Raw genomic sequence first — 62,002 nt, 5'->3', positions numbered from 1 at the left:
TTTATTCTATCTATTAGTAATAGCATTTTGTTTCACCACTTACTATATATACCAGAGTCTGTGGTAAGTGTTTTAACACTCATTTTTTCATTTGATCCACATTACAGCTTGTAGGTACAATTATAATCCCTGTTACACATGAAAGAAATCAAGACTCAAATAGGTTAAATGAATTGCCTGAGATCACAAAGCCGGCAAGTGTCAGAACCAGATCAGATCTAGAACACAGATCTGGGTTTACAGATTAACCAGAAAAATAAATGAGAGTAAAAATGTTTAAGTGATTTTTCTTGATGAAACTTTAACATTATTAAATATAATATTTTATCTGTGAGAATCAGAAATGTAAAATAAAAAGTTCCATGGACGAAGTTGACTTTCTCCATATTTCAGTGAAAACTAACGAAAATTTAAAAAAAAATCTTCTCAGCTCTTCTTTAAGAGCCGGTGCGGGGCGGGTAGGGAGGGGGAGATTTTCCTGTGCCCCTAACCACTTTCACTCTGCCCAATGACACACCATTGTCCATTACTCAACCTACCATTGCAGGTCCTTCTTGAACTGAGTCCAAACCTAGCTCTTTAGAATTGTTTTCCACTGTTCCCTTTTATATGAACTTCATTCAAGCCAAACTGAATCATGTCTTCTTCTCATCTTTGTGCCTTTGCCTAAGCCGTTTGTTCCTAGACCTTTATTCCCAGTCCCTAAACATGTCTCAAATTATGTTCATTAAACCAGCTTGTCCTATATGAAAGCCATGATCCTCTCCTCAATTCTCATATCACTTCTCTTGTATGGCATTTATCACCTCATTATTGGCTATTATAGTTCATGTGTCTTGATTTATTACCTCTGCTAAAGTCCTTGTATACAGAATCAATGAAGAGTTCATTTGTGTATCATCAAGGAATTTAGCACAAGAGGGAATGTGTTTGGTTTAGAATACAACTATTTGTTCTCAGACAATCAGAAAGTTTACAAATGGTTGTTTTGTTTTAAGGTCCAGTAACACGTAATGGAAACTGGAACTCCTCTCATCAAGGAATCATTGAAGAGGGAAAGACATACTCTCTCTCTCTCTCTCTCTCTCTCTCTCTCTCTCTCTCTCTCTCTCTCTCTCTTTCTCTCTCTCTCCTTTCCCTTCCTCTCTCTCTTCCTTCCCTCTCTCTCCCTCCCCTCCTCTCCCCCATGCCCCCCCCACCCCACCACTTCTCTCTCTTCGCAACTTCTCTCTCCCTTAAAGAAAAGCTGAGAAGACTATTTTTAAATTTTTGGTTAATTTTCACTGAAATATGGAGAAAGTCGACTTGGGCCATGAAACTTTTCATTTTATATTTCTGATTCTCACAACAATTATTAAGACCTTGGATAAAATATTATATTTAATATGTTAAAGTTTCATCAAAGAAAAATCACTTTAACATTTTTACTCTCATTTCTTTTTCTGGTTAATCTGTAAAACTCAAGGTAAAACTGTGGTAGTGCCTGCACAGTAAAAATATCTATACATAAATTATTTTGAAAATTAAAACTTTGTTTCTTACCATAAGATTTTAATTACAAGCAGAAAACATTGATCAAACAAACTTTCAATGTATTCACCAAATTTTTCTGTCCTCACAGCCATGAAGTTCTATTGTGGGGAGTCCATAGCCCGTAGTTAGGGCTCACAAAAAAAAATAAAAATAAAAATAACAGTATGTTTTCAAACAGTGCCTTGGCTCTTTCTGCTTATAATATGTTCATTTTTACCTGCCTGCCTGCTTCACTTCCCTAGAAGCCTCTTCAACAGCTGAATCCATCAGACTTTTACTCTCCAAATAGCAATGCTGTCATCATTTAAAAAAAACGATCTTATCCAAATGTCTTGGTTTTCACACTTTTCACCACACTATATCTGATACTCATTTCTCTTTTAATATATGTAGTCAATCATCGTCGTCAATTCTCCCTCCCAAAGTTTTCTGACATTTACACTTTCTCTTTCTTACTACACTACCTTCAGCCTAATTCAAGCTTCAACTTCATAGGCCATTCATTCTGCAAAGACTTCTGTGAGCTACAACATGAAAACTGCCACTTCAAAGAACGTGATGGTTAAATACAAAAGAGATGCAAATATATCACAAGAAAGTTAAAAGATCTCAGGTGCCTCCACATTGTTGGATGTAGAGATATATAATCTATTCATTAATATTTTAATGAAATGGAGAATTAAAACATGAATATGGTATATATTTACAATTTTATCCTAAGTTAGTGTACCTGATATACTTCATAATATGTTTCTTGTCCCTAACTTATTCCACATTTTTACTGTTCATAGTATATCTAACATCTGTGGCCACAGAGGGTAAAGGCTTATCAGTTGAAAATCCCAGATTCTGATGATTACACACATATTCTTCTAGTAGTTGTTTTTGGAATTGTTACCAACTTATTGGTTTTCATTTTTTTCCTTCCCAGATCATTGTTCCTAAATTAGAGTTTGGCAGATGGTACAGATTACTTGTTTTTCCAGATGTTCTAAATTTTCTTAATGTGAAAGCTGGTTTACAATTGAGAAAGTAATAAACATTCTTAACTAGCTTCAAAAACTAGTGTTCGATTTTGATGAGATTAAGCAGCAACTGGAGATTATGCTCCAAGACTCAAAACTACTTTGCTGTGCTTAAACTTTTTAAATGCTTCGTTTTCTCTGACATTCCAGTACCACAACCATATCACAACCATTACCCGATAAATATGTTGTATAGATGTACAGACCAGCTACACTATAAAATGGTTCATTTTTTGCCTTTCTTAGCAACAGAATAGATACTATATAATAACGAATGAACAGCTTTAGAGGAAATCATGTATTTGGTCTAAAATAGCATTTTCCAGAAAGCTGTTCAGAGCCATGCATCTTAGTTCCTGTGCTTTTCAGCACTTTCTTAGTGAAATATTCAGAAGATTCTACCCTCTATTCTGAGGAAAGACAACCTAGACTCCATTTTATTAAGTTAACTATGTAAATAAGAAACAACTTTCAATGAAATTACTCACTCTGCAATAAAAATAAAGGCCTGGTGTCAAGTCATTTTATTTTATTAAATATGACAAAATTGATAGGAGGACAATAGTACCTATTACAGAATCTACACATGTGCAGGTTGGTGTTTACTGTGTTTATCATGTACTAGATATTTGGCATTAATACATTTGGTTTATCTTCACTAAAACCCAGGAATCAAATATTATATTTTCTACATTTTTTAGATGTTAAAGAATGCACAAGTATGTAAGTGGTCCAAGGTCACACGGCTTGTCAATGGTGGAGCCAGGATTCAAACCCAGGTAGTCTGATTCCAGAAGCCATGTTCTTTACAATCTAGATGATAACAGCAGCCAGTAAAGGGTAATCACTAATGCTAGTACACTTCGTAATTCATAAATAAAAGAATATGGTAAGTTAAATTCTGGAAATGTGAAAGGAAAGAACCAGAAATGGAAGTCAAGCATAGGATAAATTGTATGATATGTCTAAAATATTAAGATAAAAATGGCTCTACAGAGATCTAAGAATTCTTTAGTAATGCAAAGCTCTTGAAAAGCTAATACTGCAATACTAATATGCTGCTAGCTAAGCCACATGTTTCATTCCTATGTCATCAAAATTGTGAAGCAAGCCTTCTGGATGATTTTTTATGGGAAAAGAACTTCAAGTTTAGAACCAAAATTGGTGCAAAAAGAGTTTCTTTACAGAATTTCACTTATAAAAATTACTCTCCATCAAATATTAATAGGATCCATCTAATGTGAATAGAAGGGTTGCCACTTGCTACTTTAGATCTGAGCTCGCCAGTATTGTAGCCACTAGCTGCAGCAGCTATTGAGCACTTCTAGTCCAATGGACACATGCTATAAGTATTAAATTCACATTGGGTGTTGAAGACTTAAGACCAACAAAAGAAAAGCATATAAAACATCTCATCAGTAATTTTTATATTATGTCATTGAAATAATATTTGAGGCATATCGTATTAAATAAATTATTAATATTAATCACCCATTCCTGTTTATTTTTTACTGTGGCTACTAGAAAATTTAAAATTATGTATGTGGCTTACATTATATTTCTATTGGAACGCTTTAGATCTTTTAAGCGCACACAGTGAGGGTTGTAATATGTATTCATATTACCTAGTCTGAAGCATACATTAGTATTAAAACTTTCCTTCTCAATTTATATCTGATAAAACTTTTAATTTCTGATAAAATACACTATATTTACTCAAATGTATTTTGTCATTATCAACTTCTGCAATGAAGAGTTAGAAGAGAGCTACTTATTTTTGGTATCACACTTGCAAGACAGTTGCAAAGCATTGGAGCCACCAACTGTTCAAAAGTGGCAATACCCAGCTAATTGACTCACAGAACAAGAAATAAATATCTGTAAGAAACACAATTCTGTGAAGGAAAAAATGTTGAATAACATGTAGACAATATGTATTATTTATATTTTAAAGCAATGTGATTTATCCATTGAGGAAAAAATATATTGGCTTGCATTTCAGTAAGTTCTGTTTGGAAAATAGATGGAAATATTTCATGATAAAAGAATACTGATAAGTACATTAAAAACCATATAAAAATCAAAAAATTTCTAGCAAATATTGAGTAACATATAGTTATGCTATTTGAAAATTTTAATTAGCAGAAATCAGAAAATAACATTTGATATTTTACATAACAGGAAATAAAGCAGATTATGCATATTTTTAAATAAATACTTATAAGTTTGAGAACTTTTTTATGATTTAAAAAAATGGATCCATGTCTATGAGATATGGCTCTCCAAGGCCCTTTCTAATACAGTAGCGTTGCTAATGACAATTATGACTGTTATCAGTTCCCCCAAATTCTAGCTGGTGCTTCATTTAGGACTCATAGCCAATCCATGTGACACCTGAGGCCTAATGGGCCCTCTTGGCTCCCATGAGAGATGCAGAATCCCTTGACTGTCTTGGTGGAAAATTTTTTAGGTAGCTTTGTCTGAAGAATAAGGAGATACATGCTTTCTACCAGGGGCTGAAAGATAGAGGGAAAACAACAAACTTAGCAAACCTAAACCTTCAAATGTTAAACCTTAGGGCAGAGTCCCTGCAATAGATTTCACCTCATCCAGTTTGTCTTTCATGGTATTTGACAAGTGTAACAAGAATGTCACCATACTTCTGGGAAATTTCCTACAAAGAAGGGCAGGCCATTATTCTTATCTGTGGTAGCTATGGCCAAAGAGAAACCTGAAATTCTCCAAGAGTGTCCAGATATGAACTACTGCCAAACACTACTCTTATTTTTTGCTAAGAAAATGAACTTTATAGATGTGGTGACATCTGAAAGAAATGTCCCAGTTGCTGTGCTTAGAGAACATCAAAATGAAACATGATGGCATTAGACAAGGTTTGCAAGAAGAGGTAGCCTGGGTTCACAAGCCTGTCCAGGAGAAAGGCATGAAAACGTATGCAATCTTTATTTTGAAATTTACATACCTGTAGGCAAACCAAATAATTTTAACATTTAAAGAGATTTTTGCAGTTTTAATAATACTGTACGAACTTATGTTTTCCTTTGTGGACTCAAATCAAGTTTCTGGGAAATTTAACATTTTAGGTTTTCTAAATTCTGGCTTGAATTATATGAAAAATAAATCTTCCTTCAGAAACTTTCTTAGAACTATCAGTTTGTTGCTAACAGTCTATATTCAAAAGTACTTAGTATGTTTAAAACTGGATGCCATCTCAAAGATGGTCTTCTGATTTAATATATTTTAAATGTGTCATTTGAAACATCTTGTTTTAAAATTTTTAACTTACGGTGTCATTTTGCAGTAACAACTATTCTTATAAAAAAATTAGCTTATAGGTAACCAATACTTGTGAAAGTTTTGCAATGTATAACAAGTTACCCATCAATACAATTTCAAATGGAAAAACAATAAAGTATTGAAGTAGACTTTACAGGTGGAATAGAGAGCCCAGGCTTCTTGTGTCATACAGAGGAGTAGAGATTTGATTTCTACCCTAATGAAAATTAGACTAGTTGTAGAGACAACACTGACACCTATAGCACCCAAATGAAAATTACAGAAAAAGTGCAGGTGTTAAACTTTGTAATTAGTGCCAACCAGTTCGAAGAACCCTTGATGTAGCAATGTAGCAGGGAAGTTTTGTACTAGAGGGGATAGGCCTGTGAGGGCTCTGAAGTATGTATATATATATATATATATATATATATATATATATATATATATATATACATACACACACACACACATATATATATACACACACATATATATATACATATATATACACACACATATATACACACATATATATATATACACACACACACATACATATAATATGAATATATATAATATATAACTTGGATAAATACAAGAGAAACAGAAAGACATTCCAAGAAATGGGAACAAAATGAGAGTAGAAAAACAGAAATTTGATTTGCCTGTTGGATAACGAGTACAAGAGTTTGACTATCTAGAAGGAATGTTGAGCAATGGTAAAATGACAAAAATAATACTGAATGATTATCCTTAAATGGAGTCAGGATCTCAACACAGGCAATCTGGCTTCAGTGCCTGTGTAATTTCCACCATATTAAACATAACCAATAGGTTGAAAAAGTCCAAATGGAAAATCAGTGTCCCAGAAGGAAGAGGAAGGCAAAGTGTCCACCTTTTTGCCAGGGCAAAAAAAGAAACATGACTTGTTCATTCATTTATTTACCAAATGTTCTTGAACGTCTACCATGGAAAGCTTCTACGCTCCACATCAGAAAAATGCAAGTGAAAAAGATACACTCTCTGCCGTCAAAGAATTCCTAGACCCACTGAGGAGACAGGCAAGTAAATAGGCATTGGTTCATTTTCAGAAAGGAGGAAGGCTACTACTTCCTCAAATACAATGTTCTCTCTTTTCTTTCTTTCTCCTTCTTTCACTTCTTTACCTCTCTCCCTTTCTTCCTCCATCCCTCTCTCTTATCTTTCCCCCTTCTCTTCCTTCCTTCCTCTCTTTCCTTTTCTTTTCTCAGTACTTGCCTCAAGTAGTATATTAAGTTGCAGGAAAGACAACGTATTACAAAATTCTTAAGACAACTGCAAAAGCAAGTTTTCAAGCAGCGATTTCTTGTAGTGGCATGATGTAAATTTGAAAACATAATATTTAAACCAAAATTCAAGAAGGTGATTCTCAAGAGATACTATTATTGATATTAGAAGAATAAATGTGGCCCTCAGAAGTTTGCTATTTGTCACTACTTCTTTATTGCAAAGTCTGTATAGTAAAAATTGATAGTAGTATACCAATTTTCTAAAATATTATGCTTTAGTACATAAGTAACATGAATCATACTAATTTAATCACTAAGAAGGAATTTAAGATATTTCTTATGGAGGAATCAATATTCTAGAGACAATAGTAAAAGCATTTACTATAGGGAGTATAATTATTCATTGAACACTACTATTCACAAACCAGAAGCATAGATCGTATTCAAAAATAATATTTGTTCTGAAAGTTGACAATTTTATATTTAGCTAAGTAAAATTATCAACCATTCCAAAATGATTGAGTACCTGTTTACCATTTTGGTATCTCAAGGAGATTTGCCATATATCTCAAACAAATTGAACATCCTTTTATATTTATATAAATATCAAAACTTTCTGCTAATAGTCTCACCCTTTGCCTTCCACTGTGATGTAAGCTTCCTGAGGCCTCCCCAGAAGTGGAGCAGATGTTGGTGCCATGATTTCTGTAAAGCCTGCAAAACCGTGAGCCAATTTAACCCCTTTTCTTAAAAAAAAAAACTAATAGGAACGATAACAAAAAAAGTATTATATTGTCTTTCCAAGTACCTTATTTGAAATTGTCATTCTACAAACAGTCATTAAATTTTATTAAAATAGTTTAGTTGAATTCAGTCATGTGTATGTACTTAAGCATAATCAAATTATAATATTTGCATATTTTAAATTTAAATTAATTTTAGTTATTGTTATTTTTCCAACTTACAACAGGATGAAAACATATTAATAGTGCAGTCTGCTCCTGGTTTTGTCCATGTTGAGGCTCACTATTGGTCTGCTTGACTCTGGTTTTTTCTACATGTAAACTCCTCTGCCATCTCCACATTGTGGAAAACATGACCACTCACAGCTCAGGAACCTCAACTGAAAGACCTAACACTTCCCCAACAGTTGTGGAAGCAGAGTCTCATGAATTCTTGTGTCAAATGCTTATGCCACTACCCATCATTCTCACTCAGACTGGTCAGATATCCACTGTCATGACCAGAGATGATTGGGATGATCTCTGTCTGTCTCACTCATTCCCCACATTTAAATGGAGTTCTCTTACCAGAAATCAAGTAGGAAAAGTACAGATGTATCCACAGTCTACCTAGGAAAAACACACCCTTTTTTTTTTTTTGAGACGGAGTCTCGCTTTGTCTCCCAGGCTGGAGTGCAGTGGTGCAATCTCGGCTCACTGCAAGCTCCACCTCCCGGGTTCACGCCATTCTCCTGCCTCAGCCTCCCGAATACCTGGGACTACAGGCGCCCGCCACCACGCCCAGCTAATTTTTTTGTATTTTTAGTAGAGATGGGGTTTCACCATGTTAGCCAGGATGGTCTCGATCTCCTGATCTACTGATCCGCCCGCCTTGGCCTCCCAAAGCAAGCACAACACAAGGACTGTGATCACAGGGAAGATTAAGTTGCATCTTGTACCCTGGTTTAAATGTAATCAGTTTAGGTTTTCTTCCCTTATCCTGAAAGAATACTTGGGCAGGCCCATGATTTTTGTGGTTACTCAGAAAATAAAAAGTTCTTCAGTTAATGGTAAACACAGTTTTGACTTAAAAATTGGAATGTCCAGTATAAAATATTAAACACAATTTCAAACTTGATTTATCATCAAAAGTTCTTTTATCCTAAGCTTGGAGCCTCTCTCTCCGGAGGTATGCCATAGGGAAGCCAAGGTGAGGAGAAGTGGGAGGAAAGAGGGTGTGTCCCTCAGCTCTCTGCCTTCACCCTTTTTCTCTTCAGGGAGTCCATGACAGACTGTCTCCTACAGTGCCCTGTTCAGGCAGATGTCTATTTCACATTGTCTTCTGCCAGTTTCAATAACTTTAGGCCTATATGTGTTCATCTTCATTCTTTTTCTTTTTTTGTAGAAAGAGGGACTTGCTGTGTTGCCCAGGCAGGCCTTGAACTCCTAGCCTCAAGCAATCCTCCTGCCTTGGCCTCCCAACGCACTGGATCCCAGGTGTAAACCACTGCACCTGGCTGCTATCTTCGTTTTTTTCTGCTGAGGTTTCTTGGCTCTTATTAGACAAGATCCATGACATCCTACACATGTCCCACTTCTGTACCGTCTGTGCATATTTGTTACCTGGCCTCTTCTGGCCAATATACATAATAACAACTCTGTCCAGTAAAATCACTTAACCAATTTTACTCAGTAGAGCCCTTTTCTTTCTAATTCTGCATATGTCAGCTTCATGAGGGCAGAAAGCTTAAACAGGTTTGTTTATTGCTCCATCCTCAGCACATGGACTAACAAGTGTCATGTAATAGGCACTCCATGTTGAATGCATGAACATGAAGTTGGGATCATCTGCTCTCATTAAGATATCCTGATATTGATCACTGATGGCTCTGTCAGAACGGAGACAGGAAAGATCCAGTTTTAGCATCATTTTAGACACGCACAAACAATTCCCACATTTCCTCTTCCTAATATAGTAAATACCATTATCCCACTTATAACTGAAAATGTGCTTACACTTCCCCAGAGGCCAGCAACACAAAATCAAATCCAGCTACTCTGTAAAACTGTATGTCCAGGATCTCTAGAGAAGCACATTTTTCTTATTCTGATGAGCATGTGACTTGTCATGTGTGGCAAAGGTTGACTAAATTGTAAGTTTAACCCTCCTGTGTTCTGGTTATCTATTGTTGAGTCACAGGCTACTCTAAAACTAGTGACTTAAATCAATGACATTCATTCTGTTCATAAATGTGCAATTTGGGCAGGGCTTGGTGGGGACACGTTATCCATGCTCCTGTTGGAGTTAGCTGAAACAGCTTGAAAACTGATGGCTGGCATCATCTGAAGGCTCAGTTATTAACATTTAGTTGATGCTGACTCTCAGTAGGACCTCTGCTGCGGTCATGACCAGAATCCTAGCACACGGGTTCTTCATGTGGATACTTAGCTTCCTCAGCGCATGGTGGCTTGGTTCCACCTTAAGAGAATCAAGCAGAAGCCTCATCCCTTTTATCTCAAAAGTCACACAGTGTCACCTTTTCCATGGCCACTGACCTACCCAGATTCAAAGAGAAAATATAGACCTGTACACCTACTGATGGACAAGTGTCAACATTGCACCATAATAAGAGCACAAAGGATGGGATATAGATTATTGTGATCACCTTTGGAAAACATACTCTTCTACCTTCCAAAATACCAAACATGCAGTGATGAAGACAGGCAAAATTAACCAGTATTTGAAAAAAGTGAAAGTAAGACAATAGTGGTTTCATACCTTATACCACCACCCTGTGGCCAGGAAGAGCAAGGCCCATATTTCTGATCACTGTTCCTCAGCCTGCCAAACTTGGGCCACCAGTTATACTTCCCCAAACTCCCCGCCACCCTCTACCCCACTACAGCCTTGTTAGAGAGGAGTTTAGGGAATAAGTCTCCATCTTTGACAGCTCTCTTTTTGTTGTTGGTGGTTCTGAAGCTCTGAGAATGGACTTAAGACAAGTGGAAGAAATTAATCAATACAGTATTACCTAAAATCTGAATTGCTGGTCCATTAGTTTTCTCTTAGTTCCACCAATTAAAATGCTGGTTCATGGCCTGTTTGCCCTCAGAAATGCTCGTTGCCTTTTTGCTCTTCTAAATTTGGTGGTCTCTTCATCAGGATCCTATGTCATCTACCTTTTGTTGGAAGCAAGGAGCGAGGGTACTCCTCCCTCTGCCTTGGGTAGAATCTCTGGCCAGTAGCTGCATTTCCTTCATGACCCTATCACCTGGGTTTCAGGAACACTCCATTCTCCATTCTCCCTTTCTTCCTCCATTGTAGGGAGATGGTGCCCCACCCCCCGCTGTTGCTAATTTCTGGGTTGACATACCATCCCATCTGACTTCTCTCAACTATTCCACCACCTAAACTAAGTCCATGGTTAAATGCCCTCTGTTTCAAAACCATAAAGTTACTCTAGTGTTATTTAAGTATTCCAGTATTATTTTAGTTATCCTATCTCTGTTGCAGTTTTTGTGTATTTGTAGCTGAATCTACAAATTTTTAAAAATCAAACTAAGTCTATGTCACGTTCTCTTTCCTTTTAAACTGTGGCTTCTCCCATTTTAAAGTAAGTTAAGAATGTATTAATTTATTCACTTTCAGACAAGACAGGTATTTACTGAACACATTACAAACTATACACATTTAATAAATAATTCTCACAACTCAATGAAGTTGGGACATGACCCTGCTCTTATAGTGAAAAACAACTGAGATTCAGATAAGTTAATAAAATAGCTTATCCAGAGGTCTTTTTATTATTCTTCCCACTAAAATACACTATGTCACTGCATATCTTATTTTCACTCATTGGTCTTTATCCTGGTTTAAAATTAGCCATTTGGAATTTGGTAATAAATTTCTGGGTGTTTAGTGAGCTCCTCCAAAGTCCTTATTTATGTTCTTGATAAGTATTTTTTTCATCGATGCTTTGATAAATCAAAGCTTTTGGCTCAGAGTTAGTTACTATAAGAATCCAATTGGTACTAAGGTAAGGAAGGGGAGTTAAGGCATTTCAGGATAGGTGGACACAAGCGAATCACCAATAATTATTTCAGTTTTTCACTATTTGCATACTACTCTCATAGAACCCAAAAAATTTAATTTGTAGAAAGAACATCTACAAATAAATAAATATTAGCATTGAAATAAACCTGTTACTTGCTTACACAGCAGGCCTGTTATTAGGAAGAAATTTCATTGAATTCATAATATCCTCATTATTATAACTATAGTCAGCTATTCTCATGTCACAAAAATGCTTCTTCATAAAGTGATGATTTTGTTGAAGCCATGTATGCAATGAGCCAGATGAATAGCATCAAAGTTTATTTGGTATCACCTTGAAACATGTTTGCAGGCTCAGAAACACGCATCTTTTATGTATATGTGTATTCCTTTACACTCTTACATGTAGACTAATTTTGTGACAATTGGAGTTTTTCTGAGTTTCTTTTGGGGAAAAAATATAGAAAAACGAAAGGTTGAATGTGAAGACAGAACCAAAGAAATGTGAAAAGCTGAAAGTGAAAATAACAGGTCTCTGTCATAGTCAGGACTCTAAGATGTCCCCCAGTATTCCCTGTCCCAGGTGTACTCACACTACATAATCCTCAGAACTGTAAATTTGATGTCTTTTACATGATTAGGTTAGGTTAAATGATACCATTAACCCTGAGATGGAGACATCCTCTTGGAGGTTGAGACCTCATCAAATGACCCTTTAAAACATAGTTTTCTCTGGCTGGTCATAGCAGGGGAAGTTGGAGAGATTCAAAGGGCATTTTAGTTGCTGAGACGGAAGGGACCTCTTGGTAAGGAAGTGAGAGTAGTCTCTAGGAGCTTAGAGCTGGTCCCAGCTGATAGCCAGCAGGGAAACAGGGATTTTGATGCCACAACTGCAAAGACCTAAATTATCCCAGTGACAACAACGAATTAGGAAAAGAACACTCAACTCCATGTGAAAACGCAGCTGGCTGACACCCTGATGTTAACCTGAGCAGAATCCAGCCTTGAATTGCCTGGACTTCTGACCCACAGAACTGAGCTAAATGGATGTTGTTACATGTTGCTCAATTTGTAGTCATCCATTACCTAGCAGTAGAAAATGAATACACCTCCAAATGTGGCCAAACAAATCCCTTTCAGTGCACTGGGAAAGCATGGGTTGACAGAACATAGAGGAGTTTTTGGGCACAGATTGTCCAATAGAAGTCATACCGTACCCTGAACAACTCCTGTGGGTTCACAAAGTATTCAGATTTACGGAGTACTGAGGTTTTATCATTCAGCTTTAGTATGTTAAAAGCATGTATAGTGTCCAAACTCATCAAGCACATTTGATCTGGGCAAAACTCCAAGAATTCTATGAGTTTGAAGCTCAGTTCCTCTCAGCATTTGGGTCCATAATCATGTTTGTAAGCAGATGGTAATCCAAGACATTGTATGATAGAAAAACCCTACCTCAATATTTTCTCTCTAAATCCAAATCACTTCCCTAAGATGTGTAATAGTCAAATAAAATGGTAAACTATATTTTGTGGAATAAGCTGGCATTCTTATTGTTGTACTTACTGACCAACAAATGGATTTGAATTTTTGAGAATTCTGTGTGCAAATGCAATTTACAAATACCTGAAAAGCACAAACATAATCACAAAAACCTAAAAAATGTGTTAAAGACCATGCTGATAATTATTTTCTCACAAAGATAATTGTAAAGTATATTATTAAATTGTGTTGGGCAAATATAACATTCCTGAAAAGTTGGGCATAAAAAAGCATTTTTAATAACATAATTGCTACTGAACATATTCAATTTTAGAGATGGAGTTTATTGGTAGCCCTTACCATTTGCCTTTATCTCTTTAACTATGATAAATGTGATTTCTGAGCATTTATTTAGGGAGTGAAGTTAACCTTATGAATAACAGCATACTTCTGTACACAGTATGAGTTGTATTGGTTTGCTCTAGAGTGTTAGTATCTGAAAATGATGAAAAAGAGACCTATCTATTACATACTTATTGTTAGCACTGACTGATGGACTGAGTAGGGCATGAACACACTTTTGCTGCAATGAGACTTTAAGTATAGATTTTAAATTTATTGATGCCCTGAATACTAGAAGATTTTATATACTGCAATGCCATCTCAATCATGAATCAAAGTGTGGTATGTGGGCCATGTGAGATGATTTTATAGATAGCACATCTAAGAACATTTTTACTTAAGTAGGTATTTATTTGAATGTATATAAATGTGTCTGTCCTTTCTATTTAAAGAAAATGATATGTGTTGAGTAAAGTATTTATGTCAAGTAAAGCCATGATGCTATTTTCTAAAAAATCAAATATATTTAAGTAAAAATGAAATGAAATATAATAAAATGATTATTTTAGGTGTTAAATGGATATGGCAAAAATTGTCGAAGTGGTTTAAATTAATTAAACATTTAAAATGTTTTATTTCTAATTTTTTCCTTAATTTGATTCCCAATTCTAGTATCAATTATAACCCTTTACTTTTCTAAAATATGTTTACAGAAGGCATTAAGTTAATGTCAGCAATTAAATGTATTTATTTTAGAATTTAAAGTTATTTATTTTAGTTGTGCAAATAATTTTTCTAAATTATTCACAAACTACTTTCTCCTATATAAAGGTTCTAAATCCAAATTTCTCCACATCTTGTGATATGTGTTTTAAAATACAATTAAGATAATCTATTTTCAACCTTTGCTTCATATAATAGTTTTGAAATACATATTTTTTAATTGGGTCAATAAAATAGTTGATCAACAATCACTTTTATAATCACTGCTTTTGTATGCATATTTTAAAATTTTAGTATATAGATGTTTATATTAAAAATGGTTTTAGCATATTTATATAAAGGATTTTTATATGTGTTATACAGTTAGTTGTTAGTGGTTACATAATAATCGAAACTAGTATCTGACACTTTGTTCAGTATTTGTGATATAACAGAAAATACTGATGTGTAAATTGTCTGTGTTCAGTATAAAACAGAACTAAGTCACAGTGCTTTTGAAGATGAACAAAAATGCTATTTCATTATGAAATATTTTGCACACCTCCAAATTATATTAGAATTTTCCCACTCCACCCTTAGGGCCTCTATATTATGTGAATCCTCCCCAGATCATCAGCAATGAAAATGGATAATGTTTTATTCTGTACTCTGCCTCATTCAGTGTTAGTTACTACTGCTATTGCCTCTGTCTATATCTTACCATGTGATTGACACCAAAAGCAATCTTAGGATGGAGAAGAAGCAGAGTCTTCTTATTTAGGCGCACCCTGGAATGCATTATAATTACATACTCAAGGGAACTTATGCAAAACACAATTTTACATTTACATTATGGGCTCTGCCTGCAGGCAATGACAGTAAAGAGTAATGAGATGAAGCCAAAGATTTCTGCAAACTCTTCTCTCTGCAAAAAAATGGGAGGAGGAGGCTCAAGGGAAAGAAATCCTGTAAAAGTTGCACGTCATAAATAAAATACTTAATTTGAAAGGAATATGAGAAAGAAGACTGTTTTAGTTAGGGAACAGGTTAAGCTGATATAACAAAAAGACCAAGAATACAATAGCTCGAAGGAAAAAAAAAAAAAAAGAATTTTATTCTCTCACATATCGGTCCAGAGGAAGGCAGGGGATTCAGGGCAAGCAGGAGACTCTGCTTCCCAAGGGTACAGTAAGGAACCCAGGTTTTCTATGTGGGGCTCTTTGAACCCCTCAAGAGCTTCCTCTTGACTACATATTAAAAACTGGCTCACCAGCACTGTGTCTACCCAAAACTAAGGAAAGGAGAAAAAAGAGAGCAGGGAGCAAGACTGGGATATTGCATATATCAGTTCCCCTTACATTGCATTGTCAAGAACCCAGCGTTACATATCCACATAGAAAACTTGGAAACTATAGTGTCTTGCTGGGCAAACACTCAGCAAGAACTTGAGAAGCTTTACTATTAAAGGAAAACAGGGAAAGTATATTAGAGAAAGACTAGAAGTCTCTGCCTTTGGCCTTGAGCTGCCAAGGATCCACATGCACCATCTTCCCATACAAAGAACACAGCAGGTTCTCTCCTAAAAATGCAATTAAAGCTTATCCAGTTATTGTTCCCAGATCAAAATCTGAGATCTTTATTTCTCTCCACCTGATCTAAAACTAGCTCTTCAGAAATTAGTGGTTTATTATCTAATATACAAGTTACTTACAATCCCATATATCTCAATGCAAAATGGTGGAGTAGGATAAAGAAACGGAATAAACACTACAATTCTGGAAAGAAAGACTAGGAAACATAGTAATCACTATGACATTGTTTGGCAGGAATTCAAAAGGCTTCCTTCCCAAGAATACAGTAAATTCCTTGGTTAGGCTCTGGTTCTGATCTCTGGAAGGAACTCCTTTATCTACTGTGCCCCACCCCCATGGCCAGTGGGTTTACCCCTTGTGAGTCATTTTTGCCCATTATCCATTTTCTACTGTGGTGTCACCTTATATCAGTCTGGGTCGAATCAGAAGAGAAACCACAGAGTAATTTGAACAAGGAAAGTTTACTATAAATTACTAACTATAACAGGGATTTGTAATCACGAGAATTTGGCTAATAAGAATAAAAGAGAACTAAATAATAGGAATTGTTTATATAAGGAGCAGTCACTATCCTTAGGGCTGAGATAGAACTCCAAGGAAGAAGCCCCCAGGGACTGAAATGTAGACCTCAGTGGAGAGACCATGGCTCATTGAATGTCAGAGAAGCCACTGCAGGGTTGACTCAGTGAAATTTACCAGAAATCCACCCTCTAGGGTGCTAAAAATAGCTGTTCATGAGGTGGTGTCTTGCTATAGGAACATCACTATGAACCTGCCTGAGGAAGCTGCTGCCTCTCAGTGCTGCTGATTGCCATACTCCGTAGGAACCAAGCAATGGAGAAGCCACACGTGCTAAAAGAGCCTGCCAGTTGAGCACACCAAAGCTGGAAAGAAAACCCTTTCCTTCTGCAATCTCTTTCCAGCACCTTCTGTTGACAGAGTTTAACACTGTACCAACTGGCAGGAGAAAAATATTTAAAGGGTAACCTCCATTTCTGCAGTGCAGGCCATAAAAGATGAATTTATTAGAGTGGGGAGGCATAAGATGGTAAGTGGCACACATCTGAAGTGAGTGGTTGGGAGTTACCCTGTTGGTGACTGCATGGCTTTTGCAGTATGCTTTCTGCTGGTACAGTTTCCAGTTGGAGATTGCTGGGTCAGGCACCATGTTTGTGATTTCCTTGGCAAACAATGTTCCCCCAAATTTAGTAGGCTCCTCGTCTCCTTGTTTCCACTCATGTCCATGTTAAAGAGGCTTCAGTCAAAGATCACATGTTGTTACAGTTCTTAAGCTTTCAGACTCTATTTTCTGGTTGTTACATTCAGTATACCCAGCTCTCCCTTAATTTAGAGTGGCTACCTCAAGGCCACCTAAAAAAAGACTTAGGTGAGAATGGAATGCCCTCAGTCTATTGTTGTAGGGCTGGCTCCCACTTTCTGGCTGGGAACATATATAGGAGGCTTTTGCCTGAGGGACAATGTTGTCTCCTGTGGTTTGGGAGAAACAGAAAAAGTTGGCTTTGCCAAACCTGAAAGCCCCTAATACTGTCAAATTAGAAAAATATGAATTTATACTATATATAAGAAAGCCTCCATTTTAACTATATTCCCTTTCACTTCTGCTTGCAAAGTGACTAATTCTTATCTGACAATCACTGTCAAACCTGCCACATCTGTTTCTTTACTAACTACTTTCCAATCAATCAGTCATTACCTCATATTGTAAGTTTATGTTACAGCAGCACCTCATTTCAGGTAATAATGTCTGCATTAGTTTGTTATACACTATAATAAATAACAGCGATTCAAACAATAAGTAAGTGTGTATTTCTCTCACATAATAGTCTAGATGTAGGCAGACTGCCTCCAGGAGGTGTACTGGTCCCCTTTGATATACCAAGAGACTAGCCAACCACTTGGGAGACAAGCTGATTGCCTTGACTCAGACTTTAACTCTTAACGGAGCAACAATATGTCCTCAAGCAGACACCTTCCTTAGATAGGAGTTTGCTGTCTCTGCCCACAGTTTCACCATGTCAAGTCTTACAGAACATCAGATTCAGCATCATACCTCATCCATCACTCAAACCAAGAGACTTACTTTACAGCAAAGAAGTTAGGACCACTGATACATTGTCCAATGGTCTTAAATACTACACCTCACTGAGAAATCTAATCATGATGGTAAAAATAAACATAATAACCTGTTTAAGGCCCAGATAAGTTCCAGCTCAAGGCACAACCCTTGATGGGTTGGGATACTCCAACATGAGGCATGTGTGCTAAATCAATGGCTAATATATGGTGCTGTAACTCTGAAACTAGAATACACGTTGCTCAGAACATGAGGTGAAAGTAGGATTTCACCAAGAAATCCTCAGAACATGAGGTGAAAGCAAGATTTTATCAAAGGGTGAAAGTAGGACTGACCCCTCAAACCATTACTCCCTGTGACCCATTTGCAGAATTCGCGCTTTTGACTTTGAAACTTTATGTCAGCCATATTTGAGGTCCTGGTCTGGAAGTGGGGTGGGATGAGAAATGCTTCTATCAGGACACAAGGGTTACAGTGAACTTGATGGTACAGTTACCACCTAGTAACCTGGCTCCTTAATGCTGGGAACAAATTGGCCAAAAAAGAAAGTTATTGTAATGCTGAATGTAATTCTGATCACCACGAGCTATGGTAGCTGGTGTACAACGAGGAGAGTGAAGAGAATATATTGAGTGCAGGGGATTCACAAGGCTGTTACTTTGTGCCTTTATGCCCACTGATCAGGACAAATGGGCAATCATAGCAACTGCAGGCCAAGTAGGATATGGCAAGTAAGGGGTCTCTCAGGGATGAGGGCCTCGATGATTCCATCAAGCAAGCAACCAAGATCAGCTGAGATGCTAGCTGAGAGATAGGGAGATCTAGAGATTTTAAAAACATGGCAGAGGAAGGAAATGTTGAATGTTAGTGACAGAGGTAGGATTAGCTGCAGTAATAGGAACATAATATTAATATTATGCGCTTCTTAATATTAAGCGCTTGCCAAGATTGTGGCCAGCCACAACTCGAAGGGAACTCTGTGAATGAATGCAGGATACGAGCAGATCTGAGTGGTGGAAGCAGAAAGTGCGCTGTGTTAAACACCATTGTGCACCATTTTAAATCTCCATGATCACACCCCTTATTCCAGCCCCTTCTTAGGCAACGCGTTCTAGACAAAATGACCAGGCTTTACAGTGCACCCAGACAATGCCTAACCTTCGATTTGTGCTGTGTATCTCTCTGCTCAAGGAAACTCAAAAGATACAAATGTATGTGTGCAATCCAAAGTGTGGGGTAGTTAGCACCGGGGAACCATTTTCACCAGTAGGGAGATGAGAACCAATGGAAAAAATGATATCCCCTTTTCAGCCCTAGGTAGTTCTGGCTACCTATAAGGGTTGTCAGAGGGTTTCATTGGATGGAACACCAGACAACTATAGCAGTGACTGTAACTTGATAACTCTTCCTATTTCACATTCCTTCTCCCTTATTCCTGCTCCTGTGATAAGTTCTAAACTACTTGCATGTAGGTATTTGACTCAGATTTGATTATCAAGGCAAACTTATTTAAGGTAGGAGGCTCTGCTCCAAAAGGTCATCTAGGAATCAAGGTTCCTTTCACCCTGTTGTTCTCCCAACCTCCCAAGTTCCTCCCAAGTTCCTCTCTGCTCCTCTGCATAGTTAAAGCCAACTCCCTAGCACCAGGTCCATATTTCAAAAAACAGTGAAAAAGAAATCGAGGAAGACAAGAACATTACTTCAAATGAAGTGACCTGGAAGTTGCACTTTTTTTTTTTTTTTTTTTGAGAGAGGGTCTTGCTCTGTCACCCATGCTGGAGTGCAGTGGCATGAACAGGGCTCACTCCAGGTTCAACCTCCCCAGGCTCAAGCAATCCTCCCACCTCAGCCTCCCAAGCAGCTGGGGCCACAGGCACACACCACCACACTTAGCTAACTATTTTTTGTAGAGATGGAGTCTTGCCATGTTGCCCATGCTGGTCTCAAACTCCTGAGCTCAAGCCAGTCCTCCCACATCGGCCTCCCCAAGTGCTGGGATTACAGGCATGAGCCACACCGCACACATCCCTAATCACTTTTTTAAAATTCGCTTTAGCAACAAGTCACATAGCCACTCTACTGCAAAGGAACCTGTAGTCTAGCTGGATAGCCCTGTGCCCAGGTAAACCTTTGTTGATCCTGTTCCTAAATGAAGAATGGGAGACGTGGATATTGACAGCAGTCTCTGCCACAAAAACATATAGAAAATGTAGTAGTATATATTGAAGAATTTTCAAAACATGTTCCCTCTACCAACGAGTAATAACCGCTAGGTATCTGGTCATATAAGTATGCCTCAACATTTTATCTGACACTAATTCTGCCATTTTCAACCAACGCACTCTGTATCTGCCATCTGTGTTTCATTTTCCTTGTATATCCACACCTGTTTTGCCTGTTCACTTAAGAGAACGTTGATTTTTATTATGATGGCTTTATGTATTAAAATTAATAATGCTACTTCTCACATTTACTTCACATTTTCGTTAGTGTATTTTAATTTTGGTTCTGGTATTTTTAAATTATTTTGGGGCTCAATATACAATGATGGCTGTTTGAGGCCTATTCATTTTGTCCCATTGATTTATCTTGATTATTGCCAGGGCATTCCATTTTATTAGTGTAGCTTCAGAAAACATTCAATAGCTAGTCTAGTCCTTATGTTATTTAACATCTACTCATCTTCTCACCTGTTTGTTCTTCCAGAGAGATACTAGAATTATTTTTTTCCAAGACCAAAAGTAAATTCCACTGACTTTTTATTGTAGCAATGTTAGCAGAATAACATAGTATGGGAAGGCTGACATAGTACTGTTTTCTCACACACACAAAAAAACCTGGCTAGAATGCATAAACTCTATTTATGCACCTTTTTTGAATTTCATTAAAAGTTTATGAAAAAGTGAAGTATAAATTTTTTACCTTTCACTCTGCATATGTCTCAAGATTTTCTTCTAGGTGCTTTATAACTTAATATTTTGCAGTCTTTTTGTTTTATTGAGCAACTTATATTTGTTAGTATCAAGGAAAACATTGGTTTTTACATTTAATTTTTGTGTTAAATTACCTCACTGTGGTCTCTATCAGTACTAATTTTTCTAATAATTCTTTGGGTTTTCAAAGACAATATTTTTGGATGTTAGCAATAATTATGCCAATTATTTCTGCATTCTATTTAATTGAGTTTCTTAACACTAGCAAAGCAGAGTTAACTCACGGTGGGGACAACAGCTATTTTAGTATATACTATTACTATTATTTCTGTTATTTGCATTTTTTATGTAGTTCTTTTGCATCTGTAATAAGTGAGATGACCATTATATTTTTGCTTATTTCTCAGATTTTAATGCTAATTTAAGGAAATGCATTAGGAAGTTTTTACTTTTTCAAGAGTATATAACATCATTTGAATTGGCTCATACTTCAGAAATTTAAAATAATTAAATACCCCAGATTCTCTAGGCCTAATGTCTTTGATAGAATCATTTAATTACATCTTAAAATATTTTTTGGTAACTCACTTAACAGTTTCCATGTTTTCTGAATCATTTTGGTAAATAATTTCTCCAGAAATCAGTGATTATATAAAGATGATTGTATATTTTTTAGCATTAAAAAAAAAACTACAGGTTTAAAATCAAATACCAAAAAATAAAGTACAGAAGAAAAAATGACTGAAAATTTCACTACACAGGTAACACTGCAACAGACCTTTTTGCATGTATTTCTCCCAGTCTTTCTTGTGAGAATATTTTATGTAATTCTCTCCCTAGTTTTCATAAAAATTATGCTCATTTTAAAGTATTTTTTTCTGATCGTAACAGGAATGCGATTATTCTATAACATTTGGGAAAGGTATAAACTCAAAATACTAAAACTCCAAATTTTTCTGTTCAGTGATAACTAATGTTAATATTTTGTTGCTATTTCCTTGGATTTTGTTAGCATAGTTATCAAAATGTATAAGCTGGACTGAAAGGCAATACAGCAGTTAAGAGAACTTGTGCTAGAGCCAAACTACCTAGATTTAAATCCTGGTTCCTCTGTTTTATCAGCTTTGTGAACTTGGTCCGCTACATCTCTCTCTGCCTCAGTTTCCTTATCTGTAAAATGGGAATAATTATCACAGCAATTACCTCAGACTGGAGTTAGGATTAAATGAATACTCAATGCTTGACAAAATTGTTAGCTACCATTATCATCTTTAAATAGTTAACAAGGACATTCACAAGTCCTACAGGAAGGATGGAGGGCTGAGTAAATCGTAACAAAATTACTCAGGCCACTCAATAAGATTTTTTAAGGTTATAAAAAAACCATTCTCCAGGTTTTCACCCAATAAAATTACCTTCATGTTCTCTAATGCACTTCTGCAGCAGGGCAGATTTATTCGTCTATTACTACTTTGTTTCTGCTAAGGAACTAAACCAGTAGGGACAGCAGTGATTCAGAGGAGGCGGCGGCATAATTAGCTGGGTTTTTCTTAGCAGTATCCACTATTACTGTTAATAGGGATCAAACCATGGTCTCCTCTCACTGTATTGTGGCAGAATTTAGGGTTCTTGTTAGCAACAAACACGGTTTCTTAATCCCATCTAACTACCACCTCCTTTTCTAATCCATACACTATTAAATGATTCTGGACCAAGCACTTCCAGTGCTTTCTTATTGCCTTCTGTCTCTAATCTCCTGTACACAGTTACAATGAATTTCAGCCCACATATTCAGGGCAAGGGTAATGGCTTTTTTTTTTCTATGCTGGTCTTTGGACATCAGGCCATGAATGTCACTGCTATGTTGTCTCTTGTTCAAACTGGAGGCCTTTTCAAGCATGACTTTCAGGCATATAGAGATCCTTATGCAATCATTTAAATTTACTGTATTGTTTATGCACATGTTTTTCATTTTCCAGTAAGGGAAACAGTTGAAATCCAAAAGCCAAGCAAATTCCTTATTTTTCTTCCTTTTATGAGACTGAATAAGAACTGAAAAAATGGAAGAAAGGACATGAGGTAAAGGGAGGTATCTGGGGAAAATCTTCAGGTAATATTTAAAAATATATTGCTACATACACATCCTTACTGTTCTTTGGGCATGGATTCATGAGATTAAAAAATATTTGAAAGACATTTAATGCTCAAACTAATATGGCTTCAAGATAAGTACCTTACAAATTCCTTTTAATTTGAGGTGACTAGGAAATAAGAGACACTGTTATGAATATAGACCAATAAATAGGCAGTTAAGTTTACGGGGCAGTAACTTAATAAATCTGCTAGAAAATAACTTGGCCTTGAGCAACTGTTTCAAAGTATGCCATTATTTAAAATAATTACTTTTGCCCCTGAGTTTTCCATATGAATGTAAAACATTCAACTGAAACTCAAAATGTATTCTGACTACCTAGATAGGTCTACAAATTCTTAAAGTGTTGTAAGAATAGATAGGGTTAATAATTACTAAATTCTTAACCATGTACATATTATTTAGAGATACAAATATGGGGGGGAGGGGAAAAAATGGAAGCAAGCAAACATGCATTATTGCAATTCCAACAATTCCTCAAAAAATAAAAACCCCAAAACTACTAAAGATCTATGGAGTGAAGCTGTGATGTCATCAAACAACTTTTCTAAAATATTATTTGTTGTATTCCCTGTGATTGTGTACAGTGATCAAATTTGCCAGATAATTGCTTAACTCCACTTCAGTTTCCCTTTGTAAACAAAGTCATTGAGTCAACATAAAAGACTCAAACAGTTTCAAAAGTGGAACATTTTGAAAGCATTTTGTTTGCTAATACAAATATACCTTATGGTTAACTATTTAGTAGAAATTGATTTCCTCAAACTTGGTCCAATTATTTGATGAGTCTAAGACAGAACAGCGTCAGTAGCACTTAGGCTGTTACAACATGGTTAATGTGTAAAAACCAATCATTAATCTCATAATTTTCTTTAGCATCTTTGTAGCATGTGCTCTGTGCTTAGCATTGTATTTTTTTAAAAGTGGGCAAAGGTCATGGCTAACTCATTCTCAACAATAGGCATTATATAACATGCCTGCTTAATTGCTGCAATGTAACCTCATTGAATTATCAAACTTTAACACTTTATTAGTAGTCTTTTTTCATTTTAAGGCTCATCACTACTTCCATATCCTAGATCCTATCATTATCCAGAATCAGATGTGTTTTAAGAAACCTATAATTTAAAATTGAATTACATGACTGCTAAATGGATTGTTGTCCCTTTTTTATAAACCAAATCAATACAAAGCAATAACCCTATACAAAATATGAAAATTGCTTTTAGATGACATCCTTTTGGAGACAGACCTATGATTAAAATATTAGACTTTAAATATCAGCAGGATTACATGTCTTTAAAATGAATAAAATGTGTTTAGGGTCTTTGATATTCCAATATTCCATCATCATTTTAAGAAGGCACAGTACTTTACAGCAGTGAAATGCCTCAACTCCTATATAAACAAAAAAACCAATAATTTATTCTGATAGTAATATCAATCAACCAAGACTGAATGGTTTCACTTGGTACTAAACTGTACATTCCATTTTGGGGTGGAAAAAATATTAAATATTGGATTCGTCATACTAAGGATCGTTCTGTGACAAAATTGCTTTTTTAAAAAAACAACCTAATTACTGTATTTATGTATGCTAAACTAGATGCAGTAACAAGACTCTTCTAATTACCTACCTGTCATAATGTGTATCAAGCACACACAGTACTGCAGCAGTTATTTCCCCCTCTGAACTCACTTTCTGAGTATTGGTTAACACTTCATTTTATGAATTCTCACTGTGCAGACATGAGACTCATCTGAAAATCACCTGCAATCTTCTTGAGGACACACATGCTTTGTTACAGGGTCATGCATGTTTATTTTCATAGACATCCATCAGTTCACTCTGCAGCTTACTTCCCAAAGAGTGATTTGGTGAAGAACATAACAGCCAAAAAGTGAAAAAGACAGATTGCGGTCCTGAGGTAGGACTCATTTCTAATTTCCTAAATTATAAAGACAAAAACAAACAAAACCTAATTTGAGATCTGTTCTGAACTCTTTTATCACACTATGACCGACCAACAAAGTTCCCGGAGCTGACCAGAACCACTATCCCACCCCAGCCAGCCATTCATTGCCACCGTTACATATTACTTATGGATGTGCAAATAACCTTTTCTTTTCTTTATATCCACTGCCTCATTCCCCGCTACACACATACTATTGTCTTTATACTCTCCACCAAAGCAAGCATAACCTTCAGCCTCTACCTCTAAACAAAATTTGGCATCAGGAGACTGAGAAATTTAAGAATGGCATGAAAATGTCTACTGCAGTACATCAAAGAACAGTTGAATTGTAACATGATGTTTAGGAGAAATCTCCAATCCATTCAACAGCTATCTATTGAATGCCTACTTTGCAGTCATTTTGGGGAATACAAAGTAAGATTTGTTCCTTGTTCAAGGAGCAGAGGTTTAATAGAAGCTCTTACTGCTGGGCCAGAGTATCAAGGGCCAGGACTTCCCATTGACTAGGGGCAAACCACCAGTTGTCTACATTTCCAATCACTAAAAATAACCAGGGCTTGCATGTTATAAAATTTAAGTAAAACTGACTTGAATACAAACTACTTAAAATTTTTCTGTGCTTAATTTTAATTAAAAATGTTCTTATTTCTGTCTCCTCCTTTTTGTCTTTTGCTTTGTGGGCTGTTTTCCTAGCCTTTTTCCTGGTGATTTCAAAGTTAAGTATAGTCTTTTATTCTGCTAGTGGTTGCTTTGAAATACTATTTCTGTACTCTAACAAAGTAGAGGATAAATTGCTTATTTACTTTTTACCTGTATTTAAAAGCTCATTTTCCAGTTCTGGCTAATGAGGTTTTAGACCCTGATGGTCTCTTTACATTGTGTCATTTCTAAAAGCAACTCTTTAATGTTTACTTAGATAGGTTAACAAAATTTCACTTATTTTGTGGTTTCCCCATTCTGAAGGTTGACTGATAAGGACCTACATTTTCTAGAATGTTTGCAGGAAGTATATTATAAGCTCTTCTCGTCTGAGAAAATCTTTTCTTTAAAACCTCCATAAACTGGCACTTAAATACCGTAGGAAAACATTGAGACAGCCCGAGTATGTTCTATTTTTTATTGGATTAAGTATTTTCCTTAGCTCATTCATTTCACTTACGCTGTCTGAAAACAACTCTAAGCAGTTATGTATGCCTGGAACTATAACCATGTCCAAAACCAACACAATTCCCTAAGACAGGCAGAATGACCTCCAACAATATCCAAGTCCTAATCCTAGAACCTGCAAATGTGAAATGTTACAAGGGGAATTAAGACTGCCAATGAGCTGACCTTAAAATAAATTATTTCTAAATATTTGGATGGGCTCAATATTAATCACAAGGGTCCTTAAAAGTGAAAGAGGGAGGTAAGAGGGGTCCAGTGTGATGCAGACGCCACCTGCTGCTGCTAGATATGAAGATGGAGTAAGAGACCGTGAGCCAAAGGCAGAGTCTTCAGAAGCTTGAAAAGATAAAAAAAAAAAACCTTGCCTCCCCTAAAGACTCTAGGGACTAATACAGCCCTGCTGACACCTTAATTGTAACCTAGTGGGACCTGTGTCAAGACTCCTGACCTACAGAACTGTAAGATTTCAAGCCATTAAAAGTTTGCGGCCTTTGGGAGCCCGAGGTGGGCAGATCACAAGGTCAGGAGTTTGAGACCAGCCTGGCCAACATGGTGAAACCCCATCTCTACTAAAAATACAAAAATTAGCCAGGCGTGCTGGTGCAAGCATATCTGTAATCCCAGCTACTGGGGAGGCTGAGGCAGGAGAATCGCTTGAACCCAGGAGGCAGAGGTTGCAGTGAGCTGATTGGGTCACTGAACTCCAGCCTGGGTGACAGAGCAAGACTGTCTCAAACAACAAAAAAAGTTTGTGGCAATTTGTTAAAAGCAGTAATGTAATGAATTCAAAATAACAAAATATCCAAATACACATAACTATAAATTGTAGTTAAGTACTTTGAATAAAACATGGCAGAGATTAACTGAATAGGGGAGGGCAGTCAGAAAAGGCTTTGAGGAAGTAATATTTTAGCCAAGACCTATAAGCAGCAGCTGCATCAGCCTTGCCAAGTGCGGTTGAATAACAGAGGCCTGACAATGTTTGCCTTAGACTTGTGCTCAAGTTATCAACTTAATGAAAATCCTCTCCCTTCCTCTCTTCCATCTCTACCCTCACTAAAATCTATGTGCCCCCAAATGTTAATATTGTATTCTCATCTTTCAGTTATCCATGCCACCAACCTGCCTAGGTATCCTGTGTGCTTCAGGAAGGGAACAGACTTTCAGTGGTACTGTCAACAGAGATGGTACACAAAGCTCAAGCCTGAATGTAATCTTGTTCCTCAGACCGAGTTCAGGTGGGCAGAGTGGAGCTGAAAATTCACTTTGAAGTTGAGGAAAGGTTTATTTTCCAGCTGGATGTGAACATGATAGCTACCTTTTTGATCAAGATGGGAAAGCCTACCTAAGCTTACAATTTTTGGGGAAAGACAACACACTTAAGTTGCCTAAGCTATTAATGGAGGAAACTGGTACTTGAACCCAGAATTCTCCGTCCTAAACATTACACTGTAAGACTTCTTAAATAGTTCTTTAAGCTTCTCAACCGATTAGCCAAGTATTACATGACTCAAAGAGAATAGAATTCAAGTTTAGTTTACATTTGTTTCCTAAAATTAATCTGAGGTGCCTTTCTCAACTTCTCTTTATCATCATCCATCTTCTCATGTCACACACTCGAAGTAACTGGTTTAACACGTTGTTTTGTCTCAGGAAGCCAAAAGGACAACTCAAAATTTAATTGAGGCACCACGATTCAGTGCAGGGCTTCTTGTACTCCTGAACCTTCTGCAGGGAGTGAACCTGAGTTAGAAAACTATAGTATTCTGGTACTTGATAGTCTAAATTTCAAAGTAATACAGAGAACAAACCAAACCGAAAAAAAAAACACACCTGACTATACCTATTAGCAGAGCCTTCTCACATCCACGCAACATCATGAAAACTAATCTGTCACAAAGCACAACTTCTCAGCACTTTTGTTACTTTGTTCAGTGCTTTCACATTCACCCTATTGCTGCTGTCAGTTGCTTTCTGAGATTTAGAAGCTGGGTTTTACATTTACTTCCAACAGATGAACATTACATATCCACACAAATGGAGCATCTATCAGTTGGTTTTTTTCTTGATCCCCCACTTCTAGGCTTTCCTTCATTTTTGCTGGGATTACTGTACACAGCAAATCCTTTTTACTTACTCTGTTTTCTTGCTCCACCAACGTTGCTCTAATGACTTTTTACCACACCGTCAATAATGCACTTTGCCCCCATACTAGTCTTGTTTTGCTTTTCTCTTTCAGACCGTCTCATCCTAGAAGTAACATTCACCCACGGGCATTTCCACTTACCTGTTCAGTCTATTCAGTGCCTTCTACACACCAGGTACCATTTTAGATGTTGAATAAGCATCCATGAACCACACATCTTCAAATCTTTGCCCTTGGAGGCCTTATATCTTAGAGATTAATTGGGGGGATTAAAAAACGAAGCTCCCAATTCAGGTTTGGAAGGGGGTGGGAAGGACCTGCACTTCCAATATCCCAGGTGATGCCACTAATTCAGGATGATGATGCAGAGAACAGGAACAGAGTATGCAGTTTAAGGGAGAGCCAGTCTGACATCTGTGTACAAGGACTACAAGGAAACAAGACTAAGTCATAGGTATCCGGAGTGGGAAGTTCCCAAACTAAGGGAATAGCAAATGCAGTCTGAAGTGGAAGTCTGCCTGGAGAGGATAAATGATAGGAACTGGGGGAGCCAAAACACTTAAGTGGAAAGGCAGTTGTATTAAGACATCAGTAAATGAGCTGGGGTCTCAATCAAGTTTCGTATTTTAAAAGGAGTATTCGTAAGTACAGTCAAGGGCAGAATCATAGGTTATAAACACAAGACACTCAGAATATGGCATAAACATCTTTTCTAACTTGAAATTTAGATGCAATCTTGAGTATTAGAAAGTACAATTTTGACAATTATTCTGAGGGTAACACTAGAAAACTGTGGACTAAGTTTTAAACACAAAACCAAGGGAGTTTTAGATGAAAGCCTTAGAGGAGAATCTAAATGCTGACGATAACCTATGTCTAAAGACATGGCTTGTACCTTGTGCACCTTACTTGTTCAGAATGATGGTGGCCACTGTGACAGTAGCCAACCAAGGAAATACAGGTATAGCACAAAGACAACTACACACCTGGCCTGTTAGGTGCTGTTACCAAAACAAAGTATCATTGGAGAAGAAAAAGGGAAGTTACTGAAATTGAAGAGTAAGGAAAAGCCTGTGGATTTAGAAATAAATGTGGGGTTGGGGCACATATTTTGTCAGTCAGCTATAAAACTGAGTAATGACTGCATGAACCATAAAAATAGTTTACTGGTCTCTTTCCTGCATATAAATTCTAAGGTGTTTTGATGTTCTTCTGCATTCCTATGGCTCAGCATTTCCAACAATTCAGGGTAGTAGATATATCCTTAAGTATATACAGCAAAATCAACAGGTATTTCTCAAAATACTTGTCTGCGCAGCATCCTGCCCCAAAGACTCTAATATAGTGCAGCTAGATTAAGATTCCAGGTCTTTACGTCTTAATAATTTTAAGACAACTGGTTAAGAACCTTTTCTTGGTAAATGCATAATCACTTTAGAATTCCTAGCACCACCTTACAGGACCCCAATTTTCATCTACTCTTGGAACATTCACTAGTCTCATCTAGTTACCCCAACCTGCTGAACAGTGTGGTATTCCATCTGGATCAGTACATCTCAACAAGTGCAGAACTGATGTCGTCGAAGCTTTTTTTCAATCTTTTTCAGTCTATGTAAGTTGAAGTCAACATTAAACGTACTAAAAATTCACAGTATATATGCTTTTATAAACAAGTGTGAACAATTAGTACATGCTCACCTCTACTAATATACTGACAAATCTAGGTCTTAAAAGTAAACATGCAGTTATTAAGGATTTAGTATATTCAACCTGAGATCTAATTACTAATCACTTAGGAGTATACTAACATTTCATTTCGGGGAACTTACTACCAAACTCAGGTCTTTGTTATTTACCTCTATGACTAACGCATTTATGTCGGCACTTACTTAAGTTAGCCCTATGTATCTGTGGTTCCTGCATCCAACCACAAACAGACTGAAAATACTCAGGAAAAAAAATCTCACGAAGTCCCCAAAAGCCAAACCTGAATTTGCCACACGCAAATACTATACTGAATCTACATGAATAATATGTAAGATATTTTACCAGATTATTCAAGCAATATATAGACAGCTTAAAGCATACAAGAAGACATGTATAGATTTACATGCAAACACTGCACCACTTTACATAAGGGACTTGAGCACCTGAAGAATTTGGTATGCACTGAGGGTCCTACCAATCCCTCCACTGATACTGAGGGTCAACTATGCTAAAACTCTGCATGAGCCTAGATTTCTTGTGTTACTGGCCATAGACAGGTACAATCTCGTACCTCATTTAAAAAATATTTACAATGATTTTTTGAACTTTTAGAAATGGCTGAACTTTGAGGGCTGGTCAGAACATACCATTCTTATTTAATGTTTTAGAGTTAGTACAGACCCATTAATAAACACTCAACCCAGGAGCCAACACATATTGGACATTTATTAGAAGCAGGAGTTTAAGACTTTTTATATACTTTGGCCTCCTCTCTTAAACTTTCATGTTATCAACTGGCCAAAAAACACAAAAAACAAAAGAACTCCCACCTTACTAACGTGTATAATATAAACAAAATGAAGAATGCTTCAGACTTACCAAGATTTAAGGAAACAAGTGTGATCTGAGAACTTGTCAGATTCCATAAAAATACTAGGCAGAAGATAACCTTTTAAAATACTGACATATTTTAATTCAGAGTCCATTTACCACCTTTCCATTCTGCTTGAAAATGAACTTCTGATCTCATATGTAAAGTAAGAATACAAATACATATTTCACAGGTAATGAAGATTAAATAAGAAAATCCAGATAAACTTTGGTCCTTGTCTCCACTTCCCCAATTAATTAATAAGTAACCTTTAGACCATCTGTAGTGACAAAACAAAAACGCCATAAAAACTGCGATAATAACCTTGAAGTTTTTATTTCAATATTCTCGTTCTGGACAATTTCTTAACAGCTTTAAAATGCAGTATTTTATTTATTAACATTAAATGCGCTAGAACTCAAACAGCCAGACCAAACTGTAAATACAGAACTAGGCACATCTCAATGTTCTGTCTCTGTGTTTACATTACTGGATAAGAAAATTAAGCATTCTTCAACTTTTCTATGGGTCTTAAAATTCATGGAATATGTGCATTTTCCTAATGACCCTTTAAAACTAATACCACATATGAAATGTTATCAAGGCAGAAAACTACATTAATTTCGACTTTAATAAGATGTAACTCATACAACCACTAAGCTAAAGAATAATCTGAAGTCTCAAGTGGGCATGATGATCTTATTTCCATCAAACACTAAAAACTGGCTCTGTGCAGATTGAGCTCTCCTTACCTTTACTGCTCAGTTGAGAGGCTCTTAATTCTCTAAAGTTAGACAAACTATGCAAAACTGTCAATTAAACAGTGTATCATTAAATACATAATAAACTTTAATGTGACACTGAGTTGTTCTCCAGGAAGTTGCAGGCTGCATTTTGTCAGGAGTCAGTGTGTCTTCAAACTACAGGAGAAAACCCAAGTCTGGCTTGTAGTTAGACAGGTCTGCCTGTAAAATGAAGATCTCAAAAGTTTTCAGTAAAATCACCAACACTTTGCAAGCAGCTTTAAAAAGAATTCCTAAAATGTTAAGTGCTTTCTTTCCAAATATAGGCTAAAAATAGAAAGTTGTACATGCAAACGCCAAAAAAAAAAAAAAAAGTTGACCCATTTTTTCCCCTCCAAATAGTTAAGGCTATTTATTAAACCTAAAGCAACATGACCTCTTAAGTCTCAAGCAACTTCAAGGTTAAAGCATTTTAAGAACAAGGGTCAAAGTTGTTTTTTCTCAGGTCAGAGATGAGGCCATTATCAACTTGCTCACTCATCTGAATTTCAAAATGGCTAAATTAACAATGTGAATCTTTTTATACAATACTTACATGGCTTTTTGTTGGCATGTTAGCATGCCTAAGAAAATCTTAATAGAACCAAGAATGTAAAATTTGCCTCACATTCTAAAGCCAGAAACAAATCAAAAGCAATTCCTATTAAACCCTATAGAACCACAGATCACTACCAAACCCACAACAAAACATACACATTTATTAACTTGTTTATTAGATTTAAATCTCAGTTCAAGCCCAATTAAGTTCTGAACACAATGAATACTAGTTTCAGTCTCTAGGGAGAAAAGCCATTTAAGTCTTTGTTATTAAAACATATTTGACTTACATTTTAGAATATTTAAGAAATCATCCAGCAGGCTTCCTATCACACTGTTCCAGTTTTTAAAAAAATTGCTAGTGTATCTCCCCAAAAGCACACCATTTTGCAAACTACCAGACCATGCTGTATTATGAAACTTTTTTTTTTTTTTTTTTTTTTTTTTTGCGTTTAAGTCTTGGTCTTGCGCCCAGGCTGGAGTGCAGTGGCAGGATCTCAGCTCACTGAAACCTCCACCTCCCAGGTTCAGGTGATTCTCCTGCCTCAGCCTCCAGAGTAGCTGGGATTACAGGTGCACGCCACTGCACCCGGCTAATTTTTTATATTTTTAGTAGAGACAGCGTTTCACCATGTCGGCCAGGTTGGTCTCGAACTCCTGACCTCAGGTAATCCGTCTGCCTCAGCCTCCCCAAGTGCTAGGATTATAGGTGTGAGCCACCGTGTCCAGCCGGAACTTTTTAAGCATAGTTTGAAAGCCACGTTTGTCACTAAATAACCAAAAAGACACAATTATTAGGTCTCCTTCAATTCAAAAAGCTTAAGAACTCTGCTAATGTACAATTTGATTTCCATTTTATAAATCACTGTTCATTTCACATCCTGAAAATTTATGTTTTCATCAACTCCAGAATGATAGAATTCTTACCTTTCTATTCAGGAATCCAAGGCTAAGTTCCTTAAATTTCTTAAAGAACACATTAGAGGTGAAAACTTTTGTTAGACTTCAGACAATATTTTTAAAAGCTGATTTCTAGATTTATTGGGTGGTCTAACCTAGTGTTATGGAAGTTTATTTCTTATTACTAAGATAGCCTCTTTTACTCCAAAATACAATGACATTTCTCAAAACTTATCTTTCAAACATCAAGTTTGCCTGTACTTCAGCTTGGGCCCAATTTTACCACTTGGTCCTTTTAAATCTATTATTCAGGTATCCCACATTATTCTACACAAATACACATAGGCTAGAGACAAAAACACATGAAGAAAAGAGAGAAGGCAGAAATGCTGGGTAAAACACTAACTGCCACTTCTTAGTTTCCACTTCAGTGACTTTAAGTCAAATAAGCCTGGAATCAACTATCACTGTTGCCAAAGTCTGGCTTACGTAGGGAGTAGGGAACATAAATGTTAACTACAGACTTAGAAATAAATGAATATCTGAATCTCACCCCACCGCTGCACTCTTGGCATTTGGGAAGAGTGTACACATACATTTAACTGTTACTCTATTTAGCATTTGTTCTTTTTCTAACTCCCATTTTTTTAAGTTGCAGATGCTAAAAGCAGTCTGAGGACCTTGGTCATTTATAGCTTATAAATCACTGACAATCAGAAAGAAAAACTAGTATACAAGCATTTAACAGTTACACTTCAGTTACTCATGTATTGGTAAACTGGTACTTGCTTAATAGAAACAAATTGTACCCCAACCCTAAATTCCATGCTTAAAAAAACTCATCTTTACACATTGCTTTAAACAGAGCGGCATTCTCTCTAAATTTAAATACTTGAGTAATATATGAGCAACATAAATTAACTTTTAGATTAAGTAAAATATCCTGGAATAACACTAACTCCAAAGAAAGCAAAAAGATATACTCTAACTTTACAGATGATCATCAGGTATACAGTATGTTTAGTCATATCGCAATACTTAACAGCCAAATAAATCTAACAACAAAAAATATAGCCAGAATTTATACTGCCAAATCTGACACGCAACCCCAAAAGTGAAATGTTTTTGAATGAAAACAAGACAAGATGTATTTACACAAAAAGTTACACATTTTCTTTAATATTTCATGTATCTTGTACATTTAACAGTGGAAGTCGAAATCTTCAGTAATATTTAATTTTCAAAATCTTCTGGTCACAATCCCCACCAAACTCAACAGGCCGGGACAAGTGCAATACCATACAGAAACACAGCATTGCAACCGATCCCAACCTGTGTAGAAAGGGGTTTGAGTTTCCCTTACTTTTCTACAGACTTTTCACTACCACAGTCAGTTTTGCATGGATTTGCACAGCAGAATATCACACAGCTGGATGCAAACCTGCAAAACTAACCATAGAACAGTGTTCAGTAACAGGACAGTTTGATTGGGCGACAGGCCGAAGCTGGAGTTCTACAGCTAGCAGTACTTTAAGTGCTCATAATGCAGTAGATAACTAAACACTACCTGCACTATAAGCACTTTAGTGCTACAGAAGCTGTCACATCAGATAGACCAGGCAGATTCTACATCGACACAATAAAAGTACACAAAATTAGTAAAAATCATTCATTTGAAGGAAATAGCAGGCCACCATCAGTTTTGCATAGATTTGCACAACTACATTCTTCTTGTAGTGCAACTATGCAAAACTAACAGAGGACTGCAAACAAAAACTATTAAAACACCTATATACTTGCTTGGCTTGAATTATTGGATGAATACATAACTTCTTATGCCAGAAGGAGCACTTAGGGCAGTAGATGCTAATCTACTTCACTATCTGCACTAGATGCACCTTAGAACAAAAAGCACTCAACATCAGCAGGCCCTGCACTTTAAAGCCCAACTTGGCTTCCCGAGGCAGCTGTCACCATAATGCTACAAGTGCCTTCACTGCAGTAGATGCACATATCACTACCTGCACTGTAAGCACTTTGACATTATTCTGACTGGTCACAATCTTCAGTTTTACAAGGTGATGTTCTCTTTTTTCCTGCTAAATTTGAAATAGATAATTAGAATTAACACCTCAAACTCTAACAACTATAAACCATACAAATTCAGCATAATCCCTAATGGGGAAGAAAAAATTAGTTTAATTATCTCAAAGATATGAGGTCCATTTAGACACGTATTTATGCCTTAAGAATTCTTTACAGAAGGCAATCATAACCAACCATCCAACTAGCACTGGAAGTGGTGGCTCTTCCAATGGCTGGCCTCTCCCAAATGGATTGACACATAGAGAAAAAAAACAAAACAAAATGAGACTGCAAATAAATGAGAACTAATTTTGGAACATTTAAAGGCAATTTAGTCCATGTGTACCTTTTAGAGGAAATCTTCACATCCACGTGGCAAAACATTTTCCTCCTCTTCTGGCTTCCACTTAGCAAATACTTGTTGAAATGATTAACAAAATTACTGTTCAGACTACACTTCAAGTGTTATCAGTCAATTGTAGCAGAACGTAAATATCCTGTTTAAATCTATCATCTCAGGTTATATCTACTTTATCACCCAACTTAAAAGAGGGTCTAAAATTATATTTCGTAAACTGCATAAGCCAGTTTCCAAAAATGTACAGGAATATTTACACTGTAATTTTACTACCTTAAAATTAGCAAATCCGTACTTAATGAGTTAGTTTTTCAGAAAAGGTACATTGTCTAAAGAAAGAAACACCTACTTTTACTCTCTAAGAAACCAATCCTATTTATTCAACTTTAATAGCAAGAAAAATTTGTTTTTAAGAAAAGTTCAAGAAAATCAGAATACACTTACCCATTCCAGAAAACTTCCTTTTCAGCAAGTATTCTCAGAAAAGCTACTGGTGCAGTTAGGTCCACGTGTATGACTGGAATAGGGAAAAATAAGGAAAAAAAAGATAAAACATTATTTGCTCAAAATTACTACCACCGTCCAAATCTATATTTGCTATTTTCCAACCTCCTAACAGCAATTAATTCCATCCATTTGTGAGAGTAAGAGTCGAGCAATACTAGCAGGATTTAAAAGCCCAATAATTTACAGTTGAAAAATACGTAAGAGAATAAAGTTGAAAAATCCTTAGCTATCAGATACATGTCTAAATAAGCTCCTAAAATACTTGATTATGATCAGCAGCAATCACCGACTCCACTGTACAGCTCCAGTAAAAGGAAAAAAAAAAAGCAGCCCACAGACTATTCTTCACCACCCCTCCCCCAATCAAGACCTCGTGGCTGCAAGCCGGGATAAAGAGTTGTTTCTCCAACTGCTGTGGTCCTGATGGCATGCCGTTAATTTTCTCTTTTGGTGATATTGCAACGACGAGCCTGCCTTTTTCAGTTCCTTTTCCCTTTGCTGCAGTTTAGGAACAGAAGACCGGGCAGGAACACCCGAGACTGCAAAGTGCCCGCCACGCTCATGGAGCCCGGGCCGGCAGCACATGTCGCACAAGGGGGAGCGCGGCCCTGCGATTCTCCGCGTAGCCGCCAGGGGGCGGCGGGTCAGAGTCAGGCCCCGCCGGACGCGGCAACCCCCCCAACCCGTTTCCCGGCGGCAGCCGCGCGGCGACCGGCGGCGCCGAGGCCCGAGTGCGGCGGGGACGCGGGCGCGCCGCCCCTCCTTTGTGTCCCCCAGCCCCCCCGAGCCCGGCCCAGAGGGGCGGGGGCTCCGCGGCCGCGGTGCCCGTCGCACGCGGCCCGAGGCCTAAGCCGGGAACAATCGGCGGCGGCGCGCAGTCGCCGCCATGTCCCCCGCCCTCACCCCCGTGCAGCCCGCCCCGCAGGAACATGGCGGCGGGGACGCCGCTCCCGCCGAGCCGGGCTGGCCCTCCCGCGCCACACTCCCAGCAAGCGGCCGGGCGCAGGCGGCTCCACGCCGCGGCTGAGGCCGACTGCGGCCTCCTCCGAGGGCCACGGCGGGGAAGTTGCGGGCCCCGCCCCGAGGCTGCCCACGCGGGCTAACAAAGCCCACGCGGAGCGGGGGTGGCGCCCAGGCCGCGCCGATCTCGGCGCCCCTCCGCCCACCCTCGCGCGTACAAAGTTTGGGGAACCGCGGGCTCCCGCCCACGCCACGCCGCCCGCTGGCGCGCAGGTACCTCGTGGGCGCGCCCCCTCCCGGCCCGCGGCCTGCCCCATGTGCCGCCGCCGCCGCCGCTTTGTTCTGGAGGCGCTTTAACTCTCGCCCTCGGGAGAAACTTTCCTACCCAGAGACCCCACGCCCCGCGCGCGCCCCGGGCCCCGGAGAAGGCACGGGCCTCGCACGTCCTCTCCCCGAGGGGCCATTGTGTTCGCCGTCCGCCCACCCGCCTTCGGGTCGGCCCAGGCAGGGTCTGCGCGGGTCCCGGGCGCGGCCGCCACGCGCACGCCGCCCCCTCCCACCCTCCCGCCCCGGCCCTGCCCCCCTCCGCCGGCCCGCGGGCGAGCGAGGGGGCAGCCAGATGCGGCTGCCACACGCCGGGGCGGCCAACGGCCGAGACCCGCCCCGGCCACGCCGCCGCCGCCACGCTGCCCCGGGCCAGTCCGCCCCGGGCCGCTCCGCCCCGCCCGCCAGACCCGGGCCGCACACAACAGGTTTCCCTCCGTCGCCGGAGGGGCGGGCAGACTCACCAGGAGGAGTAGCCGCCACCATCTTCGGCTGGCCGGCCGCGGGCTCCTGCTCCCGCCTCCCCGCCCGCCTGCGCTTTACTACGACCGGAGGCCCCAGGCCGGGGGTGCGGCCGGCCGGCCCGCCCCGCGAGGAGAGCTTCGCGGAGGAGCGCGAGCCCCGGCGGCGCTGCGGTAGTCGTCCCCACCCCCTCGGCCTCGCCCGAGGGCGCGAAGTGGCGCGAAGGCGCAGGTCGGGCGGCGGCGGCGGCACCTCGAAGGACCATGTGGGTGAATGAAGGGCGGCGGCTCCCGCCTCAACGTAAATACGGACAAGCCCCACTCCCTCATTAGCATAAAAAACAAAGTACTTCCGACCTCCCCGCCCGCCCGCCAATCACCGCAGGCCCCGCCCACGGCGGCTCGTTCTTGGCGGCCGGGAGAGCGGGAGCCGGGAGCCGCTGGCGGCGCCGCGCAGCCTTCCCCGGGCCGCGCTCCCCCGTGGCCCGCCCACCGCCGCCAGCCTCGCGGAGCGCCTCGCCCGAACACCTCGCGCCACGCCTCCGGCACGCCCTCCGTTAACAAGCTCTGCGCGCGTGCAGACCCCCGCGCGCCGCACACCCTCCTGGAAGCGCACGCTTCCCGGGGCTTCCTGGGAGCCCTGCTCTCCCTGGGACTCGACGTGTACGCTGTGCGATCACAGTTTATTACTTTACCGGCCCTTGGTGGGTTTCCGAGGTAATTAGGGGCCTGCTCCAGGCCAACCGGAACCAGAGAAGTAAAATCCAGTGACTTTAACATCGAAACAGAATTACTCGCTGCAAAGATCGTTTGAGACCCAGAAATAAATACATTACACCCGACACTCTTGTGAATGCACACTTCGTGGCAATGTGTTTCCTTAACCTGGCCGCGTGTAAACCAAAACGCATGCCCGAGCAGAGGTTTCACAGCTGCAGTACCTGAGCCTCCCCTCTCATGCCCAGCTGCATTTAGTAAGAACTCTGGGTTCTCCAGTAGAAATAGCATAGCTCGGAAAGAACCTCATAAACAACCACAAAGCTGAGAAAAGAAGCCCAATCAGGAGCACCTCCTTCTTCACATTGTGGTTCAGGAAATTCCGGAATTCTCAGAAACATAATTGTTAAAAGTGAGGATTCATAACATTTACGAGAAATACAGCAATTATAAATTGGTTTAAATCTAGTAAGTAGCTACTGCAAAGCACATATCACTGGTTCGTGATTGTACAAGTCAACTGTAAAACACACATTACCAAAGGATGTCTTTAATGCCCCAATGTTAAAATTTTTGACATTCAAACCTTGACAGTATTGTCATTTACTGTCTTTGACTTATTTTATCATGCTTTGCTTAAATCCAATTGTCAAACTAGTGATGACATAAAAAATAGTGGATTAAAGTTTTGCTACTCTTTTTTTTATTGAGTCTAGTTTCTAGATATTCCTTTCTTTGTAAATCAAAATAAAAGGCCAAATCTGAAATTTTACAATATCTAATATTTCTGTAATATAGTCATTTATGAACGTTTCAAAGAGGAAAACACTGCTAATTTTATTACAAGTCTAATTTTACGTTACTTTTGGTCGGCATTGACTAATATGTCAATGCCTTTTTCTTTAAAACTTTATCTTCTGTTTCAAATTAGAATGGTTGAGGCGGGGGGATGTTGTGAGTAAGATTGTTCATCACACTCTCTGAATCATGGGAAATCCCACCTATATACAGGTTTCTTAGCAGGAGTTATTCATCTCATAGTTTCCTTCCAATTAAAGTCAACATTGAAATACTACTAGCTTTAAAAAGCTGTTTTTAGGTATCTCACTATATTTCTGTGGAAATCTGACATACAAGCAACTATTTTCTGTGACTACAGTATAAGAAATAATTCTTAATGTATACCCTTTTTTATGGTAATCAGGATTTTGGAAGACGCAAATTCATTTAAACCTACTGACTTGGAAATTCCAGAAAGTTTCAGAATTAGTAGGTTGCATTTTAAGGGTTTCGCTCATACTTCCTTTCAAAATTAATAAATTATCTTAAGTATAATTAGAATAATTGAAAACGTTTTAATCCCAAATGAATTTGAAGCTTAGCCAACTTGATGTTTTTTGGAAGTCACTACTAGTGAGAAACCTATCTTCCCTGATTTTAGGGGCCACACTTGGGTATACTTGATAACTAAAGGGAAGATTTTTGTGGTTATAATTTTGAAGATCACAAAAATATGTGAACTGCTAACAAATGCCTTCTGCAACCAAGGAATGTAAAAATAAAGCAATCTGAAATGCCAAAGTGAGACACACAGCCTTCTCAAGTCAGCTAAAACACAGTACTGTTTTACACAATCCAGAACATTCAGAACGTTTTAGATAAAATGAAAAGCTCAGTTCAACGTCAGAGCAGTTCTATATAGCCCTCAGTTTACATGATATATAGAAAGTAATAGAGAATATCTGTATTTTTTACTTTTTACCCATGTGTTTCGGTCTTATAGATGTTATGAATTAAGAAGATCTGAAAAGTTATTGACCTTGTAAATAATATTGAGGATTTTATTTCCTACCTTTTATTGTTTAACTATGTCAGTATCAACTGAGTTAAATGTGTTGAATTTTTGAAAGATAAATTCAGTTAAAATGTTGTGTTTTAGCATAATTATAGAATTTAAGAAACTAATAAAACAATAATCACATTCACATTATAGATGTGAAAACATAGGAATGATGCAAGAATCTAAGTTAAAGACAACTTCTAGTGTTATTTTAAACCTGTATTTATATATAATTTAAATAGTAATTCAGAGGGTCTAAAAATTGGCTAAGCAATTAAGTATATTTCATATTTTTGCGAATTGGCATTTTTAACATAGATGCCTATAAGTATGTATTATTTTCCCACAGCATTTGTATTTTACGGAAAAGGAATACAAATTTAAACACCACGTTGAGTTCAGAAAGTGAACTGGTTATAAACTGAGAACATTTTGGACTCTTGTAATGTAGCAAACAGTAATCAATAACACACATTCAATGATGAAATTTGGGATTTTTTTTACAATATATATCTATAAATGTCTGAAAAGACACAGTCTAGTCCTCCCATATTAATTATGTTTTCCATTGAAACTGTTCGGTCCACTTTAGCAATTATGTATTATGTGTCTGCTATGCTTGCACTGGTCAAAGATATAAGGAGGGATAAGACAGAACCCGTGTCCATGAAAAGTTTAGGAACTCCAGAATATTATTGATTACCACGAATCTTTCACAAATAAGCTGAAGATTTCATGTCTTCAACCTTTTTTTTTTTTTACTTGTTCCAATGTCTAATCCAACTGTTATTCTGATGGCAGGTTATTTTACATCCTTAATTTAGAATTTAGAACATCTGCATTTTGTTTATGGTAGTAGATAATCCTGCATAACATGAATATATGAATTATTCACTACAAATGACATTCCAAGATGCTACTAATGACAATAAATTTATAGTGAACACAAAGACCATAATCATTTAACCTGATAGACTTAAGGTTTTGGAATTAAGAAATTATAAATTATAGAGGGAAAAATGAACGTGTGTGGTTTTGAATAAAGAAGCAATTTGAAAAAATTACTCTGTTTTCATATCTTTGAAGTTGTTACTGTGGTACTCTGTAGAACCAGATGGGTATAATTATTATTTAATTAAGAAAAATAGACAGAATAGGTATTATTTGTCACAATAAAGAGGATACAGTCTCTACCCTTAAGGAAGTTTGCTATGCATTGATGTCTATCAGTATATGTAAAGTGGTATGGCTTTTATAAAACTAATACATTTTGAATTTAAACATTTAAAGGCAATATATTGTTATGGTACATCGTGGTAAAGTGTTTCACTAGTTTTTCATTTGTTTTCACTAGAAGAATGAAACATCAAAATTGGAAATGGCTTATTTTCAATTTCTTGTTCTTAACTCAGTGGTTCCCAGCCCAGCTGTACTTTACAATCAACCAAGAGCCTTTGAAACATGCAAATGTGTGACCCTTACTTGCAGATATTCTAATTTAGGTGGTAAGAAGTGGGGCCAAAATCCTTTTCAAAAAATTCCCTGGTCATACTTATATGAATCACGACTGACAAGCTCTGGTACTTAGTTCTTGAATGAAATAAAAATGTTTGATTAATCATTACTATTAGCTGATTAATCTTGATAAATGTTTGTGCCTGTTTTTATCTCTATTGCATATGTATGTTATTAATTAACACATAAGGAAGCAATGAGAAACTGGCCCAGGATATTGCAACTCCTTCATCAAGGAGTTATGGGCATAAAGTTTAAAAAAAAGAGAGACAGAAAACCTTCAGAAATAATTCTGAAAACTTAATGCCTTACACTGTAGTAACCTTGTTTGGGAAGACACATTGGTAATTAGAGTGCTGTTATATCTTTGCTATCTGGGGTTGAAGTTTAATTTAACTAACAAATATACTTAATCTTGGAAAAATTATTCCTCACATGGATTGTGTTATGTTTGAAAAAAATTCTCTGGAGTGGACATGTTTAGATATGATAAATTGAATTTGTTCTCAATCACTTAGCAGTGAAAAAGGGCTACGTAGAGATCACCTGGATCATCCACAAATTTTTTTTAAATAATAAAAGACAACAACAAGAAGTGTCCAGGGCAGAGAAATTGCCAAATACTACTGATTTTAGTTAATTTCATTCAATTTTCTAAACTCTTCTTAGGTTTTTCTTGTTTGTGTGTTTGCTTGTTTGTTTGTTTTAATATTCTTGCTTTCAAATGTAGGATTTACCTTCAGTTTTTCCCAGAAGAAACAAGTTGATTCAGCCTATCATGTGGCTGTATTCTGCTAGATAATAGTTCTAGAAACAACTTAAGATATTGATTATATAATTTGGTCCTTAAGATTGCTCAAAATAACACAAATTTGACAGTTGTCCTACTATTTCACAAAACTATACTTAAGTACCAATATTCATCTTAACCATCAAGCCTAATAATTTCTATGTATATCAAGATGATGAAAATTTATTTTTATTTTGTGTAAATTGTGATGGGTTATTTATATCTTTAATAATTTGCCTTTCTGGGGGCACTTTAAAAGTTGGATAGCAACGTGTTCAGAAGGAATATTTATGAAGGTTCAATTGCTGTATTTCTAAAAGTGTGCAAAGAATAAACTGATAAAAATCATAAAAACTCAGAAGTATTATTTACATGAGACTACAGTGAAGGAAATACACGTTTGATAAATTTTGCAAACCAGTGCACCTTAGTTCCCCTAAATACCAGTTAATTAAGCCTTTCCCCTATGCAGGCAGTAAATTTTAATATACCAGCTTATTTTTCACATACTCATGTTCAAAACAAATAGGTATATTACAAAGTTTTGACCAGGTAAAACCAAGACTGAATTTGAACAGTAATGACAAATCATGTCTGAAATGATAAAACTGTAAGGACCAATTAACATTATGGAGAATAAGTGGGAGCTCTGTACTGCAATTGTCCGGGGAGAAATCAGTACCCACCCAAGTCACAGAAACCATCCTTGAGAATGTGAATGATTTTCTCTGTTCTCTGAGAATATATGCATAATGGCATTGTGTTAGTAGGAAGACCAGCTATGTCTGACATATTTGTTTGTAAGAATTTTCCAAAATTATGTGGGTATAAATTAAAAAGCAAATATTTGATTTAGCCATACATGCTTACTTGTGCCCAGTGTTAACATTTGCTTGCAAGATATTTAGAGCAAATTGTTCTCCTTCTCTGGCTGCGATGTCATGGTAGCTGTTATTAAGAGCCACAAGTAAAATTTATCCAATAAAGTATTTAAAGCCAAGTCAAGATAGGAAAGGATGAGGAAAAACTGAAGCATATGAGTCATAAAAACCCAAGCAGGATATTGAAACAAGGAGGAAGATGGAGCCCGAAGGATGGGAATAGGGTATAGAAAATAGCCTAGGAAGGTGGGTGCTGGAAATATTCTATATTTTGCTCTAAGTGGTTACATAGATGTAAATGAAAGTCACCATTACACACTTATAATTGGTGTACTTTATGCCTTTTTTTCTGTGTGTGTTACTTCTCAGTTTCAAAATGTACTAACAGCAATAACAGCAAGCAGGAAGAAATCAGTGTAAGAACCCAAGGTAAACAGAAGAGCAGGGATTAATGAGATACACACAAGGACAATGTAGTTAAATTCTTACATATTTGCTGTTGCTGGCTTTTATGTGTTCTTTGCAATTAAGGAGTCGTTAGCAGAATGGACAAATCATCACAGTTAATATTTAAGAAACTACTTACTAATGCCCAGCAGTCAGAAGAGGTGGCTTTTATGATGCCAAATATTTAAGAAAAGACTAATCTCTAACGTTAGCCAAGGGAATTCTCTTTTGCAATACTACATGGTTAAGAGATGACTGACTTCTTACATTATCCAGGTGATCTGGATGTTTTAATATACATTGTTTAGATCCTCATTGAACATTAGCTGTAGCAGTTGGTTATTTTAATAATCAGTGTTCAAGAAAGATTAGTGCCTAATATTGGTAAAAAAAAGATTGAACTATTTTAAAGTCTAATACACGTTCACTTAAAATAATTGCCACAAAGTGTGTTCTCAAAAATTGTTTGTTGAAATAATTAATGAGTATGAAAATCCTATCTAAAGAATTATGAGTGCAATTACCATTCTATTAATGTATCCTTAGAGACATATTTAATAAATATGTCTTATAATCTTATCTGAAATGGGAGACACATTTGGGTTTAATTTACATTCATGTAGTATTATACAAAGCTTGGTAAGCCTTGGTAAGCTTTGAAGCTTTGAAGCCTTGGTAAGAACCAGTGGGATGCCAGAGATCAGAAAATACCAGAATAAAGAGATGATGGAGATACTGATATAAGAATCTGTTAAGATTGTCAGGCTTTTGAGTTACAAAATCAGGAGTGAGTTGAGACCAAGGAATAAAATATTAATAATGGCTGGGGGTAAGGGGTATAATCAAAATGGCAGGGAAGCAGAAAGATATAAACAGGATATAAACACTCCGAATCAGAGAAACAGAAACAAAGATGAAGCTCTGAACAAATTACTGGTATCATGAGTGGGTCTTAAGAAAACACATTTTATCTGGGAAGGCTCAGTGATTTCCAAAGCATCTCTAGCCCTAAGCAGAAAGTTTTCTGTCTTAAAGAGCATTAGACACTGCCTTCCTCCATTGTCCGTGTGTCATTTGAGTTATTCTAATATCAGAGTGACTACTTCACAGGTAGGCCAATGGGGAATTTCAGCTGTGTGGGCTAGATATAGGTTGATTCATTAAATTTCTAGGGCACTATATATTGTATCACATATCCCTGACATAAAAACTAAAACAGGAAACTTCCAGCTTCAAAAATGGTGGTGTAGACACAAGCCAGCTTTGCTTTCCCCCATGGAAAACCAAAAACAAATATACAGCACTGAAACTGTCACCAGGAATATCCCAGAACTCAAATATGAAGATGAGTCAGTTCCTGGGGTCACAAAAAAAAGTAAAAACAAGCAAACAACCAACAACAACAACAACAACAACAACAACTCTCCAACCAGACTGTGAGAGAATCAGATTTTCACATATGCAACACTCCTTATCCCAAGCTGACTGGCACCAGTGTGCAAAAACTTGTCCTTGACTCATGTTTTCTACACTAGAAAAAGTGAAATTGAGGTGGACAAGCAGCTTCCCCACCATCTTTTCTTTGGCGGGAGACCTGTCCATGCCTCAAACCACAGGAAGCATCATGATTGCCTGAAGAGAGATATATCTCTAAGGACAGCCAGTGGCAAAGGGTGGAAGCTAGACTAGCATCTCCACCCCTGGAAACTCTGCTGTGTAGCTCAGCCAAAGGAGACGCCAAATTAGAATGGCTGTTCAGCAGCACCATGCTGAAGTGGGTATGTTCCACAGGTCCCCTGGGCACAAACCCCTAGCAAGTCTTTCAACACTACACAGATATCCCCTCTGGGATCTTTCCCACTCTGAATGGGCAGTGTTCTGATTATTTGCCAGAGCTGAGACAAACCTGGGCTTTAGGCACCATTTAGCACCAAAAAGGAGGTAGTGACTTAGTGTGGGAAAACATAAGAAACTCAATAGGTAAATTATGAAGAATCTCTAAGCAAACATATTCAATGAAAAACAAACAAGGCTGGGCACAGTGGCTCATGCCCGTAATCCCAGCACTTTAAGAGGCCAAAGCAGGAGGATCACTTGAACCCAGGAGTTCAAGATCAGCTTGGGCAACATAGTGAGACCCTGCCTCTACAAAAAATGAAAATTAGCCAGGTGTAGTGGCACATGCCTGTAGTCTCAGCTCCTCTTGAGGCTGGGGTGGAAGGATCACTTGAGCCGAGGAAGCTGAGTTGGCAGTGAACCATGATTGTACCACTGAACTCCTTCTTGAATGATAGAGCAAGACGCTATTTATTTGTTAAAAAATCAAAACAAGACAGACCAGAAGACTGAAATAAATAACTAATTTTTCAATGCAAAGACATAAGAAATGATAGCAAATAGGGAACTATGACCTTCCCAAATGGACAAAGCAAGAGCCAGTGACTGACCCTAACAAGAGAGCAATATGTGAGCTCTCTCACCAAGAATTATAGCAGTATAAAAATTTATAGCAGTATAAAAAATTTACAGCAGTATGAAAAACTTAGTGATAACCAAGATAATGTAGAAAAACAATTCAGAAATGTATTAGAGAAATTTAACAAACAGGTTGAAATAATAATAATTACAAAACCCGGAAATCTTGGAACTGAGAAGTACATTCGCTGAACTGAAGAACACATTGAAGGTTCTCAACAGCAGAGTGGATCAAGCAGAGGAAAGAATAAGTGAACTTAAATGAAGGCTATTTGAAATTATACAATCAGAAGAGAAGAAAATAGAATGAAAAGGAATGTAGATTGCTTATAAGATAAAGAAAATTACCTCAAAACACCAACTCTAAGAATTGTTGCTGTTCAAGAGGGAGTTGAGCAAGAGCAAGGGGTAGAAAGCTTAATTTAAAAATAATAATAACAGAAAACATTCCAAAACTTAAGAAAGATATAAATATCCAGGTACAGGAAGTTCAGAGTACACCAAACAGGTACACCAAACAGTACACCAAATAAGACTACCCCAAGGCATGTAATAATCAAACACTCAAATGTCAAAGGCAAATAAATTATCCTAAAAGCAGCAAGATAATAGAAGCAAATAATATAGAAAGGAATTCCAATTCATCTGGCAATAGACTTCTTAAGGGAAACCACACAGGCCAGGAAGAATGACACTTTCAATGCACTGAAAGAAAAAAAAAAACAAACCTTCCAGCCAAGAATACTTTGTCCGGCAAATCTATTTTTCAACTATGAAGGAGAGGTAAAGTCTTCCCCAGACAAACAAAAGCGACAATAATTCATCACCACTGGAGCAATATTAAAAAGAAATGCTACAGGGAGTTTTACAATCTAAAAGGAAAAAAAATACTAATGCCCAAAAATAATTTTGAAGGTTTAAAACCCACTGGTAAAATTAAGTACAGAGACAACCCCAGAATATTCCAATACTATAGTTGTTGTGTGCAATCGACTCAGAACTCTAATATTAGACCTAAAAGACAAATCTATCAAAAACAATAATAGCTACAAAACAAGTTAAGAGAGATAGGCATTATAAAATATGCAAATTGAGACAAGTGAAAGTCAAAAAGTGAAAAGGATGAAGTTAAAGTGTAGAGTTTTCTTTAAAAGCTTTTGTTTGTTTTGTGGTGTGTGTGTAATGTAAGATAAGTTGTCATCTCTTTAAAATAACTTGTTTTATCTCTAAGATGTTTTTGTAAGCCTCATGGTAACTACAATGCAAAAACCTGTAATAGATACACTAAAAATAAAAAGCAATGAATTAAACAGTGCTACTAGAGGGAATCACTTAACCATAAAGGAAGACAGCAAGAAAAGAAGGAAGAGAGGAATTACAAAACAATCAGAAAATAAGCAACGAAATGGCAGTAGCAAGTCCTTATTTATTACACTGAATGTGAATAGACTCAATTCTCCAACTAAAAGGCATAGAGTAGCTGAATGGATAAAGAAGTGGACCCAACTATATGCTGCCTACAAGAAACCTACCTTACCTGTAGAGAAACACATAGACTAACACATAGAGAAATGATGGAAAAAGTTTTTCCAGGCAAGTGGAAACAAAAAAGATCAAGAGTAGCTCTGTTTGTATCAGATAAAATAGACTATAAGTCAAAGATTATAAAAAGAGATGAAGACAGTCACTATATAATGATAAAAGGGTCAATACAGTAAAAGGGTATAACAATTATAAATGTCTATGTACCCAACACTGGAGCTCCCAAGTATATAAAACAAGCATTAATAGACCTAAAGGGAGATATAGACTGCAATACAGTCATAGTAGTGGAGTTCAACATCCCACTCTCAGTAATGGACAGAGTACCTAGACAGAAAATCAACAATGAAACATCAGAGTTAAAACCTCACACTAGACAAACTAGATATTCATAGAACATTTGTCCGAACTTCTGTAGAATACACATTCTTTCCATAAGCACATGAAATATTCTCCAGAGTGGAACATATTTTAGGCCACAAAACAAGTCTCAATAAATTTTAAAAAGTAGAAATGATATCAAGTAGCTTTTTTTTTTTACTGCAAAGAAGTAAAACTAACAATCAATAACAAAAGTAATCTTGGAAACTACACAAACACACAGAAATTAAACAACATGCTCCCAGATGACCAATGGGTCAACGAAGAAATTAAGAAGAAAATTTAAAAATTTCTTGGAACCAATGAAAATGAAAATATAACATACCAAAATCAATGGGGTACAGCAAAAGCAGTACTGTGATGGAAGTTTATAGCAATAAATGCCTACATTAAAAAAGTTGAAAGTCTTCAAATAAATGACCTAATGATGTACCTCAAGGAATTAGAAAAACAAGAACGAACCAAGCCCCAAAATTGAATGAAAGAAATAATAAAGATCAGAACAGAAATAAATAAAATTGAGATAAAAAACACAAATTAATGAAATAAAAAGTTGGTTTTTTGAAAAGATAAAATCCATAAACTTTTAGCTAGACTAACTAAAAAAGAAAAGAGAGAGAAATAAACAAAAATAAGTGAAATAAGACACAAAAAGGAGAAACGACAACTGAGACCACAAAAGTATAAAGAATTATGAGACCACTACAAACAATCATATGTCAACAAATTAAAAGACCTAGAAGACTTGGATAAATTCTTAAACACATAAAACCTATCAAGATTAAAACCTGAAGAAACAGAAAAATTTAACAAACCAGTAATGATTAATGAGATCAAAGTGATAATAAAAAGTCTCCCAAGAAAGGAAAGCCTAGGATGTGATGGCATCACTACTGAATTCTACCAAATATTTAAAGAAGATATAATAGCAATCCTCAAACTCATCAAAAAAAATTTAACATGAGAGAATACTTCCAAATATATTCTATGAGGCCAGCATTACTCTGATATATATATACACACACACACATATATATACATATATATATATAAAACACACACACATATATATACGTATATATATACACACACATATATATACATATATACACACATATATACATATATATACACACATATATACATACATATATATACATATATACACATATATATACATATATATACACACATGTATATGTATAAAACACACAAAAAAACCCAAGGACACAAAAAAACATAATACTACAGGCCAATATCCCTAATGAACATAGATGCAAAAATTCTCAATAAAATTGCAGCAAACCAAATTCAACACATTAAAAAGACCATTTACATGATCAAATGGGATGCATCCAATGGATGCAAGGATAATTCACTATAATCAAATCTGTAAACGTGATACATCACATTAACAGAACAGAGAACAAAAACCATATGATCATTTTGATAGATGAAGAAAAGGCATTCAATAAAATTCATCATCCTTTTGTAATAAAAACTGTTAACAAACTTTGTATAGACAGAACATACTTCAAAATAATAAAGGCTATGTATGACAAACATATAGCTAACATAATACTGGATGGAGAAAAATTGAAAGCCTTTCCTCTAAGATCTGGACCAAGACAAGGATGCACTTTCACCAGTTTTATTCAACATAATACTGGAAGTCTTGCCTAAAGCAATTAAGCAAGATAAAGAAAGAAACAACATCCAAATTGGAAAGGAAGAAGTCAAATATGCTTTGAATGCAATGACCTGATCTTGTATTTAGTGAAAACTAGAGACTTCACCAAAAAATTGGTTAGGACTGACAAATAAATTTAGTAAAGTTGCAGTATATACAATCAAGGCTGGGTGCAGTGGCTCACATCTGTAATCTCAGCACTTTGGGAGGCCGAGGCAGGCAGATCACTTGAGGCCAGGAGTTTGAGACCATCCTGGCCAACATGGTGAAACCCTGTCTCCACTAAAAATAGAAAAATTAGAGGGGCGTGGTGGCATGTGCCTGTAGTCCCAGCTACTCGGGAGGCTGAGACAGGAGAATCTCTTGAATGCGGGAAGCAGAGGTTGCAGCAAGCTGAGATTGCACCACTGCACTCCGGGCTCAGCAATAGAGTGAGACTGTCTCAAAAAAAACAAAAAAAAAAAATCAGCATTCAAAAATCAGCAGTCTTTGAATACAGTAACAGTAATCAATTTGTAAAAGGAATCAAGAAAGCAACCCAATTTACAATAGCTACAAAGAACATAAAATATTAGGAGGCAATTTAACCAAAAATGTGAAAGATCTTAACAAGGAAATCTATGAAACATCGATGAAAAAAATTGAAGAAGAAACAAAAAAAAAAGGATACTTTATGCTCATTGATTGGTAGAATCATTAATATTGTTAAAATGACAGTAGTACCCAAAGCAATTTACAGATTCAATGCAATTTGTATCAGAATACTGATGACATTCTTCACAGAAATGGAAAAAAAAATCCGAAAACATAAATAGAACCACCTAAGACCTCCAATAGCCAAAGCAATTCAGAGCAAAAAGAACAAAGCTGGAGGCATCACACTACCTGACTTCAGAATAAATTACCAAGCTATGGTAACCAAACTATCATGGTGTAAAAAAAAAGCTGGCATGAAAACAGACACATAGACCAATGGAACATAATACGGGACCCAGATATAAGTCTATACATTATAGCCAACTCATTTTTTGACAAAGGCACCAAGAACACTCAGTGAGGAAAGAAGATTCTCTTCAATAAATGGTGCCAGGCAAACAATAATCATATGCAGTAGAATTAAACTAGACCCCTATCTCTCACCATATACCAACATGAAATCACAATGGATTAAAGACTTAAATCTAAGACCTGAAACTATGAAACTACTAGAAGAAAACATTGGAAAAATGCTACAAGACATTGGGCTACACCCAGAATTTTTGTGTTAAGACCTTGAAAAGCACAAACTACAAAGCCAAAAATAGATGAATGGGAATACATTAAGCTAAAAAACTTCACACAGAAAAGGAAATAATGAAAAAAGTGAAAAGACAACCCACAGAATAGAGAAAATATTTACAAACTATCCATCTGACAGGGGATTAATGACCAGAATACATAAGGAGCTCAAACAACTCAATAGCAAAAAAACAAATAATCTGATTAAAAAATAGGCAAAGATTTGAAAAGACATTTGAAAAAGATTTGAATAGACATTTACCAAAAGAAGACAAAGAAATGGCCCCCAGGTATACAAAACATGCTCAACATCACTAATCACAGAAATGCAAATAAAAACCACAATGAGACATTATCTCACCACAATTAGAATGGCTTTTATCAGAAAGTCAGGGAATAACAGATGCTGGTGAGGATGTGGAGAAAGGGGAGTCCTCATACACTGTTGGTGGAAATGTAAATACACTGTTGGTGGAAATCAGGCTGGGCACAGTGGCTCATTCCTGCAATCCTAGCACTTTGGGAGGCTGAGGCAGGTGAATTGCATGAGCCCACGAGTTCAAGACCAGCCTGGGCAACATGGCAAACCCCCATCTCTACCCAAAATACAAAAATTAGGTGTGGTGGCATGCACTTGTAGTCCTAGCTACTCAGGAGGCTGAGGCAGGAGGATCAATTGAGCCCAAGAGTTTGAGGCTGCAGTGAACCATTTTCATGCCACTGCACTCTAGCCTGGGAGACAGAGTGAAACCCTGTCTAAAAAAAAAAAAAGAAAAGAAAAAAAGAAAAGACATCAATATATCAAAGAGATTTGCATTCCCATATTTATTATAGCACTGATATGGTTTGTCTCTGTGTACCCACCCAAATTTCATCTCGAATTGTAATCCCCACATGTCAAGGAAGGAAGCTGGTGGGAGGTGATTGGATTATAGAGGTAGTTTTCCCCATGCTGTTCTTGTGATAGTGAATGAGTTCTTATGAGATCTGATGGTTTAAAAGTGTCAGTTTCCCTTCTGCTCTCTCTCTCTCTCCTGTTGGCTTTTGAAGAAGGTGCCTTGCTTCCCCTTCGCCTTCTGCTGTAATTGAAGTTTCCTGAGGCCTCGACAGCCATGTGGAAATGTGAATCAATTAAACTTCTTTTGTTTATAAATTACCCGGTCTCAGGAAGTATCTTTATAGCAATGTGAAAATGGACTAATACAAGCACTATTCACAATAGCCAAAATATGAAATTAAACAAAGTGTCCATCAATGGATAAACAGATTAAGAAAATGTTGTAAATATACACAATGGAATATTATTCAACCCTAAATAAGATTAAAATCTTGTCATTTGCAGCAACACGGATGGAACTGGAGGTCATTATGTTAAGTGAAATAAGCCAAGTACAATAGACAAACATTGCATCTTCTCACACATATGTGGGAGCTAAAAAAGTGAATCTCTGGCTGGGTGCAGTGGCTCATGCCTATAATCTCAGCACTTTGGGAGGCCAAGGCAGGTGGATCACCTGAGGTCAGGAGTTCCAGACCAGCCTGACCAACATCTCTATTAAAAATACAAAATTGGCCATCTCTATTAAAAATACAAAATTGGCCGGGCATGGTGGCACATGCCTGTAATCCCAGCTACTCAGGAGGCTGAGGCAGGAGAATCGCTTTAACCCAGGAGGCGGAGGTTGCGGTGAGCCAAGGTCGTGCCATTGCACTCCAGCCTGGGCAACAAGAGCTAAAGTCCATCTCAAAAAAAAAAAAAAAGTGAATCTCATGAAGATAGAGAGCAGATTGGTGGTTACCAGAAGCTAGGAAGGGTAGAAAAAAGAGGGGATGAATAGAGTTTCATTAATGGGTACAAAAGTACACTTCGCAGAACTAAGACCTGGTAGACCTGGTGCTCAATAGATGAGTAGAGTGACTATAATTAACATCAGTGGATTCTAAGGCAAGATGTGGTGGTTTATGCCTGTAATCTCAGCACTTTGAGAAACCAAGGTGGGAGAATGGCTTAAAGCCAGGAGTTTGAGACCAGCCTGGGTAACAAAGCAAGACCTCATCTTAAAACAAAACAAAATATTAATCAAGTGTACTTTCAAAAATAGATACAGGGGACTAATTCAAACACTCCTAGAGTAAAGAAAATATAAATATTTAAGGTGATGGATATCCCAAAGTGGCCTGATCTGATTATATGAATGTATCAAATTATCACCTGTAGCCAAAAAATATGTATATCTGAGCCAATAAAAAATAAATTACGTAAAATTTTTTTCTAATTTAAAAAAGACCAAGTAGATATGGGATAGAAATGAGCATTTCCAATCAACATAGTTGACTAGAACACTGCACAGTCTTAGAAAATTGTAGCAGGTTATACTGTAATCATTGACCAACTGAATGATGTGTTAATATAACCATTCATTCACGTGTATGTGTTTGTGAAGCTAAGTGGATGCATTATCTAATTGAAGAAGCTGACACACGGGTAGTGATAACCACATATTATATGCATGCATGAAAACAGAAATCAATAATCATTATCTGTGAATTATATCTAGTTCATCAAATTGGGGCCATGGGGAACGCAAAGGTGATATTAGGATGAGAAGAGTCCTCCAACCTTGCCCCCCTGCCAAAAGGCCTGCCCTCCCCTGTAGAACAGAGGAAATCAGGTGAGGATGACAGCATGAAAAAAGTCAATGCAAAGCACCAGTAATCATAACAGTGTCTGGTAAAAACCGATATAGAGGTAAAATTCTGTTCCACCTAGGAGTTTCTTAAATATTTCCTTTTCAGGGAGTATACTAAACACTGGCAGTCCTAAATCAGTAAGGAATAGCAGGTTTGTGAAGTTGAGACTAAAGGTGTTATAAGAAACTAAGAGTGACTGGACTCTAAGCTGAGACGTCAGGGGCCACCTTTCATAAAACTCCCCTCTATTTGTGCTATTCCTTCTTTGACCCTAGAGGCTGGATTCCCTCCAGCTTCTATTACTGGTCTCAGACAAGATTAAATGATACATTTTAGCAGTACTTTACAGGTAGACACTATTACATTTGATACATTTTAGATGACATTCGAATAATGTCAGCTAAGCTAGAATTAGAGACTTAGAGATTCAAAACACTCTGTATACTTTTTCATTTTCATTTTCATTTTTCAGAAATATCTTGTGGTTTTTTAAATCTAAAAACTGCCAAGCTAGGTAGAAGGGTATTACTACTTTTATATGGGATTCTTAGTCATTCAAAATTTGTCATATGAATATATTAAAGAAAAATTAAGTCTTTACATTTCCAAGACACCAAACCCTCCTTCAGTAAACCTTTAGAAAAAATAATAAAAATGTACTCATTTCAAAAAATCTAACTTTCTTCAGTTCCAACAGATATCCAAAGAATAGCAAAGTTGTGATTGTTCTGATTACTGGTAAAAGACAAGGATTTTCCTCACATTGCCATTTCTAGATAATAGAAAATTGAGAATATAACATAAATTAAGTAATCTCTTTCTGTTTCTCCTGAAGTCTCGGGCGCATCTTACAATATCTGGTTCATAAAATAGCTGGCATTTCCATAGCTCTTTGTGAAAGCAGGGAAGGCACAACATAGTCCAATGTTTGATGAATAAAATTTAGAGCCATAGAGATCAGTGTAGGGGTTTTAGATCTTTTACTTACTATAATCCTGGACAACCTTCTACCTCTCAATTTCCTCATTTTTAAAAAGCATAACAGGCTGGGTGTGGTGGCTCACGCCTGTTATCCCAGCACTTTGGGAGGCTGAGGCAGGTAGATCACAGGGTTAGGAGTTCGAGACCAGCCTGGCCAACGGGGTGAAACCCTGTATCCACTAAAAATACAAAAAAAATTAGCCAGGTGTGGTGGCACACACCTGTAATCCCAGCTACTCAGGAGGCTGAGGCAGGAGAATTTCCTGAACCCGGGAGGCGGAGGTTGCAGTGAGCCCAGATTGCGCCATTACACTCCAGCTTGGGTGACAGAGCAAGACTCTGTCTCGAAAAGCAAATAAATAAATAAATAAATAAATAAATAAATAAATAAATAAAATAAAATAAAAGCAGAAGATTATTAATATGTGTTTCATTGATTACTTCTAAGAATTAAAGAAGATAATATATGTAAGTGGTTGAGTGTCATAAAGGTATATACAAAGACTCAATAAATATTAGTTATTATTATTAATAATGGAAAGTTAAAATATATTGTAAGATTACAACATGTAGCTTTTTATTGTTGAATAGATGCTAAATCATATATATATTGAATCAGTTTCACAATATCCCATTTTCTATGAATAAATTGTAATCAAAGATGCTATAGCAATATTTTCACCATAAGCATGTCCATTCTACCATCAAAGTACTAGAGATCTCTCCATATAGGCTCATGTCTACATACCCAACCACACATATGCACACATTCAGCAGATGCAGAACTGAACAAATTATGTGTTTTTGAAGCAAAATACATTTGCATCTAGTTACGCAATTAGCACAAAGGAGAAGAGAAACTTACTCTTTTACAAAGTCTTTTCTCCCTGGTTTGAGATTTATGAGAGTAAATAACAAACTTTAAAATTACCTCTAAACTTATACACTTGCTCTATATTGAATATGGTGTTGTCTTCCTTTGGAGCATGATAGGACTTTTTTTTGTTTTCTTTTTTCCTTTGGCTAAATCTAATATTCAATAATGAATGAATGAATGAATGAATTCATTTACATCTTATGTCATTCAACAAATAATATTTCAGTAAGATACAGAAGTGTATAACATAGACAGCTTGTTTTCAAAGAGAAATATCCATACGATGTACATGTGTGTAAGTATTATATAGGAAAAACAGCCAGCACAATACCTTGCAGTGAGATGATGCTGGATACAGGGGTTCTTTGTATGTGTCTATACATTAAAAAAAAATGTACCGAAAGTGGATCTTCACTGATTTTCTATCATTTCAGCATTGTTTGTACAGAGAACTGAGATTAAGAGAGATGTCAGCGTTTGTCCGTGGATGAGTGAAGGGAAAGCAGGACCAAAGCAGAGAACAGTAATTTCTTTCCTTATTTATTTAACAGCATAGTGGTCTCATCCAAAAATCTCTTGAGGTTCTTTTACCAGGACCTGTCTCTATCTAACACCCCCCCACCCCACCTCTACCCCAATAATTGCAGCCAAGTCCCGTTTTCCCATGTTCTTTGTAGAATACATTTAAAAGTGCAAATGTCCCCAACCTTCTCCTTGTTCTACAATTTTTAAGCACTTATCTTAAAATATTCCACTTAATTTCATGTTTTTATCCATTGTTTAATTGCTGCCTCTCTCAACTAGAATATAAGGCAGTCATCTTTTTTAGATTCTTCACAACCTAAAGATTCTGGTTTATTGACTCCTCTTTTTCATAATCCCAACTTTATTTTACTCAAAGTGATTTCTACTCCAGTCTCCCTATTACCCTTCACATCAGCTCCTCTCTTTGCCAAATAAGGGCATAAAGGATAAAAAAAAAAAGAACAAAAATTCTGAATGTTACTTAAGTTAAATCTTCTTAAAGTTAATTCATTTTAAGTGGTGTATGCATGTGCATGAAAGAAAAATCTCTATGTCTAAGATTCTAATATTTTTCTGGTAGATGTTAATTTATTATTACTTAAACGAGCTATGGAAAAATGGAAACATGTCAGTTAATTGTCATAATTACGCAGTATGTTATTTCTATTGGAGCCTCTGATTTTCCAAGGGTTAATATATTTATTCAATGAAACAATCAGAGACAAGAACAACCCTGATAGGATGCAGAAATCTGAATTAACAAGGCTTTTAACTGTCTTTTTGTATTGATAGACCCCTAATTAAGTATTTTTAGAAACATAGCACTTTTACCAATCAAAAGCCTTTAATAGTCTTCTAAAATGAACTGTGTATATAATCAGCTATCTTTGCAAACCTTGCTTACAAACCATTAGTAAGCAGGCCATCAACCACAGTGTCAATACATTTTAAAAGAGGCTTTAGAAAACACCAATTTTATAATTCCCTTTAGTGGTTTACACTGAGGGAAACATATAATCTTTCTCTAAGGCTTCAAAACTTAGAAAGTAACATAGCTCAGAAGCACACTTTGGTAGGTGCCTAATTACTAGGACTGACTTTTAATTCCTTGCATGGATGACATACCACAAAACTATCTACCAAACAAGCAGGATGGATTCAAATATTATATTTAAAACTACCAAAAAAAACCCCTTGATTTTATTTTGATCCAGAAAGTCTATATATACTCATATGCATATTTTTGGCATGCTTGTTAAATTGTAAGTTTCTGATGGACAAGGACAAATGAAAAATATTTATAAATTGGAAAAGTAAGAAGCTGGAGGCAATTCTAAAGATAATTAAACAATGGAAAAAAACTTTTGAAAACAATCCACTTTAAAGAGGTAATGATGACATACCATAAACGTGATATTGTCTCAGTCAAAATTTGTAGAATCATTTTTTTCTTAGATTAAAAATGCAGCTCAAAAATTGAAAGCTAAAGGAAGAAAACAGAAAGCTTCAGGAATGCTTGCAAATTACTGAATACATGGGATAAGATATGTACATTCTCCATTAATGTAGACATTATCTCCGACATAACAAAGATTTAACTGTGCTTGCTCTAAACGGCCATGGCCTAGGACTGAAGGTTTCCTACCTCTGATTTTTGGAGTTTGGGGTAGGGAGTGAAGAAAGGAAGGGTTTCAGACAAACTCTAACTTTTGAGGGAAACATGGTGTCAGTGGCTTGTGGGTTATAGTTACCCAGATGCCTATTAATCAGGGTGTGACTCCAGCCATTCTATTAAGAATAACCTCTTTGGCAGGACCTAAAATGAGATCTGTACTCCTCTGGAAATTATATATAGCATGCTCCTTTTCCATCGGAAACTTATACTTTAACAAGCATGCCAAAAATATACATCCACACACAGGAGCACACATACATGTGCGTGCATGCAGAGACTAACTTTCTGGATCAAAATAAAGATATTTTTGACTTCTGGTTGCAACTTGTAAATTTACCCTGCTTCTTTGGTAAAGATGGTTTTATGTCTTTGATGCAAAAACTTTAAGAGCCTTAATGATTAGAATGATTAGTTGGCTTCTGTAGTATTAATTTTTAAAGAGAGCTAAAAAGTACAGTCATCGAAAATTCTCTTGTAACTCCTAAGTCTTCCACAGCATCTGTTAAAATCCCTACTATTAATCACAGCTTTTTTTGGGTGAGAGATTATCTCCTTAAGATTCCTACAAAAATTCATCTGTTGGTAGGGTAACACAGTAACTCATGAGCATATGTTACACATTCATGGTATTAACCCCATTGAAATATTCATGTTAATTTAGCTTTTTAACTACTTTAACCAAGCATAAAACAGAATCTGAAGAACTACAACAGCAAATTGTTAAGTTTTGATGTGGGAGAACTTTGAGGAGGAAGAATTTTGGAGGTCACAAATTAAGGGCACTTGACCAGCCAGGAAACAGCTCTAAAATATTTATTATGGAATTAAAAGAAGTCGTAAGAGAGAAGGAAAATACAAATAATGATTTTCCAAAGAGGAATTGGGGGTGTGGGGAACGGAAGACACAATGTTAGTTTAATTTATGGTTTGCCTATGATTAGCTTGCATACTTGAGTAAGGAGTAGGGCAGCTCTAATATTGCTGCCCTAGACCTATAGTATCTCTTGTTTAAGCCAAGATGTTTCATACCTTTGTTTTTAAAAAATTATGTGGTTTGTAAAGAATATCATTGTTATAACTTTATCTGTGTCATTTAGGAAGGACGAGGCTAAAATGTTTCTATTGTTTTCACGATTAACTTTTCTAATAGTTAATTAAATTAAATGAGAAAATAGTTAGCTTAAACATGTTTTCTTATACTTACTAGATTAATCATACTCCTCTTTTTCCTCGGCAAACTTCCGGACCCAAGGCCACAGAGTATACACTAGAATTAGTAGGCTTCCTTCCAGTATGCATTAGCTTTCCGCTCCCCACAATCAGAGTTGGGGTCTTGCCAAATGTCCGTTATGTTTGCTCTCAAACCGGTTTAATTTAGTTGTTATTGGAATTATGTAATTGCATTAAATGTTACATAAACTTATGCAATAAGAGTTGGAAGAAAATTTTTTTTTCTGGGAAAATTGAGTTGAATGTTTTAGAAAGACTCTCTAAAGACAATACGATTTTTTTAAATGCTGTTAAATTAGGTGTGTGTAAAAACTATAGAAGACTTTGAGGAAAATAAAACAAAAACTCATAAAGATTCTCATTATTTTGCTAAAGTTTTATTTTTATTTTTTCACTTTTAAGGAAGCCAATATTAGAAATCTCAGGAGATACATTAGAAGTATGGTGTGTAGGCTGGGAAAGGTGGCTCATGCCTATAGTTCCAGAACTTTGGGAAGCTGAGTCAGGCCATCTGCTTGAGCCCAGGAGTTTGAGACCAGCCTGGGCAACATAGGGAGATATTGTCTCTACAAAAATTAGCTGGGCATGGCTGCATGTGCATATGGTCCCAGCTTCTCAGGAGGCTGAGGAGGGAGGATCGATTGAGCTTGGAAAGTTGAGGCTGCAGTGAGTGGAGATTGCACCACTGCACTGCAGCCTGGGTGACAGCATGAGACCCTGTCTCAAAAAATAAATAAATAAATACATAAGGAAAAAGAAGTATGGTGTGTATGTGAAAGATATGATATGAGCTAATTGAAACAATTCTAATCAATAAACCTGTACTTGAGGAACAGGCCTTGGTCCTGCATCAGAGATTTCAGAATAAAATGCACACAAATGTGTTTCGGTAATATGTCAATGTATTTAAAATATGTAACATTAACACAATTAGAATGCAAGTTAGCCATTTTGTATTTGTTTGTGTATGAATGCATACTATTTTCCTTGTTTCTTAATTTACATGTCAAAATTTTATGAGACCTATTTTCAAGCATGCAATAAAACAGTGATTACCATAGCATTTAGTAAGTTTGTTGGCAATATCTGATGTCTTCTAAAGAGTTAGATTAATTTGGGTCTTTAAAACAGCATACTGATTCCTTGTACTATTTTTTTTTTTAAATAGAGGTCGCTTTGTAAGACTTGTATCTCTGGCAGAACGGATGAAGATGGGAGTGTTCAGGAGATGTGAGGCTGTCTGTGTTTAAATTGTCTTATCAATAACGTGGTCCACAGCAGTGTCTCCCACATTGGTCTCTGAACAGATGATACAGTGTTTCCTAACCCATGATGAAATGAGGAAAATAAAAACAATGCAGTTATTTTAAAAGCCTAAATGTATTTCATGTTAAGGACTGTATTTATTCTTAAACATGTCCATTTTCTTGTTTTGTGTTGAAATTGACTATTTTTTTGAAATTAAAATAACGAAAACTTAGAAAAATCTTTAATAGGCAAAAAAAAGTTTTGGAGTCTCCATATATCCTATGTTGAAGTTTTTCTTTTTTATTTTCTTTTGATTGATACTTATTCCAACCAATAGTAGAGAGAAGGGAGCTAACAGCTCTCTTGGAACAGTATATAACCTGTTTTATCTTTCTTATTTACAGGGAATCCTATGGGGGAAAAAATGGATATAGGCACATGGGGATCATCCAAACAGGTAGACTCTTGGAAAAGTTTGATTAACCCTTGTTCTGCAATCTACAAAACAGAAATATGCAGGGAGCTTTGTACAGCTTTGGTTGCTCGTGGAGGAAGAGGCATGATGAGGCTTTTGCTTTAAGAATGAGCATAGTGGCTGGGTGCAGTGGCTCACGCCTGTAATCCCAGCATTTTGGAAGGCCGAGGCAGCTAGATCACCTGAGGTCAGGAGTTGGAGACCAGCCTGGCCAAATGGTGAAACCCCGTCTCTACTAAAAATACATAAAAAAAAAAAAAAAAAAAAATTAGCCGGGCATGGTGGTGAGCGCCTGTAAACTTAAGCTACTCTGGAGGCTGAGGCAAGAGAATCACTTGAACCCGGGAGGTGCCACTGCACTCCAGCCTGGGTGACAGAGTGAGACTCTGTCTCAAAAAAAAAAAAAAAAAAAAAGAATGAGTATAGCTACTATCAATATGATAGACAACTATGTGACCTAGGTACAAGTGAGGAGGAGGGAGAGGATCAAAAGGTAATTCTCTGTTCAGTATGAAGTTGAACAGAATGAAGTTAAATGAAGAGGCATCTCTGTGGAACCGCATCCATCCTCAGTTGGCTGTGGGCACTATTGATAAAGATTATCAATTACATCACTCATATGTAAAATAATTATAACAAATATAACACATATCAATGATTTCTATTCTGAGATAAGAAACTTGAGAAATCAGTAGAAAAACCAGACTGGACCGAGGTTAGGCTTAGCTTTCTCATAGTTCAAAGCATA

The 62,002-nt window shown here is 37.1% G+C and overlaps 1 long non-coding RNA gene and 6 other non-coding genes across 9 annotated transcripts, besides 9 other annotated features; all 7 read right to left on the bottom strand.

Moving 5' to 3' along the window:
* Positions 27,478-27,527: an enhancer, noted in NCBI's record as "active region_7863". NCBI's record gives its function as "activates an Ori minimal core promoter by ATAC-STARR-seq in GM12878 lymphoblastoid cells {active_cell/tissue: GM12878}" and the evidence as "EXISTENCE:reporter gene assay evidence [ECO:0000049][PMID:35858748]".
* On the bottom strand, positions 31,382-38,272 carry MIR17HG (miR-17-92a-1 cluster host gene). 3 transcript variants are annotated; one of them, NR_027349.2, is made up of 4 exons: positions 38,000-38,272; positions 36,189-36,261; positions 35,733-35,803; positions 31,382-32,026 (listed from the first exon to the last, which is right to left on the bottom strand). It is a non-coding gene; the product is annotated as a miR-17-92a-1 cluster host gene (long non-coding RNA). The 3 variants fall into 3 exon arrangements; NR_197388.1 differs by having other exon boundaries at positions 31,382-35,803; NR_027350.2 differs by having other exon boundaries at positions 31,382-36,261.
* Positions 34,568-34,645, bottom strand: MIR92A1 (microRNA 92a-1). The gene has a single exon (NR_029508.1). It is a non-coding gene; the product is annotated as a microRNA 92a-1 (primary transcript).
* Positions 34,681-34,767, bottom strand: MIR19B1 (microRNA 19b-1). Its single transcript, NR_029490.1, has one exon. It is a non-coding gene; the product is annotated as a microRNA 19b-1 (primary transcript).
* On the bottom strand, positions 34,824-34,894 carry MIR20A (microRNA 20a). Its single transcript, NR_029492.1, has one exon. It is a non-coding gene; the product is annotated as a microRNA 20a (primary transcript).
* Positions 34,987-35,068, bottom strand: MIR19A (microRNA 19a). Its single transcript, NR_029489.1, has one exon. It is a non-coding gene; the product is annotated as a microRNA 19a (primary transcript).
* MIR18A (microRNA 18a) lies at positions 35,138-35,208 on the bottom strand. Its single transcript, NR_029488.1, has one exon. It is a non-coding gene; the product is annotated as a microRNA 18a (primary transcript).
* On the bottom strand, positions 35,271-35,354 carry MIR17 (microRNA 17). Its single transcript, NR_029487.1, has one exon. It is a non-coding gene; the product is annotated as a microRNA 17 (primary transcript).
* Positions 36,139-36,686: an enhancer, noted in NCBI's record as "NANOG-H3K27ac-H3K4me1 hESC enhancer chr13:92001527-92002074 (GRCh37/hg19 assembly coordinates)". NCBI's record gives its function as "activates a minimal SCP1, AML or CMV promoter by ChIP-STARR-seq in primed H9 embryonic stem cells {active_cell/tissue: H9 hESC(primed)}" and the evidence as "EXISTENCE:reporter gene assay evidence [ECO:0000049][PMID:30033119]".
* Positions 36,687-37,234: an enhancer, noted in NCBI's record as "NANOG-H3K27ac-H3K4me1 hESC enhancer chr13:92000979-92001526 (GRCh37/hg19 assembly coordinates)". NCBI's record gives its function as "activates a minimal SCP1, AML or CMV promoter by ChIP-STARR-seq in primed H9 embryonic stem cells {active_cell/tissue: H9 hESC(primed)}" and the evidence as "EXISTENCE:reporter gene assay evidence [ECO:0000049][PMID:30033119]".
* Positions 36,687-37,773: a biological region, named in NCBI's record as "NANOG-H3K27ac-H3K4me1 hESC enhancer GRCh37_chr13:92000979-92001526".
* Positions 36,784-37,773: a silencer, noted in NCBI's record as "silent region_5432". NCBI's record gives its function as "represses an Ori minimal core promoter by ATAC-STARR-seq in GM12878 lymphoblastoid cells {active_cell/tissue: GM12878}" and the evidence as "EXISTENCE:reporter gene assay evidence [ECO:0000049][PMID:35858748]".
* Positions 37,824-38,603: a silencer, noted in NCBI's record as "silent region_5431". NCBI's record gives its function as "represses an Ori minimal core promoter by ATAC-STARR-seq in GM12878 lymphoblastoid cells {active_cell/tissue: GM12878}" and the evidence as "EXISTENCE:reporter gene assay evidence [ECO:0000049][PMID:35858748]".
* Positions 38,704-38,783: an enhancer, noted in NCBI's record as "active region_7862". NCBI's record gives its function as "activates an Ori minimal core promoter by ATAC-STARR-seq in GM12878 lymphoblastoid cells {active_cell/tissue: GM12878}" and the evidence as "EXISTENCE:reporter gene assay evidence [ECO:0000049][PMID:35858748]".
* Positions 49,227-49,401: a silencer, noted in NCBI's record as "fragment chr13:91988812-91988986 (GRCh37/hg19 assembly coordinates)". NCBI's record gives its function as "represses an EF-1alpha promoter that drives an FKBP-Casp9 reporter gene in an ReSE screen in K562 erythroleukemia cells {active_cell/tissue: K562}" and the evidence as "EXISTENCE:reporter gene assay evidence [ECO:0000049][PMID:32094911]".
* Positions 60,172-60,392: a silencer, noted in NCBI's record as "fragment chr13:91977821-91978041 (GRCh37/hg19 assembly coordinates)". NCBI's record gives its function as "represses an EF-1alpha promoter that drives an FKBP-Casp9 reporter gene in an ReSE screen in HepG2 liver carcinoma cells {active_cell/tissue: HepG2}" and the evidence as "EXISTENCE:reporter gene assay evidence [ECO:0000049][PMID:32094911]".

The sequence above is a fragment of the Homo sapiens genome, chromosome 13 (genome assembly GCF_000001405.40).
Source record: "Homo sapiens chromosome 13, GRCh38.p14 Primary Assembly".
Lineage (NCBI taxonomy): Eukaryota > Metazoa > Chordata > Mammalia > Primates > Hominidae > Homo > Homo sapiens.
Note: the sequence above shows the minus strand (reverse complement) of the source record. Positions and strands in the feature narration are given on the sequence as shown.